This window comes from Lagenorhynchus albirostris, chromosome 16, assembly GCF_949774975.1.
Source record: "Lagenorhynchus albirostris chromosome 16, mLagAlb1.1, whole genome shotgun sequence".
Lineage (NCBI taxonomy): Eukaryota > Metazoa > Chordata > Mammalia > Artiodactyla > Delphinidae > Lagenorhynchus > Lagenorhynchus albirostris.
In genome coordinates this window covers 13,777,834-13,849,922 of record NC_083110.1, presented here as the reverse complement: position 1 = coordinate 13,849,922, position 72,089 = coordinate 13,777,834, and positions in this window count along the sequence as shown.

Here is a 72,089-nt window from a genome sequence, read left to right as displayed (position 1 = left end):
ACAGATTTTGTCTTTCAAATACTAACGAGTCAGCTTTTAAACAAATGCTTGGGTAAATGCTTATAACTGATGTTTATCTTTTTAATTATATATTGATGTTGATTCAGTGCGGCTGAGGAGTGTGCCTCAGAATAGTAGTCTTACAGGTAGAGAAGAGGAGGTAGGGAGACTGAAGTGATACAGATCTCCTGCCACTGTTCCAAGGGAGGAAATGGTGGATTGTAGAAACTGCATATCAATGAGCATGATATTGATATCTGGCCAAATAGCAGCTTGGGTTATTGAACTAATAGCTGTGATGACTACGAAGAACTGGCAATAATTAGAAGCCAAAATGATTTCACTGGGAAAAACTCGTGTGAAATTAAACCTGTTTCCTTTCTGATGATTTTACTATGCGGGTGATTCATGTAAATCTATAGCCACGGGATACGGATTTTAGTAACATGTTTGATGAAATTTCTTATGATAATCAACATTTCATTACTGCAATCCCTTGCTTTTATGCTTGAAAATAGCACTTAGCAATTTTTTTTCTGCAGATGGCTATGTAAATTATTTGAAGAAATGAAACAGAACATTAAAACTGATATAAATGTTTTTGAAATTCAGAGATATAACATTTGCATATAAACATTATCATTTGCATTTTCCCCTTGTAATTTGGCTTACTATGGGGAAAAATTGTTTTTTATTTTTTACAGTCAGTATGGAGTGTTTTATTGCATGAGGCCACGCTCATGTTTTAGGACAGAGCAATTCAAAGCATTTAGGATGAGCTTTACCACTCATGCCCTCCCAAAGCAAGTGGGGTTCTAGCTCAGGCCTTTGTCACTGCTGCGGTTTTGTGTATGAAGTGTCAGTGTACCAGTGACTATTGGAAAAAGGACTGATACCTTGTCTTAGTTCTTTGTAGAAGTGAACTATTTTTATAAATCAAACCATACAACAGTAGTTAGGAATGCGAATTTCTTTCATTTCTTCAACCCACAAGCGTTTGCTGAGTGGTGCCCTTCGCTGGTTTGAAGATAGATGCTTTCTTGTTACATCTGAACTCTCAAACTGACCTTTTTTTAGGCTTTTCTGGCCAACTGATGAAGCCTATGAACCTCTTCTCGGAAAAAAGATTTTAAATACGTAAAATAAAATATATGAGAAGTTAGTTATATTAGCATAGTTACCAAAAATTAAAAATTGTGATTAAGTAATAGATGTACTTACTAATGCATTAAGTAATAAAATCTAGCAGAGTTTAATATCAGCTATATTTTTGAAATCATGATGAGTTTAAGCAATATCATGAGCTATCTGCCTAACTATAGTATGTGATAGGAAAGTAATTGTTATTTCTATTGGTGATAGTTGCAGGTACTGTTAATACCCTGTGGTTTGTATCATGCCTATATTTATAATGCAAGGAGATGCCAGATTTCAGTTAGATGTTCCTGAAGATAAAAATGTACTTCTCCCCATTCCTGAATCCATAGACCCATGATGGGGGGGGGGGCAGGGTGTCCATATACCCCAATTAAAAAAACCCTGTTTACATGTTTACCATTAATTGTATCACAAAAGTAGTTGTCTTAAAAACAAAGTAAAATATAATAGTAATATAAGATTATGATATATTCTTTCTAGATGGTACACTCACTGAGATTAAAATCCTTGGGGATATTCCAGTTGATGTGTATAGCTCAAACTATATTAAGCATGTGTAACAGCAGCGGCAAATGAGTTTCAAACATGTATATTGCCCATGTGGCCTAATTATCAATAGGCAGATTTTTACAGAAGATGCCACATGCTTGGGCCCTCTGCCGGTCTTCCATTATATTGTTGAAGGAGCATAAGAAATAAAGTCGTAATTTAAACGGAGAAGTTTCATCTCCATAGCCTGTAAGAGGCCAAGGGAAAACGCCCACCTCATTAGTGAATAATGCCAGTAGTCATATTGGAAATCTTTTGTATTCAGTACAGATATTAGCACTGATTTCCTAGGTATTTGTAAGTTAATACATACGTAACACTTAGAGTCATGCCTGACACGTAGTAAGCCCTGTATTAGTGCTATTACTATTCCAGCATAAGTTATTACTGCTGAGTTCTACAAAGTTGTTGTGGAGGCTTTATTTCTTATTTCAAAGAACTGTATTTAGAGAAAGAGAAATATCGTATGATATCCCTTATATGTGGAATCTAAAAAGAAAGGATACAAATGAACATATTTACAAAACAGAAACAGACTCACAGACTTAGGGAACGAAGTTATGGTTACCAGGGGGGAAGGATGGGAGGAAGGGAGAGTCAGGGAGTTTGGGATCGACATGTACACACTGTTATATTTAAAACGGATAACCAACAAGGACCTACTGTATAGCACAGAGAACTCTGCTCAATATTATGTGGCAGCCTGGATGGGAGAGGAGTTTGGGGGAGAATGGATACATGCATATGTATGTCTGAGTCCCTTTGCTGTGTGTCTGAAACTATCACAACATTGTTAATCGGCTGTACTCCAATATAAAATAAAAAGTTAAAAAAAAAGAACTGTATTTACGTATACGACAGTGATCACTTAGGGTCTTATCAGCCCTTGACTGTGGCTTCCTTAACTTATTTTTTTGAATAGATAATACATGAATGTAAAACTTAAAGATACAAAAGTGAATATGGAGTGAAAAGTAAATCCTTTTTGCTTTCTTTTACCCCAGTCACCCCATTCCCCTTCTCATAGCAATGGGATATATATGTAATAGATTCATCTTTGAAGGGAGATTTTATGTATATACAGGTTCATGTACACATACTTATAGTCTTTTAAATACAGAAATGGTTGCATGCGACACACCTGTACTTCCCCCTGAGCATATCAATAAATACTATATCTTTGAGATTGCTCCGTATAGAGTTGCCTTGTCTTTGTAAATAAACTTTTAATTTTAGAATAATGTTACACTGACTGAAAAGTTGCAAAGATAGTACCGCGTTCCCATATTCTCCACACCCCATTTCTCCTACTCAAAACATCTTATACGACTGGGATACATATGTCATATCTAAGGAACTGGCACTGTTACTTTATTGTTAACTAAATTCCACACTCTATTCAGATTTCACTCATTTCCCCTAATGTCCCCTCTTCTGTTTCAGGATCCATGTTATATTTAGTCATCATGTCTCTTAAAGCTTCCCCTAGCCTGTGATGGTTTCTCATATTTTCCTTGTTTTTGACAACCTTGACAGCTCTGAGGAAGGCTGGTTAGGTAGTTTTGGGAACGTCCTTCTGTTGAGTTTGTCTTGTGTTTTTCTCACGGTGAGACAGGAGTTAACAGGCTTGGGGGAGCATGGCCGCAAAGGTGAGGAGCCTTTCTCATCACCAATATCAAGAGTACATGCTATAGGGGCTTCCCTGGTGGCGCAGTGGTTGAGAGTCCGCCTGCCGATGCAGGGGACACGGGTTCGTGCCCCGGTCCGGGAAGATCCCACATGCCGCAGAGCGGCTGCGCCCGTGAGCCATGGCCGCTGAGCCTGCGCGTCCGGAGCCTGTGCTCCGCAACGGGAGAGGCCACAGCAGTGAGAGGCCCGCGTACCGCAAAAAAAAAAAAAAAAGAGTACATGCTATAGACGTGGCTTATCAGTGGTGATGCTAACCTTGGTCCTCTGAACAAGATAGTGTCTGCCAGGTTTTGCCCTATAAAGTTACCCTTTCCTCCTTATCCATACTCCACTTTTTGGAAACAAGTTCCTAAGTGCAGCCCACCCTCAAGTGGGCCGAAGTTCCACTTTCTTGGGAGGAGGATGGCGTGTGTGCGTATGTTTAATGACTTTACAATAGCCCCTTGGACTTTGGCATGTAAAAGTCTATTTTGGGCTTCTATTCATTCTCTCCAGAATAAAAATTAGATCTAGAGTTCTAAAAGCTACCTCCCAAAATCTATCCTTTCCCTCCTTATGTATTTTTTATTTGGGAACACCTCTCTTTTATTGCCCCGAGACTGCTTTTTGTCTGACTGTTTATAATTTCCTAGTTTTTTTTGGTTACGCTTGTACAGAGAGCTGAAATTAAAAGAGACCATGTACTACATTATTGGTTCTGTTGATATTCATAGATGATAATTGCTAAGCTACTTACCTGACAACAAATTATTTGCTGCAAGTGACCAAATAAGCAGTTCTTCATAGAGGCACATTTTTTAAAAAAATAAATTTATTTAGTTAGTTAGTTTTGGCTGCGCTGGGTCTTCGTAGCTGCGTGGTCTTTCTCTAGCTGCAGCGAGCAGGGGCTACTTTTCATTGCAGTGTGCGGTCTTCTCCCTGCGGTGGCCTCTCCCGTTGCAGAGCATGTGCTTCAGTAGTTGTGGCGCACGGGCTTCAGTAGTTTTGGCACGCAGGCTCAGCAGCTGCGGCTCATGGGCTCCGGAGCGCAGGCTCAGCAGTTGTGGCGCACGGGCTCAGCTGCTCCGCGGATGTGGGATCCTCCCGGACCAGGGCTCGAGCCCGTGTCCCCTGCATTGGCAGGCGGACTTCCAATCACTGCTCCGCCAGGGAAGCCTTAGAGCCACATGTTTGAAATCACTAATATCTAGGGATGCTGCTGTCTTATGAAAGTTTATGTGTAACTTTGAAACATAAAACTTCAGTAGGGACTCATATTTGGGGGGCTCTTTATTCAGTTAGCAGTTGTTTACTGAGCTGCCATTGCTGAGTGCTGAGTACACAAATCAGGTGCCTGACGTAAGGCAGATCATGTTTCTAGTGGGAGATACAGAGAGACAATAAACACATTAAAAATTAATGGAAAAGATCATTTTAGAGAGTGATAAGTGCTTTAAAGACAATAACCAGGGTGAAGTGCTAGCACATTACTTGGTCCTGGTGGTTGCATAGGGGCCACTTTGATTTTGTGGCCAGTGAAGTCCTCAGGAGAAGGCGGTTGAACTGAAACCTCACTGTGCAGGAGGACCAGACCTTTAAAACCCGGAGTTGGGAGGGGCTTGATGAGTTCTAGAAATAAAAAGAAGGCCAGAGTGGGATAAGTGAGGACAAGAGATAAGAGAAGTGGGATAAGATAAGACACGTGGGATAAGAGAAGGGGCTGTAGAGGTAGACAGTGCTTCACAGGCAGAGTTACCTTTCTGGGGAGGTCTCTGGATGGTTTTAAGCAGAAGAGTGACAAGATCTGATATCTGTGTTTTAAAAGAACCTTCCAGTTGTTATGTGGAAAATGGATGTTACGGGAGAGAAGTGGAAGCAAGAATAGTATGAGTTAGGAGACCATTGTAAGAGTCCACGTGAGAGATGGATGGTGGCTTGGAGTAGCAGTCAGATGGACAAAAGTAGATAGATTGGGAAATATTGGGGGGACAGGACTGCCAGAATTTGTAGCTGAATTGGATTAAATTACCACAGCAGATGTGAATCAACAAGAAAGATAAGATGATGATGCCATATAAACTGCCTCAAATACAGATCTTTTCATGCAAGACTAATGCTTTAAAAGAAGAGTGGTATCAAAGATGCCATTAGTGCACTAGGCATACGTTAGGGAGCCATGTCCACTATAACTTAATTCACACATCAGTAACAGAAGAGCAAACTTGCTTAGCAAGTTAACGAGCTCTTCATTTTTATTATCTAATAACTCTGTCGTAACCACCAAGCCTACAACAACAATAAGAGTTTGTCTTTAGGGGTTAATAACAAACTGGGGGAGTTAATCATCTCATTGACTTGATCATTACCCCTCAGGAAATTCTCATCTTAGTAATAATATTTTTTGATGTAATGTTTACTGTGAATCGCTTTTATGTCATAATGATTGTAATGTTCAGCAGAGCAGAGCACATTTCAATCATATATTGATGTTTCACTTTGGAATCATGGAGAAAATATATCATTTTTGTAGCTATTACGTGTAAAATGCCTTTTGATAAAGGGTTTTGCAAAGCTTTCTTTGGAATGAGTAACTAAATGTAGTCACAGTTTTGACATTTTGACTTTTGTATCAAAGGTAGAAATTCATTTTGTGAGGACTTGGGATTTAATATTATAATATTTGGTTTGTTTTAAATTTTCAAGGTATTTTTATTTTTGCTGTGTAAAGAAAACATTACTGTTAATGTAATAAAAACCTCATTAGTCTCAGTTTAGTATTTTGGGGTAAAGTAGGCAAAATAAGGATGAGTTATTTTTGAATTCTAGAAATAAGGGTTTGCTAAGGAACTGATGCGGTAAAGAGAAGGGAAATATTTGTGTTTTTAATAAACTTTTTAAAAACTGAAGTATAGTTGATTTGCAACATTGTGTTAGTTTCAGGTGTACAGCAAAGTGATTCAGAGATATATATATATACACACACACACATATATATATATTATTTTCCATTATAGGTTATTACAAGATACTGAACATAGTTCCCTATGCTATACAGTAACTCCTTGTTGCTTATCTATTTCTTATATAGTAGTTTGTATCTATTAATCCCATACTCCTAATTTAAACCTCGCCTCTCCCTTTTCCTTTTGGTAACCATAAGTTTGTTTTATATGTCTCTGAGTCTGTTTCTGTTTTGTAAATAAGTTCGTTTGTACTGTTATTTACATTCCACATATAAGTGATATCATATGGTATTTGTCTTTCTCTGTCTGACCTATTTCACTTAGCATAATGCCCTTCAAGTCCATCCATGTTGCTGCAATTGGAAAAATTTCATTCTTTTTTTATGGCTGAATAGTATTCCATTGTATACATATACAACATCTTCTTTATCCATTCATCTGTCGATGGACACTTAGGTTGCTTCCATGTCCTGGCTATTGTAAATAGTGTTGCCATGAACATTGGGGTGTTAATAAACTTTCAAAAAGTACTGCATAAGTAGATGGATGTCACTGAAATTAAACAGGTGGGTGGTGGTGTTGTGCAAACTGTCTGTTGGTTCTTGTCTGTTTATTAGGGCAGGTGTAGCTGTACTTTAATTTGATAATACATAGTGAATTTATGTTACAGTGTACCAGATAGCCCTGTATCACTGGGTGTATATTTTTTGTTTTTGTTTTAAGAATAAGATGCTATAAGTTGAAATGGGTTTCCCTATGAAAATGTAAGTTAGTATCAAACAAGGAATTCTGTCCAAGTTTATTACTTGGAATGTAATTAACTCTGTGTGTTAAATATTCTTTAGTATAATCTCACTGAAAGTTTTAGCAGTATTTTAGTGAGCAAAGTCCAGAAATAGGAAGTAAGCTTTGTGAGCTACTTTAAAAATATATACTTTAAGAATTATGAAAATATAGAAGAAATATTAAAATTGCTTCAGTTGGTATACCAAAAGAATGTTTTGCTATTTCATCTGGTTATTCTTGTTTTAAAATTAATTTTTATTGGCGTAGAGTTGATTTACAATGTTGTGTTAGTTTCAGGTGTACAGCAAAGTGATTCAGTTATACGTATACATATATCCACTCTTTTTTAGATTCTGCTTCCATATAGGTCATTACAGAGTATTGAGTAGAGTTCCCTGTGCTATACAGCAGGTCCTTATTAGTTATCTATTTTATACATAGTATTGTGTATATGTCAATCCCAACCTCCCAGGTTATCCCCCTTGCCCCGTTCATCTGGTTATTCTTCAGAAAGAATCGTGGTTCTGATAGCCCAAGGCGATTCTATTCTCAAAGTGACACACAGTAAAAAATAAAACCAAACTATAAGCCATTATGAATTATGTTGCTCCTTTTAAATCTACTTGAACAAAGAGGAAAGCTCTGGAGAAGGTGGCGTGGTAGGTATGAAGATGATCATGGAGCAATCTTTTCCGAAAGAATTTAAATCTAGTTGTGGAGGGAGAGTCCTGATTACGTTCCCTTGAGCTCTTCGTGTCTGTGCCTGGAAGGGTGACTGCACCGTGCCAGGAGAGCATGCAGTAGGCAGACTAAGTCCAGCCGTGAGAAATTCCATAAAATCTGGCATTTGAGCTGACTTTTGAGGGAGCTGTAGAATTTCAGCAAGTGGAAATGACAGGGTGCAAGAGCTTTGAGGAAAGCGACGGAGGTGGGAAGTGACAGCACCTCTTCTGGCTCTGCTGTTATAGGCAGGGATCGTGTCTGTCACTTTCCTGGTCACTGGTCAACAGCTTACAAAGTGCCCTGAGCAGAGAGGCTGCTGAACAAATACAGTCGCGTGGATGCGCAGTGTAGCTTTACACTGACGGTATACAGATTACTAATGTGTATTGGAATCAGTTAAGGTAATATAATCACATAAACTATATTCACATTATGATGTCTTAGCAGTCTGTTCTGTTCACTTCACATCTCATTTGCAATTCCTGATTTCATTGCTGCAAGGCAGAAGGGGAAAGAACATCTTTGGGAGGAAAAAGAAGTGATGGTTGTTTTAATGTTTCTATTTTCCAATATTTGGGGGCTCGCTTTAGTGGAGAGGAATGCTAAGAATTTTAAATGAAGACACTTAAATGGCTGTATTTTTTTAATCCGAAAAATTCCACATTCAGAGTAAATCCTTTTGTATGACATGGAGTCAATTTTTTAAAAATGTATATAGTGTTTTTGAAAAATAATTTACGGGTGTAAAAAACTTGGTTTCTTATATATTTGATTTTTGTTTTGTGTTTCTAGTCTCCTGGTCTACTAGGAGTCTATACATGAACAGTTGATTTAATGCCGCTATTTTCTTATATTTGGGGCTCACTTCAGTGGTAGGAATACTAATCAGATTTCTTTTTTTAATTTTTTAATTTTATTTTATTTATTTTTTTATACAGCAGGTTCTTATTAGTCATCAATTTTACACAGATTTTTATTTCTATTATTTTTGTATTTATTTATTTTTAACATTTTTATGGGAGTATAATTGCTTTATAATGGTTAGTTTCTGCTCTGTAACAAAGTGAATCACTATACATATACATATATCTCCATACCTCCTCCATCTTGCATCTCCCTCCCACCCTCCCTATCCCACCCCTCTAGGTGGTTCACACAGCACCGAGCTGATCTCCCTGTGCTATGCGGCTGCTTTCCACTAGCAATCTATTTCACATTTGGTAGTGTATATATGTCCATGCCACTCTCTCACTTCGTCCCAGCTTATTCTTCCGCCTCCCTGTGTCCTCAAGTCCATTCTCTACTTCTGTATCTTTATTCCTGTCCTGCCCCTAGGTTCTTCAGAGCCATTTTTCTTTTTTTTTTTTAGATTTTTTTTTTTAGATTCCATATATGTTTTTCTCTTTCTGACTTACTTCACTCTGTATGACAGACTCTAGGTCCATCCACCTCACTACAAATAACTCAATTTTGTTTCATTTTATGGCTGAGTAATATTCCATTGTATATATGTACCACATCTTCTTATCCATTCATCTGTTGATGGACACTTAGGTTGCTTCCATGTCCTGGCTATTGTAAATAGAGCTGCAATGAACATTGTGGTACATGACTCTTTTTGAATTATGGTTTTCTCAGGGTATATGCCCAGTAGTGGGATTGCTGGGTCGTATGGTAGTTCTAGTTTTTTAAGGAACCTCCATACTGTTCTCCATAGTGGCTGTATCAATTTACATTCCCACCAACAGTGCAGGAGGGTTCCCTTTTCTCCACACCCTCTCCAGCATTTATTGTTTGTAGACTTCTTGATGATGGCCATTCTGACAGGTGTGAGGTGATACCTCATTGTAGTTTTGATTTGTATTTCTCTAATGATTAGTGATGTTGAGCATCCTTTCATGTGTTTGTTGTCAATCTATATATCTTCTTTGGAGACACGTCTGTTTAGGTCTTCTGCCCATTTTTGGATTGGTTTGTTTGTTTTTTTGATATTGAGCTGCATGAGCTGCTTGTAGATTTTGGAGATTAATCCTTTGTCAGTTGCTTCATTTGCAAATATTTTCTCCCATTCTGAGGGTTGTCTTTTGTCTTGTTTATGGTTTCCTTTGCTGTGTGAAAGCTTTGAAGTTTCATTAGGTCCCATTTGTTTATTTTTGTTTTTATTTCCATTACTCTAGGAGGTGGGTCAAAAAGGATCTTGCTGTGATTTATGTCATAGTGTTCTGCCTATGTTTTCCTCTAAGAGTTTTATAGTCTTTGGTCTTACATTTAGGTCATTTTGAATTTATTTTTGTGTCTGGTGTTAGGGAGTGTTCTAATTTCATTCTTTTACATGTAGCTGTCCAGTTTTCCCAGCACCACTTATGGAAGAGGCTGTCTTTTCTCCATTGTATATTCTTGCCTCCTTTATGAAAAATAAGGTGACCATATGTGCGTGGGTTTATCTCTGGGCTTTCTATCCTGTTCCATTGATCTATATTTCTCTTTTTGTGCCAGTACCATACTTTCTTGATTACTGTGGCTTTGTAGTATAGTCTGAAGTCAGGGAGCCTGATTCCTCCAGCTCCATTTTTCTGTCTCAAGATTGCTTTGGCTATTTGGGGTCTTTTGTGTTTCCATACAAATTGTGAAATTTTTTGTTCTAGTTATGTGAAAAATGCCATTGGTAGTTTGATAGGCGTTACATTGAATCTGTAGATTGCTTTGGGTAATAGAGTCATTTTCACAATGTTGATTCTTCCAATCCAAGAACATGGTATATCTCTCCATCTGTTTGTATCATCTTTAATTTCTGTCATCAATGTCTTATAGTTTTCTGCATACAGATCTTTTGTCTCCTTAGGTAGGTTTATTCCTAGGTATTTTATTCTTTTTGTTGCAGTGATAAATGGGAGTGTTTTCTTAATTTCTCTCTCAGATTTTTCATCATTAGTGTATAGGAATGCAAGAGATTTCTGTGCATTAATTTTGTATCTTACTGCTTTACCAAATTCATTGATTAGCTCTAGTAGTTATCTGGTAGCATCCTTAGGACTCTCTATGTATAGTATCATGTCATTTGCAAACAGTGACAGGTTTGCTTCCTCTTTTCTGATTTCGATTCCTTTTATTTCTTTTTCTTCTCTGACTGCTGTGGCTAAAATTTCCAAAACTATGTTGAATAATAGTGGTGAGAGTGGACAACCTTGTCTTGTTCCTGATCTTAGTGGAAATGTTTTCAGTTTTTCACCCTTGAGGATGATGTTGGCTGTGGGTTTGTCATATATGGCCTTTATTACATTGAGGAAAGTTCCCTCTATGCCTACTTTCTGGAGGGTTTTTATCATAAATGGGTGTTGAATTTTGTCAAAAGCTTTTTCTGCATCTATTGAGATGATCATATGGTTTTTATTCTTCAATTTCTTATTATGGTGTATCACATTGATTGATTTGCGTATATTGAAGAATCCTTGCATTCCTGGGATAAACCCCACTTGATCATGGTGTATGATCCTTTTAATGTGTTGTTGGATTCTGTTTGCTAGTATTTTGTTGAGGAATTTTGCATCTATGTTCATCAGTGATATTGGCCTGTAGTTTTCTTTCTTTGTGACATCTTTGTCTGGTTTTGGTATCAGGGTGATTGTGGCCTCGTACAGTGAGTTTAGGAGTGTTCCTCCCTCTGCTGTATTTTGGAAGAGTTTGAGAAGGGTAGGTGTTAGCTCTTCTCTAAATGTTTGATAGAATTCGCCTGTGAAGCCATCTGGTCCTGGAATTTTGTCTGTTGGAAGACTTTTAATCACAGTTTCTATTTCAGTGCTTGTGATTGGTCTGTTTATGTTTTCTATTTCTTCCTGGTTCTGTCTCAGAAGGTTGTGCTTTTCTAAGAATTTGTCCATTTCTTCCAGGTTTTCCATTTTATTGGCATATAGTTGCTTGTAGTACTCTCTCATGATTCTTTGTATTTCTGCAGTGTCAGCTGTTACTTCTCCTTTTTCATTTGCAATTTTGTTGATTTGAGTCTTCATTCTAGTTTTCTTGATGAGTCTGGCTAATGGTTTATCAATTTTGTTTATCTTCTCAAAGAACCAGCTTTTACTTTGATTGATCTTTGCTATTGTTTCCTTCATTTCTTTTTCATTTATTTCTGACCTGATCTTCATGATTTCTTTTTTCCTGCTAATTTTGGGGATTTTTTGTTCTTCTTTCTCCAATTGCTTTAGGTGTAAGGTTAGGTTGTTTATTTGAGATGCTTCTTGTTCCTGAGGTAGGATTGTATTGCTATCAACTTCCCTCTTAGAACTGCTTTTGCTGCATCCCATAGGTTTTGGGTCGCTGTGTTTTCATTGTCATTTGTTTCTAGGTATTTATTTGTTCATTTATTTTTTTGCGGTATGTGGGCCTCTCACGGTTGTGGCCTCTCCCATTGCAGAGCACAGGCTCTGGATGCACAGGCTCAGTGGCCATGGCTCACGGGCCCAGCTGCTCCGCAGCATGTGGGATCTTCCCGGACCGGGGCACGAACCCGTGTCCCCTGCATTGGCAGGCAGACTCTCAACCACTGCACCACCAGGGAAGCCCCGTTTCTAGGTAGTTTTTGATTGCGTCTTTGATTTCTTCAGTGGTCTCTTGGTTATTAGGTAGTGTATTGTTTAGCCTCCATGTGTTTGTATGTTTTGCAGATTTTTTCCTGTAATTGATATCTAGTCTCATAGCATTGTGGTCAGAAAAGATACTTGATACGATTTCAATTTTATTGAATTTACCAAGGCTTGATATGTGACCTGACATATGATCTATCCTGGAGAATGTTCCATGAGCACTTGAGAAGAAAGTGTATTCTGTTGTTTTTGGATGGAATGTCCTATAAATATCAATTAAGTCCTTCCTGTTTAATGTATCATTTAAAGCTTGTGTTTCCTTATTTATTTTCATTTTGGATGATCTGTCCATTGGTGAACATAGGGTGTTAACGTCCCCTGCTATGATTGTGTCACTGTCGATTTCCCGTTTTATGGCTGTTAGCATTTGCCGTATGTATTGAGGTGCTCCTATGTTGGGTGCATAAATATTTGCAATTGTTATATCTTCTTCTTGGATTGATCCCTTGATCATTATGTAGTGTCCTTCTTTGTCTCTTGTAATAGTCTTTATTTTAAAATCTATTTTGTCTGCTATGAGAATTGCTACTCCAGCTTTCTTTTGATTTCCATTTGCATGGAATATCTTTTTCCATCCCCTCACTTTCAGTCTGTATGTGTACCTAGGCCTGAAGTGGGTCTCTTGTAGACATCATATATACAGGTCATGTTTTTGTATCCATTCAGCCAGTCTGTGTCTTTTGGTAGGAGCATTTAACCCATTTACATTTAAGGTAGTTATCGATATGTATGTTCCTATGACCATTTTCTTAATTGCTTTGGGTTTGTTAATGTAGGTCTTTTCCTTTTCCTGTGTTTACTGCCTAGAGAAGTTCCTTCAGCATTTGTTGTAAAGCTGTTTTGGTGGTGCTGAATTCCCTTAGCTTTTGCTTGGCTGTAAAGGTTTTAATTTCTCTGTCGAATCTGAATGAGATCCTTGCTGGGTAGAGTAATCTTGGTTGTAGGTTTTTCCCTTTCATCACTTTCAATATGTCCTGCCACTCCCTTCTGGCTTGCAGAGTTTCTGCTGAGAGATCAGCTGTTAACCTTATGGGGATTCCCTTGTATGTTATTTGTTATTTTTCTCTTGCTGCTTTTAATATTTTTCTTTGTATTGAATTTGTGATAGTTTGATTAATATGTGTCTTTGGTGTGTTTCTCCTTGGATTTATCCTGTATGGGACTCTCTGCACTTCCTGACTTGATTAACTATTTTCTTTCCCATATTAGGGAAGTTTTCAACTATAATCTCTTCAAACATTTTCTCAGACCGTTTCTTTTTCTGTTCATCTTCTGGGACCCCTGTAATTCTAATGTTGGTGTGTTTAATGTTGTCCCAGAGGTCTCTGAGACTGTCCTCAATACTTTTCTTTTTTTTTTCTTTATTCTGCTCTGCGTTAGTTATTTCCAGTATTTTATCTTACAGGTCGCTTATCAATTCTTCTGCCTCAGTTATTCTGCTATTGATTCCTTCTAGAGAATTTTTAATTTCATTTATTGTGTTGTTCATCATTGTTTGCTCTTTAGTTCTTCTAGGTCCTTGTTAAATGTTTCTTGTATTTTCTCCATTCTGTTTCCAAGGTTGTGGATCATCTTTACTATCATTATTCTGAATTCTTTTTCAGGTAGTCTGCCTATTTCCTCTTCATTTGTTTGGTCTGGTGGGTTTTTACCTTGCTCCTTCATCTGTTGTGTGTTTCTCTGTCTTCTCAACTTGCTTAATTTACTGTGTTTGGGGTCTCCCTTTTGCCGGCTGCAGGTTTGTAGTTCCCGTTGTTTTTGGTGTCTGCCCCCAGTGGCTAAGGTTGGTTCAGTGGGTTGTGTAGGCTTCCTGGTAGAGGGGACTGGCGCCTGTTTTCTGGTGGATGAGGCTGGATCTTGTCTTTCTGGTGGGCAGGACCACGTCTGGTGGTATGTTTTGGGTTGTCTGTGACCTTATTATGATTTTAGGCAGCCTCTCTGCTAATGGGTGATGTTGTGTTCCTGTGTTGCTAGTTGTTTGGCATAGGGTGTCCAGCACTGTAGCTTGCTGGTCGTTGAGTGGAGCTGGGTCTTAGCGTTGAGATGGAGATCTCTGGGAGAGCTTTCGCTGTTTGATATTACGTGGAGCTGGGAGGTCTCTGGTGGACTAATGTCCTGAATTCGGCTCTCCCACATCAGAGGCACAGGCCTGACACTCAGCCAGAGCGCGAAGACTCTGTCAGCTACACGGCTCAGAAGAAAAGGAAGAAAAAAAGAAAGAAAGATAAAAAATAAAATAAAATAAAGTTATTAAAATAAAAAATAATTATTATTAAAACTTAAAAATAAATAATAAAAGTAATAGAAAGAAGAGAGCAACCAAACCAAAAAATAAATCCACCAATGATAACAAGAGCTAAAAACTATACTAAAAAAAATAAATAAATAACTGGACAGATAGAACCCTAGGACAAATGGTAAAAGCAAAGCTATACAGACAAAATCATACAAAGAAACATACACACTCACAAAGAGAGAAAAGGGAAAAAAATATATCTATATATATATATTAAAAAAAGGAGGAAGAGAGAAAACAAATAATAAAGCTACCAATGATAATAAATTTTAAATACTAAACTGAGATAAACATAAACCAAAAACAAATTAGATGCAGAAAGCAAACCCCAAGTCTGCAGTTGCTCCCAAAGTCCACCGCCTCAATTATGGGATGATTTGTTGTCTATTCAGGTATTCTACAGATGCAGGGTACATCAAGTTGATTGTGGAGCTTTAATCCGCTGCTCCTGAGGCTGCTGGCAGAGATTTCCCTTTCTCTTCTTTATTCGCATGTCTCCCGGGGCTCAGCTTTGGATGTGGCCCCGCCTCTGCGCGTAGGTCGCGGAGGGTGCCTGTTCTTCGCTCAGACAGGACGGGGTTAAAGAAGCCGCTGATTCGGGGGCTCTGGCTCACTCAGACTGGGGGGAGGGAGGGGCACGGAGTGCGGGGCGAGCCTGCAGCGGCAGAGGCCGGCGTTACGTTGCACCGGCGTGAGGTTGCACCAGCCTGAGATGTGCCGTGCGTTCTCCTGGAGAAGTTGTTCCTGGATCCTGGGACTCTGGCAGTGGCGGGCTGCACAGGCTCCCCGGAAGAGGGGTGTGGATAATGACCTGTGCTCGCACACAGGCTTCTTGGTGGCGGCAGCAGCGGCCTTAGCATCTCATGCCCGTCTCTGAGGTCCGCGCTGTTAGCCGCGGCTCGCCCCCGTCTCTGGAGCTCCTTTAAGCAGCGCTCTTAATCCCCTTTCCTCGCGCACCAGGAAACAAAGAGGGAAGAAAAAGTCTCTTGTCTCTTCGGCAGCTCCAGACTTTTCCCCGGACTCCCTCCCAGCTAGCTGTGGCGCAGTAACCCCTTCAGGCTGTGTTCACGCCGCCAGCCCCAGTCCTCTCCCGGCGCTCCGACCGAAGCTGGAGCCTCAGCTCCCAGCCCCGCCCGCCCTGGCGGGTGAGCAGACAAGCCTCTCGGGCTGGTGAGTGCTGGTCAGCACCGATCCTCTGTGCGGGAATCTCTTCGCTTTGCCCTCCGCACCCCTGTGGCTGCGCTCTCCTCCGCGGCTCCGAAGCTTCCCCCCTCTGCCACCTGCAGTCTCCGCCCGCGAAGGGGCTTCCTAGTGTGTGGAAACCTTTCCTCCTTCACAGCTCCCTCCCACTGGTGCAGGTCCTGTCCCTATTCTTTTGTCTCTGTTTTTTCTTTTTTGTTTTGTCCTGCCCAGGTACGTGGGGGAGTTTCTTGCCTTTTGGGAAGTCTCAGGTTTTCTGCCAGCATTCAGTAGGTGTTCTGTAGGAGCTGTTCCACGTGTAGATGTATTTCTGATGTATTTGTGGGGAGGAAGGTGATCTCTGCGTCTTACTCCTCCACCATCTTGAAGGTCTCTAAAGAGATTTTTGAAGAATACATTTAAGAAGCTTTATTTTTTTAGTCAGAAGTATTCCATGTTCAGTGTGAATCCTTTCTCGTATGAAATGGATCCTTTTTATTTTTTAGCATAAATAGTTTTCTTAGAACGAACTGGTTTCAAAAAGGTTGTACTTTTGTGTATTGGATTCACTTCATGTAGAAACTGTTCAGTATTCTGCTGCCTTTATATTAATCCCATTAGAGCATCCAGTGGAAAAGTCTATGGGTATCTCTCAGCATTTTGTTCTAGAACCCTATCAATCAGGCTTGGAGAATAGATAATCTGGAAAATTGTTTTTTGACACAATATAAAAATATGAGTTTGTTCAAACGGAGTCCATGGTAAGCTAATGACTATGAGTGTAGATCTACTTCCATGTTTGATGAGAACAAGCATATTTGACATAGAAAATATGGCTCTTGTAAATAATCATGACAATGGATTTTTGGGGGCAGATTTTAATTTCAATGTTGGTATTTCATTACGTTGAGTGTTCAGCCATTGCACAGCTTGTTAAAGATCTATTTCAAGCGTTTGTTTTTGCTTCTGAACAGTTTCCCAGCACCTAATTATTAAGATAGCACACAGTATGTAGAACAAATTCACATGTGCAGAACTGACAATCCCACAAGTGTTATATTCTTATTTGCATTACAGTCTTATTCATGTTGGGTAAAATCCATGCATTTCTCTAAATTTCTCTTCCTTTCCTCATGGAGCCTCTTAGCAGGGATGCAGTACATGATATTGCAGGCATGCTGTCAGGAATATTAAAAAGGCTAATAAGAACCTCACACTGCAGAATTACATGGAAAGAAAAGATTCAGCATGAACTGTCAATCTTTTTTTTCTGGTCTTTTAGGTTCTTTGAGTTTCTTGTTGGCAAAATGTGGATCTCTTTCACCTGCCATTTAAAAAAACTCAGTCTTCCAAGGATTTGTTTGACAGGCCCTATGCTTAATATCAAGGTCTGAACATTTAGTTTCTTTCTCTAGAATGTTCCATTCTCTCAGATGTAAGAGTTTTCAGTGGGTCCTTACCTTGTTGGAAGTAGTAACAATCTAAGGGATGCCATTAAGCCAGAATCAGCCTGCGTTTGCTAATGATTACGAAAGGAGCAATTACCACTCCCTGTAAGGTGATTGCAAAGAAACCAGAGAGCATGTATTTCTCAGGCAAAATCAAGGGCTAACCCTGTAAGCTTCAAAGACCTCATCACAGTGAGGCTATTGCTGTGTCATCCTAGTCCAAACAAAAGTATATCTGGAATAAAAAGAGGCTTGCTATGAATATAAATTTTCTGCAGATAAAATACAGGCCACAAAATGGCAAAGATGTGTTAAAAGTTTTCTGTATGTGCATTGTACTTTTATAGATGTGTGTCTATCAGAAGAGGCATGTCCTTTTCCTTATAGGTAAAATGTGGAAAGTATGCTAGTGACTAGGTTAATAACATTGTTTTGCAAAATGGGTGATAATGAATGACTTTGAAACCTAATTTTGAAAGAATGAGACTAAAAACATCAGGTACATGTGGTGATCCATTCTCTTGGAAGAAGTTAATAAAGTCTACCACTGAAACATGGACTTATTTTTCAAGAAGGCACCTTCTGGACCGAGCAGCGTACACTGGATTAGTGAGTGCTGCCGAGTCTGGTAGAAGTGAAAGCAGTGGCCCAGGGATTAGCCTTAGGTTGTGTGAGTCTTTCCTTGGCTACAGCCCCAGCTTTAACGCTCTTCAGATGGGAAGATTGAGGGGACTTTTTGGGAAAGAGACAGAAAGGTAGATAGAATTATATAGGTAAATGGACCGGTAAGAGAGAGAGAAAGAGAGAGAGAGGACAGATTATTTTAGATTATTTTCATGTTTCATATAAAAATTAAAATAGATAATTCCTTGATAAACTTGATTTATATAAATCCCCTCTGTGGATTTTGGTCACTTACCCAATGCCAGGATATAGGGAAGAAAGCCTCAGAGGGAGTATATCAACATGTGATTTATCCAAATTTGTATTTTAGAGTACGGGGGAAATTGATATTAGTTCCATGTCATTTACCTTTAATGTATAATATAAAGCACTAAGTAAGTGCTTTCGCTGTAATAGCTTTTGAGTCAAAACTTACAGGCATTTCACTCACAGAAACCCATGAAAACAACTGCATTTTTTTTCAGTGTCTATTTCAGTGTTTTATGTCAGCAGAAAAATAAAGGGATTAAAACTCTAATGAGGAAAATCAGCAGTTCACCATACTTCCCTTGAACAAGGGTATTTTTCTTAGAATCCTTCCATCAAAATTGCCTCCAGGACATACTTAATTTTCTTGTAGTAAACCCACATTTGGCCAGCCAGCCTTAAAGACCCTAAAGGAAATTTATAAACATTGTTTATACTTGTGGAAGTATTGAGAATGGCCAGAAAGCAGTAGGAACCTAAAAAATTATAATTTTCGTATCATTTTCCTTTTCCTGATTATGGATTAAAGAATTTCCTTTGTGACATGAAAAAGATTTGGAGCTGTTGTTTGCCCTGTGTATCTGCATTCTACACTTCTCTGGCACCCTCACCTACTTGGTTCTCTTTACAGTGAGTTCTTAGAGATCAAGGCAAGATATCCTGGGGAAAAAAATCTAGGAATAATCTTTTACATAAGGCAATAATTCATACATTTTGATTAAAACATGTTTTTTTTCACTCCCTAACCGCAAGATAAGCACAAAATGTTTTAAAAGGGTAGGGAAAAAATTGTCATCAATTCCTTAGATGGGGTGCTACCTATAATGATGAGAGTTAATAAGGACATAAAACTCCTTAAGACGAATTGTTATGTTTACTTAAATATCAGTTATCTTTCTAGGCACTCCTGTAGCCATTGGCAACTGTAAAGATTTCTGTGTGGTGTTGATCTCAACAAGGACCTAGGCGTCATCCATACAGGTTGATGAACAGAAATGCTAAGTAGCTTCCAAAGAGAGAGAAGCAAAGGGAAAAGAGCCCCTCGTTTCCTTTCTGCCCCTTCTCTCCACCAGGATCTGTGCCTTTGGAAAGAAAGTCAGAGGGCATTTTCCCTGGGTTAGTTGTAGAATGCTATCTTCAGCCATAGCTTCGTAGAGCATTTAGCCAGCCAGCAGGCCAGAGAGCCTACCAGAACTGTTGGAAGGAATATGTGAGGGGAACACTCTCAAACTCTGGTCTGTCTTGAAGTAACTCAGTCCAAATTTTGAGTAGCTCAGCTACTCTGGTATTCCCTGGACTCCCCTGCAGTCCCTCTGTGCCTTACTCTGCAAGTTGACTGAATATGGTGTGCCCTCAGGCGCCATCATGCACACTCATCTTTGTGTTTACCTTCTAGTTCATAGCCCTATCAATTCTATACTCTAAAATCATTTAGCATCTTGTTCTCGGTTGCAAACAACGAACTGATTCTGGCTAACTGGGGCAGAAAAGTAATCTGCTGAAGGATATCTGACAGCTTGTGGAATTGAATGGAAGCCTGGACAGCAAAGCTTAGAGTTATGGCAGAAGCCTGGGAATGTGGACAAGCTGAGTGAGACAGCCACTCATGCCACAGAAAATGTTCTGGTTAGGACTTTACTAATGGAATTTGCATGATCATTGCCGGACACTAAGCCCTCTCATCGCTTCTGTGAATAACCCCGTTAGGCCCCTATGCTTTGCATCTGTGGCACCCATGTGTCCTATGAGGCGTCTAGGATAACTGCTGGGTCTTCAGGAACTCTCAGTATGGTGTCATCAATGTCGTTAACCACTGTGATTTCCTGTAGGTTGGCAAGATGGTCAGAGTTCTTGCAGACTAAATGTTGGAACACGGCCAGAGTGTAGAGGTGATCCTGAGGCAAGACGCTAAAGGTGTTACAGCATCCTTGCTAGGTAAAGCAGACTGTGTCTGCTGTTTCTGCTTTTTAGGATTCAGCGTTTGCACAGCCAGTGGTTGCCTAGTGGGTTTCAGGGGCTGAAACAGCTTGTTCTGGTGAGCAGACCATGACCGGCATGGCAGGCAGAAGTCCCTTCCCCACCTGAATAAACATATGACAATAGACTGCCCTTCAAGATCCATTTTCTCTCTGCACAAAGGAGGACTCACCATCCCTGCATGTCTCAGGTCTTTCATGCTGTCATTAATCCCTGCCCTTCCTTCAGGGATGTTATATTACTTTGATTACGATTTTGACCCCAAGGAAACAAAGCTCAAAGGGCTTCCACTTGGCTGTTCCTACCGAGGTAACCCCTATCTCATGCTTCAGTGGGTTTTTTTCTTAGGAATATCTCTAGCAACTCTGTACTCGAGAACTGGGGAAATAACCACAGCGTGGGTTTGAGGTGCCACTGGGCTTCATGGGAAGTAGATTGGGTCTAAACTTCACTTATAACTTGACCCCCAGAAACCTCCATCCTGACTGTTAGACTGCAGTGTTATATGCCCAATAATTCCTAAGAGGCCTGGGTATTTTCCTTCCCCCAGTGTCCATGTCTGCTAAGCAGCCACAGAGTCCTTTGAAGAAGGCTGGATAGAAGATTCATGAACTGTGTTTATGATGTTACTGAAGATTTATAAAAGACATATATCTTTTGTTAATGTCTTTCATCACTTTAAAGTTGACCTTAAAAATATAGTAAGATAGAAGCATTAAATCTGAAATACTCAATTCCCAATTATTTGTGTAAATGGACTGGCATTTCCATTTATCTTGGCCAGTCTTCTTTTCAAGTGGTTCTTGACATGAGATCTACTTTCACTGTAGCCTAGAAGAGGTTGGATAGTATAGACGTCATTCTTACTTCCAAACAGGTTGGTGGCCGTAATCATCTGGGGAGGTGGTGCTTTCCATTCTTAGCAAGTGAATAAGAAACCAGGAGTAAAGAAGATGGAAAACTACTACACTGTCCTATGATTAATTCTTTTGAGTTGCATCTGCACAGTGTTGATTTATTATTTCTTTTGACTCACTTATGAGCAGCACACTCAAGCCTTAGATTTGAGATGCAATATTTCATGTGGCTAAGAACAGGGCCAGACAACCTGGCTATGAACACCAGTAGCCGAGTGACCTTAGACAAGTCATTCAATGTCTCTAACCCTGTTTTTTCATCTACATAATGGAGGAAATACTACATGTCTTAGAGGCTTGTTATATGGATGTAATTGAATAATTGTAACATATAGCGACCGTTCAATAATATTAGCCAATATATATTTAAAAGCTTGTACAATTTTTAATTATAGAAACAGAGAGTAAGTAATGCCAAATGTAAATGCTTTTAACTTCCATATTGGATTTTCTGTGCTGCTGATTTCCTTAAGAATTCATTTATCTGGCATGTATTTCTTTAATACCTACTACGAGCAAGGTTCCATGCTGATTTCTTTTTGTTTTTTTTTTTTGCGGTACGCGGGCCTCTCACTGTCGTGGCCTCTCCCATTGCGGAACACAGGCTCCGGACGCGCAGGCTCAGCGGCCATGGCTCACGGGCCCAGCCGCTCCACGGCATGTGGGATCTTCCCGGACCGGGGCACGAACCCGTGTCCCCTGCATCGTCAGGCGGACTCTCAACCACTGCTCCACCAGGGAAGCCCACCATGCTGATTTTTACATGATGTGCTAACCTTGGCCTCAGGTTTATAGTTGGCCATTGTTATAGGACACAGAGTAGTGGGAAGCTTTGTTGGTAAAACGCTGGGCACATAAAAGTTGTTCCTTTTCTTCCCCCATCTGGGTTCCCTCCTATCCTGACTTCCTCAATGCACTAAGATTTAGCCTATGTAAAATCATCAAACACTACATTAGTATTATTTAATAGAAATATAATGTAAGCCACAAATATATATATAATTTTAAATTTTCTAGTAACTACATAAAGAAGTGAATGAGATGAAATTAGCTTTAATAATATATTTTATCTAGTCTGCCATATCCAGAATAACATGATCTCAACATGTAATAAGTATGTAGAACTGTTGATGGGATATTTTATTTCCTCTTTTCATGCTAAGTCTTTGGAGTTCAGTGTGTATCTTACATTTCACATCTATTCACACCACCTTTCAAGTGCCTAATCTCTACACGTGTTGGCGAGTGGCAACTTATAGTGGACAGAGCAAGGCTAAACTGTGTTACTAGATTCTAAAACTTAGCCATGAATTCTTCAGTAAAGAGCTTTGGACTATTCTCAGATCCTCACCTTGAAGGAGAAGTACAGAAAGAGAAAGAATGAATTGAAGTTATGTAAAGTGCATTTTCAATATGTGCTTTTTATAAAGCTTATTCATGGTAAACGTAGAAAAAAGAGTTTGTGGATCAAAGATCGTGTCGGCAATTTGCAGAAATCCAAGTAGCAGTTAAGAATTGTTAGGCAAGATCTAAATTGTGGAAACTTAAAGGAAGGTTATATCTTTAGTTATTATTGGTTGGGAAGAAAATCAACAGCTATTTAGTGATGTTGAAAGGAAGCTGGTTGAAATAGCAGTTTTTAAAAAATGAGTATGATAAATTACCCATAATAGTCAATGAGAAATTACAGTGTTTTTTCCTTTCTGATTGGGGGTACCACTGTCTTTTTTTCTTTATACTAGTTAATGGTCTACAGTGGAATGAAGTCAGTTGTGTAGAGATTAAGGCACTCTCTTCTTTCGTGCCATCTGTTGCTAGAATTTTTTCATGCTTCATGCCACAGTCATCTGTAACTTGTCTTTCATATGGTTGGTGACCCAAGTCAACGTGCCACCTGAAACTTTAAAAAAGCCTTTATTAATAGCTTAATTTATTATAAATCATGTACACCATGCTTATGTGATGACATTACATAGAGAAGAAGCATAAACATTTTATTTATTAGGCATTTGCATTTTTGGATCACAATCGTCAAGGATTTACATGAGATTAATATTATTTTGCCTGAACTTTTTATTACAGAAAATTTCATATATATGCAAAATTAGAAGAGGATGATGAAGCTTGATATAACCTTTAGTCAAACTTCAACAATTATTAACTTATGGCTAATTTCCTTTTCATCTATAGCTGTGTCCCCAGTTACCTCAAGGTATAATTCCAGAATCATTGGCAATTCATCAGTAATTTTCGTATCTTCAGTAAAATACATTGCACCTAAAATTTAATAATTTTAATATCATCAAGCAGTCAATGTCCATATTTCCGCAGTTTCCTTTTTGAATATAGTAAGCTCGTTTGAATCAGGATATAGTCTGTACCTACTGCATTAGATTGATAGGCTTCCTTCTCTTCTTCTTTTTTTCCCATCTTGTAATATTGTTGAGAGAACTAGGTAATTTGTTCTGTAAGTTTCTTACAGTCTAGATTTTGCTGATTGCATCCCTGTGATGTTGCTTAGCATATGGCTCTATCCCCTGCGTTTTCTGTAAAATGATAGTTAGATCGAAAGTTTTTTTTTTTTTTTACCAGATTCAGGTTTGTTTGTTTGTTTTGGTGAAAATATTTCCTAGATGCTGTTGTGTTCTTTTATGTGGAAGCACATAATCTGTGGCTATCTCTCTTTTCATAGTGTTAACATTTAAAAAATAATTTATTTATTTATTTGTTTTTGGCTGCATTGGTTCTTCATTGCTGTGCGCAGGCTTTCTCCAGTTGCAGTGAGCGGGGGCTACTCTTCGTGGTGGTGCGCGGGCTTCTTATTGCGGTGGCTTCTGTTGTTGCAGAGCGCGGGCTCTAGGTGAACGGGCTTCAGTAGTCATGGCGTGTGGGCTCAGTAGTTGTGGCTTGAGGGCTCTAGAGCTCAGGCTCAGTAGTTGTGCTGCACGGGCTTGTGGGATCTTCCCGGACCAGGGATCGAACTCGTGTCCCCTGCATTGGCAGGCGGATTCTTAACCACTGTGCCACCAGGGAAGTCCCCATAGTGTTAACATTGATGGGCGTGTTCATGTGTCAGCAGCCTGAACCATCCAGCCATTAGAAAGTTCTCCACTTTTCAACAAATAGTTTTAGCAACCACTCATGATCATTGCTTTGATCCATCATTTCACGAGGGATTGCATAATAGTGATATTCTAATTCTGTAGTTTTTTCTTAATTTACTAGCTGGAATATTTCCACAGAGAGAAACATTGCTTTATCAACAGTTCGGCTCATCTGAGGTGCAGTTTGTATCGCAAAGACAGGATTCATATTTGATTCTTTTCCTTTATTTAGTAGTTTTCAGAATGAGTTGACCCCTACAGTATCCTCCAAAGGTAAATGATGTTCTCTTTTAGTATCGGAATTCATGGATTTAAACATATTTGATGTATTTCAAACCACTCTATATATTACTCTTTTTGATGTCCCGCTTCTGACTAGTGGAAGCCTCTTGAAGTTGGCTCTGAGTCCTTTTAACCGGCCTCCAGTGGACTTTGATAGCTTCTTTGCTTTCTGGAATGCCAAGATATTCTAGGCTCTTCTTACATTTCTCTGTCCCAGATCTTGAATCAGCCATTTCTCCAAGGAGTCCCGGTTTCTTTAAGTGAATAAATGGTATTTAGAGAACATACCTGGGCACCTCAGGTTTTAAGCTTAAGAAATTTTCAATCTGGAGCCTGTATTAGTTAGGAAAACTCCAGTGAAAGTCGCCCCAGTCTCAGTGGCTTAGTGAAATCCAAGTTTATCTTTGCCTCGTGCATTGGCAGGCAGTCCTCTAGGCAGTGATTTAAGGACCCCAAATCCTTTTATCCTGTAACTCCAACAACCTGTAGTGCCTCAGAATTGTCTTCTTTTAGCTGAGAAATGCAAAAAGGAAACGTGGAGACACCTGCTTTTTAACTACATTGGCCTGGAAGTGATACACATCATTTCTATTCTCATTCTATTAGTGAGAACTAGTCATATGGACCTGTCCCAAAGCAACATGGCAGTAAAGGTAGTCCCTGGCTGGGGAACCCTACACTGTGGCAGAGCGCACATCTTCGTTGAACGTCAGGCCGTCTCTGCCAGAAACCAACACTTTGCCATCGAAAATCATGGGCTCTACCCAACTTCCTCCAAAGAGGCAATCCGAAGTCTCAGTCAGTTACTGCATCCAGCTGAAGTAGAGGCACACTCCGTTTTATTGTGCTTTGCTTTATTGCACTTCCCAGATAATGCATTTTTTTTTACACATTGAAGGCTCGTGGCAATGGTGCATCAAGCATGTCTGCTGGTACCATTTTTCCAGTAGCATTTGCTCACTTCCTGTCTCTGTGTCACATTTTGGTAATTCTTGCAATATTTCAAACTTTTTCATTATTATTATATTTCTTATGGTGATCTGTGATCAGTGATCTTTGATGTTACTATTGTAATTGTTTTCGGGTGCCATGAACCATGCCCATATAAGACAGTGAACTTAATCGATAAATGTTGTATGTGTTCCGACTGTTCCACCAACCAGCTGTTCGCTCTCCTCAGTTAACCAAGAAAGGGCTCGTGTGCCCACAGTACAGAAGGCCAAACTCTGGCAGCAGGTGTTTGCAGCAAAGTAAGGGTTTATTTGCAGAGGGCCAAGCAAGGAGAATGGGCAGCTCATGCTCTAAAGACCCGAACTCCCCCGATGGCTTTAAGCAAGGGTTTTTAAAGACAGTGTTGGGGAGAGAATTGTACGATGTGTGATTAGCTCATGGATTTTCTTCTGATGGGTTGGTGGTGATCAAGAATGTCAGTTATCAACCTTCTGATTCCACCCAGTCTGAGGTCTGTGTGTTTGTGGTCAGCAGGTAGTCACCATCCTCCACCTGGGTTGTGGTTGGGGCCGTCTTAGTTTCTACAGAACAACTCAAAGATATGCATCACATTGTTATCTCTTTCCCTTCAGGAGGGACTGGCAGGCCTGTGACTCTATTTTCCTAATCATTCATGGCTTGAGCCTGCTCTTCGGAACTCCGGGAAGGCCTAGGAGATTAAAGCCTTTTTTTTTTTCCTATAAACAAGAAATAGGGGACCCAGAGCGGCTTTTGTACCCTGGAAGGCCCAGCAGGCTTTTGCTTTGTTTTAATCCCCCCTTTTCTTTGATACTCCTCAATCCTGAGGGGAACAGGGGCAGGACAAGAAAGGGAATAAAGTTTTGGATCCAAGATTAATCACACACTCAGTAAGGGAACTCTGTTTTAGGGGGACTCGGTTTCAGTAGGGCCCCTCCCTATTCCCGGAGACACAACAATATTGAAATTAGACTAATTAATAGGCCTGTAGTGGCCTGTACCTGTTCAGTGAAAGGAAGGGTCAATTGATGCTGCAAACTTCACTGCTGTCTTATTTTAAGAAATGACCGCAGCCCCGCCCACCCTTCAGCAACCACCACCCTGACCAGTCAGCAGCCACCAACATCGGGGCAAGACCCTCCCCCCACCAGCCAAAAGATTATGACTCACTGGAGGCTCAGACGATGGCTAGTACTTTTGAGCAGTGAAGTATTTTTTCATTAAGGTATGTACACTGTTTTATTAGCCATAATGCTATTACACACTTAATAGACCACAGTATAGTGTAAATATAACTTTTAGATGCACCGGGAAACCAAAAAATGTGTGTGATTCACTCTATGGTGATACTCACTTTCTTCCAATGCTCTGGAACCAACTGCAGTATCTCTGAGGGATGTCTGTGGAACATCTTCCCGCACCCCAAATCAATACATGGTGGAACACAGACAGGACAACCAGGATAAACACTCCCATTTGGAAAAGACAGAAGGATGTGGAACACAGGTTGACGGCCCGTAGAGATCTTGGAGACCCTTGTGTACACGTTATGAGGTCTTCCTGCACTGGCATTGAATGAAATTCCTTGATTAGCCTTGAATGCTACTCTCAGTGTCCTTACCCATTTTCATACCTATCCACATTTGAAGGTTATTGAAGACTATGCCATCCCTAGGAGCTATATGTTTTCTGCAGTCGGCTTCCTATTCTTGCGAGTTGGAAGGTAACTTTGGAGATTGAAAGGGTTATTTTTTTTAAGGCTCAAACTCTGTTTTTTAAAAAAAATTTTTATTGAAGTATAGTTGATTGACAATGTTGTAGTAGTTTCAGGTGTACAGCAAAGTGATTCAGATATCTATACCTATCTGTCTATCTCCCTATCTAACATCTCTCTGTTCTTTTGCAGATCCTTTTCCCTTACCTAAGTCTTTTTTAAAAGAGGCTCTGATTTCTCTAGCATATAATTCTTTCAAAACCTTGGTACGGTCATGATCTGTAGTTCGTTCCATGTGCCAGTAACCTCACCCAAAGATCTGTCAAGACGTGACTGTCACATATTCCTTTCTTTGCTTCCTCGATTCTTTGGCTCTATCCCTCGTTTGAAAGTGGCGCTGGAGAGGCCACCTGTAATCGTCAGAGAGGACCGCATTCTTAATCTGATCATTACCCCGAGGCTGAATCCCAATGGGCCCTTGGCCTTAAAGCTTTTCTCAGCCTTCTGTCCTACTGTTTAGTGTCCTCAGCGTTTCCATCCTTGCAAGTCCCCACATTTCTGGAGTTTCTCTATCCCATTTTTTTTTCTCATAAGTTTTACCTAAGCTCATCCCTTTCTTCCAAAACCTTGCTAGATGCTGCCAATAACAACCAACATATGCAAAACATACAGTCACAGCAAGCTCGGCGTCTGCCTTTCAAGTTACCACAGGTGGGACTTACCAAGTGTTCCGCCACCGGGTACCCCAGGAATTGCCAGGTTTCCAGCCTCCAGCATCACTTTCCTTGCTGCCTGCTGCCTGACTGCAAGACCAGTTTTAGATTTTTGTTATGGCAGCACCTTGCTTGAAGGTACTAATTTCTGTATGTGCTGGGGTGATGCTAGCTGCTGTAATAGAGACTGTCACCAAATTAGAGAATCTGGGAACTAAAAAAGGACTTCGGAGACCTTGTAGTACAACCACCTCCTCATTTCAGCAATCAGGAACCAAGACAAGAAGCAGTGAGGCTTGCCCAGAGGCACACAGTGATCTGGGGCCATACAGTTACCAGCTGGACAGGACCTTGGTGGTCCATCTTTGCCCCTTCAGCCCTTAGCTCAGCCTGGCGCCTGCTATAGGCTTAATGGATATCTCCAGCTGAACTGGGAATGTGTGCTCTGACTCTATTACAGCATCACTGAGGCTCAGACAAAAAGAGAGGAAGGAAGGAAAATTCAGGAAACAGAACTTCAATAAAAATACCTCCAGAAAGATATAGGTTAGAAGACCTGTGTGCTTTTGTACATTTTCATGCTTTTGATCTTAATCACAATGCTAAAGACATTTTTAAAAAAATTTATTTATTTTATTATTTATTTTATTTTTGGCTGCATTGGGTCTTCATTGTTGTGCACGGGCTATTTTTCTCTAGTTGCGGCGAGCAGAGGCTACTCTTCGTTGCGGTGCGCGGACTTCTCACTGCAGCGGCTTCCCTTGTTGTGGAGCACGGGCTCTAGGTGCGCGGGCTTCAGTAGTTGTGGCACATGGACTCAGTAGTTGTGGCGCACGGGCTTAGTTGCTCCGCAGCATGTGGGATCTTCCCGGGCCAGGGCTCGAACCCATGTCCCCTGCATTGGCAGGCGAACTCTCAACCACTGCGCCACTAGGGAAGCCCGCTAAGGACATTTTGGTGACATCATTCTGAGATAGCTATTTTGATATAGTCTTAATAAGAAGCCATTTAATATTTAGTTTAAAAACATTACCAAATAATTGACCCAATGTATGTCCCCTTAGCTCTAGTTCCCACTCTTCCTTTCACCATCTCTGACCTTCATTTTGGGTGGAGGGTTGGTCATACTTGGGGTGAGATGGGCCAAGGTTAAGGAAAGGGCTGGTTTAGGGAAACAGAAACTACTATCGTTCTGTTTTGATGCGGAATGGGAAGTGGCCTGCTGAGATTGCTGTATCGAAGCCCTCTCCCACACCGTATCAGAATGTAAAGAGATAGGACTGCAGACTGTAGATGGCATGACATTTCCTGTGTAGGACAATGCCTGACGTGCCCCAGGGCTCCACAGTTCTGTCGTTTGTTAATCCAGGTGGTATCTACGAGGCACCTGTTCTGTACCAGGCCCTGTGCTGGCACTTAAGATATATACACAATGTGATACACGTGCTGTTCCAGGAGCTTACAGACAACGTAATTTATTAAATTTCAGAATCTTGTACTAGACCATAATATTGGGCATGACATTTTCAAAGGTGATAAAGTTTGCATGGACATGGATGTCTCCCTCTGGAATACTCTCTCTTCTCCCACATAGGTAGAGAAGACAAACTTGGAGTCAGCTTTTTTAAGGAAATTTTTTGCCCTTCAAACCTGAAAAAGGCCTGCTCAGATAGGATGGGCCAGACTCCCTGTGGAGGGGTTGTGTCTACTTATTTGAGAACATTTGCAGTTTTGGGATAAGCGTATCTTTGGTTTTTAGGTCAGATTCGGTGTAGAAGTTGAATTTGCTTTTGTGGACATTTTTTTGCAGAATGTGCTGCAAGGATTGATTAATAAAGAATGTATACTGAGGTTAATTGTTTGGAGTGCTTTCTTTATAACTTTGTAGGATGTTGTAGTGAATCATGCCAGAGAATAAATAAATTCTCATGCAGAATCATTCTATAAAGATTAATTATGTCAAGCTAACCTTGATTTATGTGGAAACTTCCTTGTTCTTTTAAAAACTCTTTTATAGAGGGGCTTAGGAAGGAGCAGAATGTGGACATGTTTATTATTGCAATGTTGGGTTTGAGTTAACTAAAAATGGCGCGCCAAAAAGTGGTTTGTATATGCTGGCTGTCATCTGAATAGGACTATTTAGAAACTGATTTAGATACCAGTTGAGACTTTCTCATCACTTATTCATTTCTCATTTTGATTTAAGAGTAGAGGCTATATGTTTTCCAGTCCTCTGATTCTTAGGCCTAGAAATAAATTTGTCTTCAGTGGTTATCTCGATAAACTTGAGTACAGTCACAAAATTAAAATCCACAAAATAAGAAATACAAGTGGTTAGTAAACATGAAGAGATTCAACTTTTCCATCAATTAAAGAAATGCAAATTAAAACCTAGCTTAATAATATTTTTCTCTTGTCAATTTGACAAATATTAAAAAAGATTGATGCTAACCTATGTTGGTGAAGGTGTAAGTAAACACACATCTTTATACATGGTTGAGGAATGTTTTGATGGATAACAAATGATAAACTCTAGAGGAATGTCATTCTTCCTTATCCTCATGTGATTTTCTTTACTCTTTTTTTTTTTTTTTTTTTTTGCGGTACGCGGGCCTCTCACTGTTGTTGCCTCTCCCGTTGCGGAGCACAGGCTCCAGACACGCAGGCTCAGCGGCCATGGCTCACGGGCCCAGCCGCTCCGCGGCATGTGGGATCTTCCCGGACCGGGGCACGAACCCGTGTCCCCTGCATCGGCAGGCGGACTCTCAACCACTGTGCCACCAGGGAAGCCTACTTTTTAATTTATTTTATTGAAGTATAGTTGATTTACAGTGTTGTGTTAATTACTGCTGTACAGCAAAGTGATTCAGTTATACATATATATGTATATGTGTGTGTGTGTGTATTTTTTTAAATATTCTTTTCCATTATGGTTTATCATAGGATATTGAATATAGTTCTCTGTGCTATACAGTGGGACCTTGTTGTTTATTCATTCTATATATAAAAGCTTACATCTGCTAACCCAACCTCCCACTCCAGCCCTCCCCCAACCCCTTCCCCATGGTGACCACCAGTCTCTCCTCTATGTCCGTGATTCTGTTTCTGTTTCACAAATAGGTTCATTTGTGTCATCTTTTAGATTCCACATATAAGTGATATCATATGGCATTTGTCTTTCTCTTTCTGGCTTACTTCTTTTAGTATGATAGTCTCTAGTTACATCCATGTTGCTGCAAATGGCATTATTTCTTTTTTTTTTATGGCTGAGTAGAATTCCATTGTATATGTGTACCACTGATGTGATTTTCTGAATAAAAATCTTACCATGTCTTAAACGTATAAACCATTTTAAATTAGAGGCACATTTATTGTGTCAAAAGCATCAATATTAAAAATAATCTGAGGACGATTGTAAAAGGATGGCCATTGCCCTGGAATCCCTCACTTGAAGGGGAATTTGTGTTCTCACTTATATGGTTGGAGGAATATAGGTCAAGGACCATGAGAGATCCAGAGTACTGTGTGGCAATTGATATCAACTTATTTTAAAATTAAGGATATTACCTTAATTTTGTAATTCTTAATTCCACTTAATCTGAGGATTAATCATGACATGATGAGAACATCATTGGCTGGAGCCACTGATGGCTTTAATCCACCGTCGTCTTTGACCATGGGGCTAAATGAGGCAACATCCTGGTTTCACAGGTATGTGGGTAGAGGTGAGGCAGGAGGCTCTTCCAGCAGCTGTCATGACTTTCATTCCACAGACTCTCCACTTCCTTTGCCAATTCCTCTTTCACTGTAGTTTCTCCTTTATTTTTTAGTTTTTGCTGCTAGAAAGATCTCTCAAGCTCATTCCTTCTCCTGTTCCTAAGCAAATGATTTCAGGCAGCTGTGCCAGCAATGATTAAGCAGAACAAAATAACAGGTAGGAGGTCTGCAGACAGACTCATCACCAAATCGTGATGGCTTGAGTCAAGGTAGTATTAACCTTAGTATAAAATTTTAAGATACTATGGGATATGGCTTAAGATAAGGTTTTTTTTTTTTTTAATTTATTTATTTGGCTGCGTTGGGTCTTTGTTTCTGTGCGAGGGCTTTCTCTGGTTGTGGCGAGCCGGGGCCACTCTTCATCGTGGTGCGCGGGCCTCTCACTGTCGCGGCCTCTCCTGTCGCGGAGCACAGGCTCCGGACGCGCAGGCTCAGTCGTTGTGGCTCATGGGCCCAGTTGCTCCGCGGCATGTGGGATCCTCCCAGACCAGGGCTCGAACCCATGTCCCCTGCATTGGCAGGCAGATTCTCAACCACTGCACCACCAGGGAAGCCCCCGAGATAAGGTTTTTTAAAACTGATTTTTTTCTAATTCCTTTTATTTTTGTAGGTGAAAGAATAAAGGTCTGAATATCACTAAGCTGGTTGGGATGTGGAGAGGTGAGAAGCTGCTATTTTGGGTGAACATTTGATGAAACAGGATGCTGGCAGAGCTGTGTCTGGCCTTCTTCTGCATGGCTTTTCTACAACAATAAAAGAAAACCCAGCAGAACCACTAACTCCATGCATTTGGGTGTGACATAAGCATCCACACTTCTTCATCCTTTTAATATTAATGCTGCTGGAGATTATCTTTTACAAAGCAAGGGAATGTCTTTAGAATCTGTCACCATGGTTCTTTTAAAATCATTTAGCGTCTCTATTGTTATTAAGTAAAACACATGGATTTAGGGAAGATCAAAGCAATGACTCATCAGTCCATCACCTCACAAAAGGATGGATATCTGGCATCTAAATATCACTGAGCTTCAAAAGAGATGGTTAGCCTAGTGAAAGAAAATTACCCTGCTCAGAAAATCATAGTGATGAAAATGCAAAGGTTCAGGACAGACAATAAACAAAAAACAAAACCACCTCTTTACAGGCTATGACTCTTTGAACATTCTGTCTCTCCCTGTTTTACTAATCCACTTTGATTATATCATTATACATTTAATGGGCACATAGCTGAATAATGGGGAAAGAAAGAACATCTAGGACAAAACGGGAAAACCCTGCTCTGGATCTGCCCGAAGCCTTCCAATGCTTTGTCAAAAGTGGAACTACCATATCAAAACTGTTGTTTCACAGGTAATGTTGCTGAGAGCAAAGCTAGGTTTAAAAAAAATTTTTAACCATGTATGAATGAGTAGTACAAATGGCCACTGACTATGGCAGAAATCACAGTATTTGAAATGGGTATTTGAAAATAGGCTGAAAATTGAGATTCAGTTCATCATCTCATTCTGCTTCCCCTCATGCCCGCACCTACCTGAATTTGCAGTTGCTCTAAGCAGATGTACAGGTGTCACCATGTATCATTGTTCACTATGAAGACTCAAGAAGACTGGAAGTTTGAGTACCTAGCCCATGTTTCTTCAGATGTTTTCACTCATATTACATATATCAAGACATTGTATAAAACATAATGGCTTTGATACATACAATTACACTATGATACTTTTCATGTTCATAAGTGTAGGGATGGCCCAACATTCACACAGAATAGGGCGAGGTAAATACCAGAACCCCATAGTGAGGTTTCTGTGAGATGCACCCAATGAACCCTACTTACGTTTTTTTTTAAATTTTATTTATTTATCTTATCTATTTTCAGTTTCAAGTACATGCATAGGGACTTCCCTTGTGGTCCACTGGGTAAGACTCTGTGCTTCCACTGCAGGGGACCCAGGTTCGATCCCTGGTTGGGGAATTAAGATCCTGCATGCTGCACGGAGTGGCCAAAAAATAAAAATAAAATAAAATATCTTAGGGCTTCCCTGGTGGCGCTGTGGTTGAGAGTCCGCCTGCCGATGCAGGGGACACGGGTTCGTGCCCCGGTCCGGGAGGATCCCACATGCCGCGGAGCGGCTGGGCCCGTGAGCCATGGCCTCTGGGCCTGCGCGTCCGGAGCCTGTGCTCCGCAACGGGAGAGGCCACAACAGTGAGAGGCCCGCATATCGCAAAAAACAAAGCAAACAAAAAATATATCTTAAAAAAAAAAAGGACATGCATAACTATTGAGGACAAGTTTGCTTACCGCTGAATATTTTCTCAAAACCTTGCTGTGGGTTCATTTTACCCTCTCTGAGAAATACTTGTATAGCGAAAAGAAAGCCCTTAGGAGGAAGAGTCAGTACAACTGCCTCTGCTCCCAGTCTGCTATTAACTGGCCAGGTGACCCCAGGGAAGACCTGTCAGGGCTGCAGGTGGCTCTAAAGATTCCCCTGTTTCCAGAAAAGAGCTAATCTGCCTGTAGTTTTGTCCTTATCATTACAAGTATTTCACACATTAAGGACTAATGAATAGTATTAAGGTAATGCTATTAGTAAGATTTAGCAACTATTTAGCTTGCCAAGTAGCAGTGTAACTTATAGTAAGTACATGATGTCCAGCCTTAAAAATAAAACTAGTCTATTCATATAGGCATTTCTGCTGAACTTAAATGGAAAGGTTTTTTTTAACTTTTAATTTGACCTACTTTAATTTTAGCCAAGAAATTAAATTCAGTGTATTTTCAAGCAAATTTTATTCAGAACATAGCTTAACATTTTTTACTTCCTGATAATCCCATTCCTGTTATTTCTCCTATGGTAAGCCACTTTCATTTTAAAAATAGATCTGTTCTACGAGACTTAACTTGGCCCTGGTGGTTGTCCTCTTATGCGAGTTATTTAATTTAAAAATAGAACTGTCTCAGTAGATCTGTATCAACTAGTTGATGATCGTTTCTATCTGGAATAAACTCTAATTAGGCAGGCAGTTCTGTGGAGTCATGTTTGGAAGCATTATAATCCAGTTATATTTTCCTCCTTGGTGACCTGACAAAAGGCTTTTGTGTCCAAGTTGATGATTTCAGTGTATTTAACTTATAAGTTTTTTCTTAGGCTAAATTTAAGTTCCTCAAGGGCTGGGGGAATTTTATAATTTGGATGAAAAAGAGATTATCGTTGGAAAGTCGTTAACATTTAACATTTTTATAACAAGTAATCACCACTAAACTCTTTTTATATCAATCAAATGACTCTTTAACCCAGAGCAATTTTAATTAAAATGCATTTGTACATTTTGGGTGTATTAAATACAATCAGTGTTTCTGTGAATACGTATTTCTAGAGTATAAGGATATGAAACACCATTGAACAATAATAAGGTACAATTTTTCTATTTATTGAGTTTAAGTTGTTTTAATTTTTCAACCTTTAAACAAAATTTGTCTGATTTTACAAAAAAAACTCTTATATTATTAGAAATTAACTTACTATTGATTTTGTGATGTTTTAAGGCCTTAATTCTGACAAGAAACTTTTTGCCTTACAGACTTTTAGAGATGTAGTTATTTGTTCCTTCCAAAAAGTCTGGAACTTAAGTTACAGAAAATGAACATAAAACATGTTATATATCACATACTTTTATTATTAAATATTAAATATAGCTTAATACATTTTGTTACTTAAGTATATAATTTGATATATTTTATAATTAATTTTCAAAACTGGGCTCTCTATCAGACCTGATTATACAATATCACATCCTGAAGTATTGTTCAATCAGATTTATGAGTTCATCATCAGTAAGGATAATTCCTTCCTTAAATGATCTTTTGTAGGATTGGGCCATATGATCCTATCATTAAAAGTCCTGTTTTTTTCCCAACTAACCAGCAGAGAGCACTTTAGCTTGTAACATGAGCATTGTATATATAAGTGAATACAGTCAAGATGATGCTTTATCAAAGAAATGGGCGGACAGTCATCTTTACTCATAGCCTCATTCTTTCCTGTCAATTCCAGTTTGTTTCATCAATTTCCTAAATTTTTCATTAATTTAAGCATACTTTCTTAGTTTAAAAAAGTTATTATAATGACATTTTCCCCAAACACATTCTTGCATTATTTACTTGGCCAGAAAATTTCACGTTAGCTTTGTTTTGTATATTTTACAATCTTAATTAGTTTGTAAATTTTTACATGAATGGACTAAATTTAGTCTCAGTTTCTGTCCACTTTTTGATTTTTTAAATAGACTCCTACTCTGTGGATACTCAGTAAATAGTTGTTGACTAAGACTTCCCTGGGGAGGTGATTCAACTCAGTAATTGTTTAGACGCTAGGAATCAAAATGTCAGAATTCTACTATAAATGGATACACTATCTTTGTTGCTTGACTAGTGAAGAATGCAGAGACTTAGATAGTCTTCCTTCAGTTCTCTCGCTTACATCCTTTAGCTCAGCGGTCCCCAACCTTTTTGGCACCAGGTACCAGTTTCGTGGAAGACAGTTTTTCCACGGACCGGGGTGGTGGGGGTGGTGGTGCGGGGGTGGGGATGGCTGAGGCAGTAATGGAGCGATGGGGGGCAGCAGATGAAGCTTCCCTTACTCACCTGCGGCTCACCTCCTGCTGTGCGGCCTGGTTCCTAAGGGGTCCCCGGGGGTTGGGGACCCCTGCTTTAGCTTACACAGAATTTGTATAAAGCACCTACCTCACCTTTGTCCCTCCAAAGGGCCACAGCTAACAAACCCAGGCTTATCCGATTGTAGTAAATGAAGGATGAAGACAGTAGATGTATACAGCCAGTTCCCCGGATTTCCCAGTGTTTTGAACATGAGCAAGGGAAGAATCATAGAAGAAGCTGAAAGGTTTATTCTGCCACATCATGATATTCTACTTTTCACTGCTTAATGAGGAATGTTGAGAAGTAGAGCAGAAAGTGGGAACTGTGGGTAGGTAGCAGTTCCGAGTCAGCAGAAATAGGTTCGATCCCTGAGGCCATTCAAAATTCTGGCCACACCAGACCCGCTGAGATGTAAGGAATTAAATAACGTGGAACCTCACAGTGGAAAAGTGGTTCCAGTAGCTACCCCACAGTTGGTAAAATCCATGTCGCTCTTTGCAGGGTCATTCGCATCCCCGCTCCCGGCGTGCTGGGACGTGGGGACCCGTCTCAAGCGCCCCTCATCCTCAGCTCTTTCTGGGGGACTTGCGGTCTGAGGTGTGAGGGATGGAATATTAATTGCATATAGACACAAACCCCTTTTGTATGACAGGTAAAGAATGGGGGATATTTTAGCATAAACATCTGTCCTTTGGGTTCAATATTTTAGCATCATTTCCTCAAACCAGAGCTAACTCCTCCCACACACACCACTGAAAATAAGCCCCTGGGACATATTTTTCCCTGTGCTTTATATTAATGTCAAGCCACTTACTCCCAAATACTAAAAATGTTAATATTAATTTGAATCCAAGTTCGAGTGAGGAAGTGATATGATTTATTACCAGCGTCTGGGCGCCCAAGGATGGGCTGGCCCTGCTTTCCATTTTCTTCTCCCCTATCCACTCGTCCCTGTCTTCCTGCCCTGCACCCGTGTCTGTTATATGCTCCACGAGGTCCATAGCAATCTTAGTAGCTGGTAGAACCCGGTTCCTTCCTGAATCAGAATGTATCCGACACTCTCCACGAGAGCTTACATGACACCTTCTGGTAGGAATTCAGCTATGTTTAAATGGACGGAAGGCCTGCGGAGGGAGTGTCCACCTAGGTGTGAAGCCCCCCAGATAGCGAGAAAACATCCCAAAGCCTCGGGCTTGGGATGCGTGAAGCATGGCACGTGTAACGTGTTACCACGGTCAAGAAGCACAGAACGTTGCTGCAGCACAGACAGCAGCTTTGCTCTTAGTATTTCCTGAATATTCTGGAAGACTTCTAGTTGGTTGGTTGGTATATTCATGGGAGGAGACCAATGATTAGATATGAACAGTGGCCCATTGGGGATGGGACTTAATGTAATTAGCCAACCTCGTTAGGAATCTTCAGTTGAAGATTGGCAATTTGCCCATCTTTGGGCTTATCGCATGAAACAAGTCATCATGGAGAAGTGTAACCTGTGGTTTTTCTAGTAGTAGTAGGTCTCTTTTATTGTTTGAATCACTGAGTGTTTTTTAAGAACCAGTAACCTGATCTTTTATCACTCCGGGGACCCGCCTTCTCCGCTCTGCCCGACGCATTCAACACATGTGTTCTCCTGGGAGGCCCGGCAGCACCAGAGCAATTTACATTCGGCTTCCCAGCCTGCGAGGGGCAGCAAATCAGCCTCTGGGAAGGCTTCGGAGACTTGTCAGCAGTCTGTAGCTTATTTCTGTGTGTGTGAGGGGGTGTGTGTGTGTGTCTCTCTCTCTCTGTTTCTCTCTCTCAACATTTACAGGCTGGAATCACTGTGGAGGAACAAGCAACAGAGTCTTGTCAGGATTTTATCTCAGGGTAATGATTAGTTTAAAAATGAAAGGCAGGGATACTGATTTTCGTTAGAGGAAGAATTGACTGTTTGATGTAGAGAACCCCCAGTTTCTTCCTGAGGAAAGCTGAACAGGGCGACTGCAGCCCGTGGCTCTCTGACAGCAGCAGGGGCTGGGTTTCAGCAGCGGCTGCTGGCCTGGGGAGCACCCGTAAATGGACTTGGGGCTCAATGCTGTGACTCTTTGTCGTGGCTTTGGATGTGGGAATACCGGTGGTGATCTCCCGTCTTTTATAAACTCACCTGATTTAAAGGAAAGATGAGTGAAGAACCAAAGGAGAAAAATGCAAAACCTGCTCACAGGAAAAGGAAAGGGAAAAAGGTAAGAAATGAATAAGCAACATGTTCTCTTGTATTGTTCTCTGGCTCCGGGGAAGGGAGTGATCTTTAGGCTGAATTTTAAGAGATGGGATTTTTAAGAAGCTGCTGGAATCAGAATGCTTTTGTTTTCCTGGTCTATTAATGGGTGTGTTCTGTGTTGGGGAAAAGCATCACACCTCGGATACATTGCTAAAATATTTCAACGGTTAAATACAGTCATCTAGATTTCACTGAAGTGGTGTGTTTTTCATAGTGATATTCGGGATTATTAAGTAAACACACGTCCTAATTATGTGGGTGGGTGGGGTTTTTTTTCCCTTTAAATTTTTCAGAATGCTTGTTAATCAACAGGGTACAATTACTAATGAATATTACTAGGGTATAGATGTTTAGCTTTAACACCTATTTTAAGCAAACTGAGGGAAACCTGTAGTTACACTTTCAAATTGCAGCAGGGAGGTGAGCTCCATTTTAATTATTTATCAGCTCATGGCTGACAGATCTCAGATTTGTAGTCGACTCTGCAGTGGTACAGCCGTGTGCCTAATCTGTCCGTTATAATTTACAAAATCAATGTCGTTTGACACATAAATTGAAGAATCTTCGAAATAGCAATAGGTGATTATTGTGAACCTGTAGATTCATTTTGGTTTTCTTGCATGTGTATATCTTGAAATGTTCTCCTAACTTTTGCATACCTTTTGAAATGGGTGAAAGAGGTAATTCCCTAGGTCTGACATTTGCTTTTGATCCATTGTGGTTTATAAACTGGCTTCCATAGGGCGTGCCACCCATGGAAAAGGCAGTTGTATATCTGTAACAAAGAAAAACAAATCCTTAAAATAGGATGCTAGTTCATAGCTGTTTAAGGAAAATTTGGATGGTATTTTTTTAATCCGTACTCAAAATCTTCAGATGTTATATTTTAATCGTTAGGACTCTTGTATGTAATTGGGATTCTTTAAATGCTTCCCTGACCCAGTGTAATGTGTGCTCAGCCAGTGGACACAGAGCATGGTTGGTTAGAGTAGAGAAGATAAAGATTTCAACTACTCATTGAATTGTCAGGCTTTAAAATTTTTTTTCATATTCTCTTTTATTATTTATGAAAAGGTTCATTCGAATACAGTGTTCTTAAAAGAGCTACTCTGTCAGCAGACTACTCTGAGGACACGTTCATGAACATGCCAACATTCTAGGGCAGTGGTTCGACATCCTGCAGATGGTGAAGCTGTTCAGGCTGACTTGAAGTCAGCCCTGACTCCCTGTGCATTGTCTCCGCGGGGACTGATGATGTTGCAAAGGTGCTGTTCTGATTTCCCAAGGGAGCAGGTCACAGCTGCCCAGCACATACAATTTGTTTAACGCGTGGCAGAGTGGTGCTGGTCTCCAGGAAAGGTGTCAGCTCTGCTCATGTTTATGAGCTACGTATGGCCTTAAGTGTCTGACAGGCCCCACCATGACTCTGAACACAGAGTGTCAAGGGAAGCCAGACAGACATCGTGAGGCCTGACAGTGCAGCCCGGATTAAAGTGAGCAGTGGCTGGGTCAGTTGTAAATCATTGAGCTTTTATGTGGAATCCTTTAACATGGGCTTTTTTTTTTTTTTCTCCCTTGAAATTTTTCCAGCCATGTTCCATTTCTCTTTCTATCAGGTTAGCCTACTCAGAGCACAACATCAAGTCAGTTGCTTTGAGCCCTTCCACACTCTGCCAGCTGCTGCCAGGGTCCTCTTTACGAAAACCTTCAGCCTCACGCTCTGCCCCACGACCTTCCAGTCCCCCTCCCACCTGCTCAGTGAGGCCCAAATTCCTTGACTGTGGAGCGTGAGGCCCTTCACAATCTAACCTGAACCCACATCCTGGGCTTTTTTCCCCTTCACCATTGACTTCATTCATATCTGATTCCATCCAAACTGGAGTTCCTACCGGTCCTTGAATGAATGAATCCATTTCTTCTGATCCTTGTCAGAAGCATCAGAAGAAATGCATGGAGAAAACATTATGCGTGGAGAAAACATTTCTATGCCGGCCCCTTGATGAAATCCTACCCATCCTGGCAGGTGCAACCCAGATCTCACCCTCTTCTTGAAATCCGTCAATTCACCCTAGTTAGAAGTCAGTCAGTCTTACGGACTGACACAGCACCGGGTTCTTTCAGGACAACTGACACATTCTACTTCTTTTTCAAGTTATCGTGTACCTGCTCTGTTCCCTTCATCACATTGAACCCACTGATATTTGCCTCCCAAGGCACTCAGCATGCTCCTTGTATGCAGTTGACACTTAATAAATGTCTCACTGAGCTGTCTCTACCATTTGCTGACCAGAGTTCACCAAGAATTTTCAGTGTGAGAGCAGATGCCTAGCAGATAGGAGATATCTTTTAAATGAATAAGCCTTTTCTTCTCATATTTTCTGGATAAAGGATGCAACATTTTTTGTCCTTAAATAAACACACGTGTGTGTGTGTGTGTGTGTGTGTGTGTGTGTCTGTGTGTGTGTGAGAGAATTCCATTTCCTCCTAAACCAAATATTTCTCAAGGTCTCTGGGTGTTTCAGATGACCTACACTGTAGCACTGGTGGGTGTGGTCAAATGAAAGCCTTTCAGGTGGGAAATATATGGAACCTGCCAGATTTTTGGGCAGCGAGCTCCCCAAGTATTTTAAAATTTTCCTAGTTATTTATGGAGTTATTTTCATCTAAAGTTTAGTGTGGAATCCTTTTTGTATAGGAATATATCTCAAAATGGCCTTCAAAATCATGTGTTTGTGTTGAGTGTTTTCAAAGCAGATTACATGCTTAAGGGCATGTGGGTATAACGTCTCTCCTGAGACATGTTTAATATTGGAGTCAGCAAGATAAATGTGATGGAATCATCGTATTATTCCTTTGTTAGCACATAGTGAGCATTTGGGATTTTGCTCAGAGATATAAGGATTGAAATTGATGTTAGGAAATGTTTCTTCTGTATTTAGTTCTGGAATGTGAAGAGGATGTGTGCGTGTGTGTGTGTGTGTGTGTGTGTCTGTATGTTTCCCCATCCCATAGCTGTTTCTCTCTCTTTATGCTGGTTACAGGAGAAGCATTTACTGCAAGTCGGGGGACCTGAGTTCTAAACTAGTCCTGCTTCTAACTTAGTATCTTGTCTGGATAAAATAATCAAACTCTTTATTTATAAAATAAGGTTCATATACCTGGCATAGCTGTCAGGGATATTATGAAAGTAAAATAAAAATAGTAAGGCTGTGTTTTCCAAAGAGGTTTTAAAAGGATAACATCTAAATTCAAAGTGGTTATCGTCGTGGAATTTCAAACGTGCTGTAGAGTGGCTGATTCTATAGTCGAAATGACAAATGAGGACATATCGTCCCATCTCATATTATACTGCCAGAGGCGCTTAGTTTGCCTAGCCGCCAAAGAGGAAGTGTAAAAGTGGCACGTAATGATTTTATTTATTTACCATCTGCGTTAGCCAGCTCAGGCTGCCATAACAAAATGCCTCAGACTGGGTGGCTTAAGCAACAGAAATTTATTCTCTAACAGTCCTGGAGAGTGGAAGTCCGAGATCCAGCGCCAGCATGGTTGGGCTCTGGTGAGGGCTCTTCCCGGCTTTGTAGATGGCCGCCTCCTTGCTCACATAGCCTTTCCTTGGTGTGTGCGAGTGAAGGTCTCTCCCTGCTTCTTCTTATGAGGCCGCCACTCCTGTTGGATTAGGCCTCAGCCTTATGGCCTCATTTAAACGTAATTACCCCCTAAAAGCCCTGTCTCCAGATATAGACACATTGGAGATTAGGGCTTCAGCATGTGAATTAGGGGCATGGGGGAGATGCAATTCCAGTCCATAGGAGCATCCAAAGAAGGTTCCAAAGAAGTCTAGGTTCCCAACTTAAATATGCTTCATAAAAAACGTGACAGTGATTGAAGCTCTTTCAAGTAATTTAGTTATTCAGCAGATGCCATATGGTAGAAAGCCTGAGACTCATGACTGGACTGGAGCCAACTATAGTATACCAATTCCTGCAGAAAGTAGAGGGTACCAAATAAAGGTGAGTTCAGGTTCCCCTGGTGGCATAAAGGAGGGAGTGGTGAATCCATTTGAGGATGAAATCAGGAAAAGAGAGAGAGAAGGCGGCATGCTTGAATTGATGTTTAAAAGATATCTGTTTTTCCAGTGTTCCCCACAGGGTCAGAAGCTTCCAGATAGAGAGTGTGGGATAAAAGAGAAAGATTTGAAGTAGCCGGGTATACTTAGGGATGTAAACATTAGTACAGTGATGTGTTTTAGCAAGATATGAGAATGGAGAAAAAAGGCAAGGACCATCTCAAGGAATTTAAGCTAAAGACCTCTTTTTTTTTTGTCCTGGTATTTAACAAAAGACTTTAAGCAGATGAATTATCAAAGTAAGATTTGCTTCTTAGAAAAGCATCCCTAGTATTTGGTAGAAATGCTAGGTCTGTATTTTACACCGTCATTCCATCTAGTAGGAATATATGTCATCATGTCATATTGTTTCATTGCCAATGATGACTGTGGAATTGGTCCTTTGAGTGTTACATTCAGTGATTGTTTTTCAGTGTTAGATTGAAGAAAAATACTTATTTAGACCCTACTAGGTAATGAGTGCAATGAGTCTGCCTGTTTTCTAGGGTACTTCAGGAAAGGGATTTTCATCATTTTAGTTCAGTTCCCTTTTTCATCTTCAGAACCCCAAATAACTTGCTCTATGTAAATTTGTTTTTATAGTTTTTTTTTGCTTCTGAGGGTGGACATCACAATGTTCTCTCTTTCTCTTTTCTGTCACTTCCTTGCCTTATGTGTGAGAGCTGTACTTGTTTCTTCTGTGATGTAGCTTAAATTATCTAAATGTGTACTCATTTTTTGAGGGACAGTCAAGGGAATGTTCATTTCTGATTTTCATTCAGTATTCCTAATGCTTCTGGATTTTCACTGTTAAATTTTTCTTTGATTCCAGGGTCTCCAAAGAGGGTGCCTTCAGTACCTGGTTCCCTCTTTAGAGTGATGGTGTGCTGTCCTACCAAGAGCATATGGCAGTTGTGTTGACCTGTAATTTTTACTTGTGTATTTGGACATTGTTCAATTGCTCACAACTGCTCTGCAAGTAGATATCTCCTCCAAGTCTTTTATCGGTGATTGGGATGAATTATTTAAGTTATGGTTCACTGAGCATGATCACGTGTCCAATGCACTGTAACTTCTGAGGGGCTAATGACACGCTCCCCCTCAAGTGGCTCTTATATCTTTTACCATTTCACTATATGCATCCACGTCAAATGTTTTTTTCTCTCAATCTTTTTTTTTTTTTTTTTTCCTTTGCGGTACGCGGGCCCCTCACTGCTGTGGCCTCTCCCGTTGCGGAGCACAGGCTCCGGACGCGCAGGCCCAGCGACCACGGCTCACGGGCCCGGCTGCTCCGCGGCATGTGGGATCCTCCCGGACCGGGGCACGAACCCGCATCCCCTGCATCGGCAGGCGGACTCCCAACCACTGCGCCACCAGGGAAGCCCTCAATCTTTTATAGTTAGAAATTAAAAAAAAAAAAAAATTTTTTTTTGAAGATTTTCTTTTTTAATGTGGACCATTTTTTTGAAGTCTTTATTGAATTTCCTACAATATTGCTTCTGCTTTATGTTTCGGTGTTTTGGCCCCGAGGCATTTGGGATCTTAGCTCCCTGACTAGAGATTGAACCTGCAGCCCCTGCATTGGAAGGCAAAGTCTTAACCACTGGACTGCCAGGGAAATCCCAGAAATTTTTAAGTGTTTTTTATTCTCTTAATAGTCTTCCTCTCAGTTGTTAATCCTTCTATCACAAATGCTATCAAGTTTGTAGTTCACAGGCACTTCCAATGGTTAAAGGCAGAAATTGTGACTCTTCCGATAATTCATTTGTAATGGTATTTTCTTGAACTTGGCATTGGAGTTTTCTGCTTTTAGTGCACAGATCTCCATGTTGTCTTTGTCCAAGGTTTTTGTGCATTTGGGAACTTTCTTTTTGTAGGGAGAGATTGAATGGATTCAGAGAACCTGGAAAATAACTTCTTGATTTCAGAATTTCATGAAGTAATAGACTTTCTTTATAATACCACCTTTAAAAAATCAACTATAGTGAGATAGGTTTACCTGGAGATTTTTTTTCAAATTTGTTGTTAAAGCTTGGTATAAATTTCTTTTATGTATAGCAGCAGCCTTGGGGCCTGGGCTTGGAGCATGGCTTTTAAAACAAGGGACTGATATTCCACAGGTTTATAATCTCTTGCCCATAATTTCAAAATCCAAACCAAAAACCTAAAAATTTCTTCCTAACTTCTTTGGCGGCAAAATCTGACCTAACCTGAACTCATTTGGCAACAAAACCTGTACTGACCTTATGTGAAGCTATTTATAGTCTTTATTTATCCTCCTTAGCGTGAATATTCGTATGTTTTGCTGCAGAAGTAGAAATTCTGTGTTGATGGGGTGCTGTCCCAAGATGCTGCTGGGGGTGTCCATAGTATTGATATATACCTTTCTGAAATCTGAAAAGTTCTGAATTCCAAAGTGTTTCTGGCTGCAAGGAGTCCAGATATGTAAATCTGTATAGACTTCTGAGCTGGGACTAGGGTGAGCCAGTAGGACTAAAGGTTAGTTTGGAGTGAAGGAGAGGGGGCTTTTTTTTGTCCTTAATAAATTCCAGATAGAATGGAGCTCTGTAATGCCGGGCATTGTATCAAAGGTCCCTAATGCAGTTTTCAGTCTTGTAGGAAAAATTATTTCCAGGAGCATTGTAACAGATACTGGCTTGCTTGGTAATAAATCTGAACATTTGGACAGGGGGGTTTGAAGCTGTTTATAAAGCCTGGTTTTCTTTTTCTTGCTTGTTTGCTTGTAGTGAATTGTGGCTTGTCAATTAGAAGGAAAAAGAAAAGGTCCTAATGTATTGTTTATGTTATTTAGGAAATTCTTAATTTTTTGTTGTTCATGACCATTAGATGAGGTCATAAGAAATAACTCCAGTATCTATTTTCTGAAAGAAAAGGATCTAGACTTTGGGGAAAATATTGTTTGAATCGTTGCGCCTGCTCGCCAAGAAAATACTGTTAATCATGTGAAGGATAATTAATTTCCCACAATGAGCACATAAAATCACTTTCACTGGCATCCATCTTAAATAAAATTTCCCATTTATGGACATATTTTGGGGGGGGCATATATTTTACACAACTTAATTTTGAAAGTTTTCATACTATTTTTTCCTCTCTGTCTCACATAATTGTAAATATAAAGCAACTTATTACATGGCTATGTTAATAGCTGAAAAGCTAGAAGTTTCTCTCAACTCCCTATTCCTCTATTAATTTTGTAACTCTCGTCTTTGGATTCCGTTGGTCCTTCCACCACCTGGGAGGTAGTAGGAACAAAGAAGATTTAAAACATACTGTCATACGACATCTCTTCAGTATTTTAGAGATACCAGTGGGTATACTGGCTTTCACAGTATCGTTAAGAAAAATAAAACTCTAACTCATTTATGCAGTTTTAATGCTTGAGTAGAGTTTAGATTGGGAAACTCAATTTGTCTACAGAGACAGAACTTTCATCCTTCACTCCCAGCTCACTCATCTTTTAATTACATGTTCCACAGCACATGAGAGATGTTCGTCAGGCATTTCTGCCGTGTGTGTGTTTTAAAATACAGTATAAACAAGCAAAGCTATTGAATAGATTTAGTTCTTCGTTTTGGTTCTGTCTCCATATCGTACCATTTATTCTTTCAACAAGTATTTTTTGAGCACTTACTATTCTAGTGCAAGGGATTCATCAGGGAACAAGACAGACAATAAACAGACAAAATGGATAACTAGCAATAACTCAATAGAAAAATTCCACCTGAGGCTGCTATGCTGGAGGAAGATTCAGAGAAGGGACAACTCTTAGAGCCAGGGTGGCAGAGAAGGTGACCCTGAGCCGTGAGCTCACTCACCACAGGGATTTGGTCAGCTGTGCAAAGATGACATTTTAGGCAGAAGGAACTGTTTGGGAAAAGGGCCCCTGTGGTGTTTGGGTTCCGAGGAAAGAACATCACTTTAATGGACTTTCCCGCTGGCCCTGAACTTTAAAGATCTCTACACACAGCTCTCAAATGTTTATTTTTGTTTGTTTTCCCTCCTGGAATTCAGTTAATGTTTTATGAGTTTTAAGGCTAAGGGATAATATTTTAGGGAGTCAGCTGGGGATTTGTGGTATCTGAGCAGTGTAGCACCCGGTGAACTTGCGAAAAGGATGAACTTTTATTCCGCTTTTCACTTTCCCTTCAGTGCTACCCATTGTTAACGATCGTGACGTAACTACAATGAGGAACTTAAAAACGTCTTGCAGAAACCCACATCTCTTAAGCCTCCAATTAACAATTACTTTCCTCCTTGGTACACAGTCTACTTGATAAATTAGAAATACAAATACAGGCACACATCAGAAACTGAATTTAGTAACCCTTGATATGATGTTTGTGTACAATAATTTTGCAAGTTGCATGTATGTAGCCTGTGAAATATACATTGCCTTAGAATATAGGGTCTATGATATTATGTCATATTTACTGTCAGTATTTTGTGGGTACTTAGTGAAAAATTAAGCAGTAATTGTAGCAAACCAAGCAAATTCCTGACACAAAGCTTCATCTCTAGATAATTTATCCAGAACGTTGTATAATTTCTCTTTGTTATTTTCATGCTACTGGCTTATTTAGTCTTTACATGCAGTGATTTCATCACTAGGTAATTTACCTTGGCATTTTACAGAAATGAAAAGTCTCTCTGGAACATTATCACGTTATCTTCAATGATGGTTTCACTGTTTTTCAATCTAGTTCACTTTAACATAGAAGGAACATTAAAGATACATACAGAATTTGAACCACTATGGTCCGGTTATTAATGAAAAAGATCTTGTGTGTAATTATAGGTAATTAAGTGAATCATGCATTCAAGTAAATATTTATGAATAACTTCAAAGTTTCTTTTTAAAAGCAAAAGCAGGGGCTTCCCTGGTGGTGCAGTGGTTGAGAGTCCGCCTGCCGACGCAGGGGATACGGGTTCGTGCCCCGGTCCGGGAGGATCCCACATGCCACGGAGCGGCTGGGCCCGTGAGCCATGGCCGCTGAGCCTGTGCGTCCAGAGCCTGTGCTCCGCAACAGGAGAGGCCACAGCAGTGAGAGGCCCGCGTACTGGGGAAAAAAAAAAAAAAAAAAAAGCAAAAGCAACTGCAGTTATGATTTTATGGATTCCCACCCCACTGCTGCTGCAGAGATGTTTATCAGAAATTTAATGGATTGCCTCCTACTATACATCTGGGGTTATTTCACTCAATCTGTTGTTTTGGACAAACAGAGAAGCACAGGAAACAGCTTGGTTTCAGATATTCGAAGTTCCCTGTTCTCTCCCATTAAGCAGGGCTCATCCTCCTTGTCGGTTCTTTATGTCTTAAAATTAGAAAAAAATGTAGAGGGCATTTATGAAATTAGAATAGTAATGATAGGTTCCAGGATTCCTGCCTTTTTAAAAAACATTTACTAATAAGTCTTTTGATAAATTCAGTCATGTGAGTGTGCTTGGACTAGGTGCCAGCAACTTGCTACAGCACATTCGTGCTTCAGAAGTTGTCACTGTCTTTCGCAGGATTTTGTTATTTTGGGGGATCTCTAGAACAAAGCTCTAAAAATGAAGGTCCTCCATACTATTGAAGTATAAAAATTACAAAATGTTTTAATTGCTTAAATTAGTAAGTTTTCTCTCAGTAGTTTACCTGATGAAAATGCTTTTAGCACTAATCCCTTATCTCTATAAAAGGTCTTTTGGGATAAACTTTAGGCATTATGTTACAATACTTAACGTAATTTATAAACATGCCAATTGTAGTTTTCTCTTTAGAAAGTAGATGTACTAATGTAGATGAATTAAACTAATGTGTCAACATGTGCCTTTTATCTTCTACCTTTAAAGCTTTTCTGTAATCTTTAAAGTGGAGGGCTTCCTTCCTTGGTGGCGCAGTGGTTGAGAGTCCGCCTGCCGATGCAGGGGACGCGGGTTCGTGCCCCGGTCCGGGAAGACCCCACATGCCGTGGAGTGTCTGGACCCGTGAGCCATGGCCACTGAGCCTGCGCGACTGAAGCCTGTGCTCCGCAACGGGAGGGGCCACAGCAGTGGGAGGCCCGCGTACTGCAAAAAAAAAGAAAAAAAAAAGTGGAGCTTCTCCTCAAACTATTATGATCATGGGCTTATTATGGTCCTAGTAAGATACTCTTCATGGTGAACTGGTGAGAGCAGAGAACAAAATCACATACACTTGAGTATGAATCTGTGTCCCACCATTTAATAGCTATTTAAAGTTAGTCAAATTACTTAAATTTTCCTTGTTTCCTAGTGTATAAAATGGGGATACTTCGCTTACCTAGAGGTTTAATGTGAGGATAGAAATAGTATATGTCAAGTGTTTGGTACAACTCTTGGCCGAAAATAGGCATACAGCATGGAGTAGCTGTTGTAGTCGCTAGTGTTAAAAGCATTGCTAGTATGAGATTAGTTTTTTTTTTTTTTTTTTTGGCGGTACGCGGGCCTCTCACTGTTGTGGCTTCTCCTGTTGCGGAGCACAGGCTCCAGACGCGCAGGCTCAGCGACCGTGGCTCACGGGCCCAGCCGCTCCGCGGCATGTGGGATCTTCCCGGACCGGGGCACGAACCCGTGTCCCCTGCATCGGCAGGCGGACTCTCAACCACTGCGCCACCAGGGAAGCCCTGAGATTAGTTTTGGTACTGCTTATTACCTATGAAGAAAATCAAAAATTGAGGGATATAATTATAGTTCATCATCTCCTTGAATCAGAATGTTTATGTCTAATTTTAATATGATGTGCTCTCCTTTCTCTTTACAAATCGGAATAGCTTGTTTTGTGATGGTAAAATTAATGTGTCATGTTGATTTCCTGCCTCTTTATTAAGGAAATTAGAAATTTGTCTTCCAAACATAATGATCTTTTTAAAAAAGTATCTTTTGACTTGTTTTAGAAAATTACATATTTAGTCTATCTCTAGTAAAATTTTGATTTAGGAACAGATTTGTGGAACATACTGCCTTACAATCATAAAAATGGGCAGAGATAGCTCGTGATATCCTTGTGTAATGTTAACTTCTGATGGTGCCTGTCAGATAGGGTTTGGATTATTAACATTCGTATTATATTAACATAGTAGTGTATATTTCACGCCTGTGTTTGTGCTTGAAAAGTCCTCCCACCCTGTATTTTACTTAACCATTTAGGATGAGGGAACAGGGTGGTATGGAAGAAAGAACAACACTTTGTGGATTTTATTCTTGGCTCTGGTGTGACGGCAGCAAGAGGTAGTGGGGTGGAAGGAACATGAGATTCAAAGATATGTACATTGAAGACATTTAAGACAATTTATATGAAAATATAAACATGTTCAATGAGTTTATCTATGTGACATTGAACTGAAACCTCCCCTTTTCTGATGTCTGAAATGTAACTGAACCAGACGATACCTATGATGCTTATGGGTTTTAAGACATTACTTTCTACTAAAGATACTGAATTCATATTTTCAAAGCAGTAGTGTGATAGGCGAGATGCAGGGCGGTGCTTGCTGTGTGTTTGCTGAAGGGAGGGAAAGGCCTGAGAGCCCCCCTCGCTGTAGTTCTTCTCTTCTAGTCAACATCTATCCTGTCATTTTGCCTCTAACAATATAACCCCCTTATATCCTAATTTGTGTTCTAGTTTTTACGTTTTTAGGATTGAGGTGTGAAGAAAACAAGGAGCTGTCGCATAACCTTTCACCGTTTTTTTTTGTTTGTTTGTTTGTTTGTTTGCGGTACGCGGGCCTCTCACTGTTGTGGCCTCTCCCGTCGCAGAGCACAGGCTCTGGATGCGCAGGCTCAGCGGCCATGGCTCACGGGCCCAGCCGCTCCGCGGCACGTGGGATCTTCCCGGACCGGGGCACGAACCCGCGTCCCCTGCATCGGCAGGCGGACCCTCAACCACTGCGCCACCAGCGAAGCCCCTAACCTTTCACCTTTCAAGTAGAATTCCAGTTGCCATTCCATTACTGTATTGAGCAACACCGCCACATGAAACATTCTGAATTTAAAGTCTGGCATCTAAAGCAGCTTTAGAAAGACCACCCTGTTTGATGTCAAAGCGCGTAGTCAGGCCCTTTAATTCTGAGCCTTTCATCGAAATCCACTCGGGGACAATTTGTGCATTGTTTACATCTGGATCGTGGACAGTTGGTTACTCTGACTTGTTTTGTTTGTTTGCTTTTTTTTTTTTGCTGCAGTAAAATACTCATAGCATAAAACTTACCACTGCAGCCATTTAACAGGGGGATTCAGTGGCATTCACTCCACTCACAATGTTGTGCAACCATCACCAGTATCTAGCTCCAGAACGTTTTCTTCACCCCAAATGGAAACCCCACACGCGTTAAGCTGTCGCTCTGTACTCCCTCTGTCCCCAGCTCCCGGCAGCCACTCATCTGCTTTTTTTGTCTATGGCTTTATGCCTATTCTGTGTATTTTATATGAGTGGTTCATATAATATGTGTCCTTTTGTGTCTGGCCTCTTTCACGGGGCATATTTTAAATGTTTATCCATGTTGTCACATGTATCAGTACTTTATTCCGTTTTGTAGTTGGATAATATTCCATTGTATGGAATTCCACATTTTGTCTATCCAGTCATCTGTGGATGGACGTTTGGGTTGTTTATATTTTTTGGCTATTGTGAATAGAGCTGCAATGAACATTTGTGTACAGGTTTTTGTTTGAACATCTGTTTCCAGTTCTTTTTTTTTTCGGCTGCGCCGTGTGGCTTGCGAGATCTCAGTTCCCCAACCAGGGATTGAACCCAGGTCCAATTTCCCGGCACTGAAAGCTCTGTGTCCTAACCACTGGACTGCCAGGGAATTCCTGTTTCCAGTTCTTTAGGTTATGTTCCTAGGGGTGGAATTGCTTGGTCATACAGTAATTCCATAAACATTATAAAGCTTATTGAAGAACTGTCAGAATGTTTTTATAGTTTGGTTTCTATTGTATTCATATTTCTATATTTTATTATATATCCAGTCACATGATATATTATTCTTTTGGAGTTTTGGGGCTAAATTATAGTGAAAATTTGTATATATTTATTATACAGAGAGAGATAATAGGAAGTTTGTGGAGAAAGACAGTGACACTCACTGATCTACTGCAAACAGAGAGAAGAGCCCCTTCTGGGCTTTCAGTGAACGGCAGCAGGTGTACCCTGGAGCATCAGAGAAAAGTAAAATCATCATCCTGGCAACACGCCTGATGGGAACTTTTACTTGAAATATGGATTTTGAACAGTGGCAGAACTGAGAAATGTTGCCATTTGTGTTATATCCCTTAGCACAAGTCCCTGGCTGTCCCAGAACAGAGTGTGTGAAATGGAATCTGTTCTTTACACGAGGCCAGAAAAATAGATGGTGCGTTGAGCCACATCTGGCTTCAGGTTTCTCCCAGAGAGAAGTAATTTAGAGGCTTAAAATATCAGATGACTCTGTATTGCCTATGTTTATGGTTAACTGTAGAGCAAATAGTATATAATTCTCATTTCATAGTGTAGCTTCATTCATTCTCAGTTGTTTCTCTTTCAACGTCTGGAAAGAGAGGATGCCCCTGGGAATGTCCCAAAGAGGTTTCTGAACCAGGTGGGCTGTGACTGACAACTATAGCCACAATTTTGGTCAACTTTTTGGGGGCAAGACCAGGTGAGCTGCACTGCTGAGAGTTTCCTCTAAGAGCTACCGAATAGTGATTGTAATAGGAAGAAGGTTGACATCAAAATAAGCAAGAATTACCTGCTTTGCTCTGTGGTAGACACTGCAAGAGAGAAAAGTATTGGAAAGGTATTTGCTTATGGGTCACATGATCTTTACAGAAGCAGCAGGAAAATTCCCAAGGTATTAGATTCCTAAATCTTTTCTAGGTAGGGTAGGTCTTTTGTTGTTTTTCTTTTCTTTTACTTTTCTTTTCCCTTTCCTCCCTCCCTCCCTCCCTCTCTTCCTTCCTTCCTTCCTTCCATCCTTCCTTCCTTTTTTTCTTTCTTTCGTGGCACTTAACCTCATGAAAATATGCAATTAGTCAAGTTATTCCACTGCCCACTGGGCAAAACTGGTGTTACCCTATAGGTCATGTTACAGTACTGAAGATTTAGAATTAACTATTCTGGAAAGCCATTCAAAGCCTTATGGTCTTCCAGTGCAAAATACAATTTAACTTTCATACCTGAATGGTTTTTAAATGTTTCTTGCCTTAAATTTATTTATAACTAGAGAATTTTTATAATTTCAGTTCTAATAGGATATATTACAATGAAATATGGCCTCCTTATCTAAGTTTTCTTAAAGCTTCTTGCTTTAAATGGATTTATAACTGGAAATTTTTATACTTTCTATTCTTAACCATTTTTTTCTCTTTATTTCCTACCCTCTTCTCTAAGAATTTTGAACTCAGGTCCCACTTAATGATGGAACAAAGACAAAACTGAAAAGTTAGAAATATTCCTCCTGAGAGAATCAACTTAGAAGCTCTTTTGTATTTTAATTTCAAATAAAAATTTCCCCAGGTCTCTTCTAAGGTCTTATATGATACACGTATACTGACTCATGATTTTGATATGATGTTATAGCATATAACTCAGAAAAGTGTGTAGTAATTATGAAAACTGTATGTAATTATAAAGATAGCACTATAAAGATAAATGGTAAACTGTGGTTGATTTTTATCAGGAAAATAAGTTTATTAGTAAACAGATGTAGGAGGAGATCCACATTGGAATGCACCTTGATACGTATCATTGAAGACGTCAGGGTCTATTGGGTGGGTTTTAGATTTTTTTAATGAGATTCACAGTGGTTCTTGGCTCGTCTATGGACTTTAAAATGTCATTTAATCCCTTGGACTTTGAACTACGAAACCTTATGCCACTCTGGTTTCTGGCTTCATGGTCTTGAAACTGGTGGGCAATAAGTAGATACTGTTTGTAGAAAGGTCCTCCAGGAAAGGAAGGCTTAGGATTCAGCATGAGGGCGCTTGGATCCCAGGAACAATCACCTGTGGTTACCTGCACTGCTGGTGAAACACGGTACGGAGCTCCGTGGGAGCTCCTGTCTCTGCTGTCAGGGACATTATAATCTCATGGTTGACTTTAGAATTTTACTTAGAGGAAGAGCTCTAGCTGTTGTAGTTTGAAAAGGGTAATACATGTAAAAAATAAAAGAATAACATAAGACCAATAAAGACACAGACCTAAGTATATTTTGTGCTATGGTGTGTGACTTGAAATTGGTTTTCCTCTGAAAAGGCTTTTCTGGAGAGAGCTTGTCTCGGTGTCAACCTCACATGATTACAGAGTCAAAGAAGTAATATAAATGAATAAGTTGTAATCAGTGTGGCCAGATTTAGTGATTATTCAAGAAAAGCTAGAATTTCTCTGAGAAATCTCTTGCTATTAAGATATTGAAGCTAATTAATAATTTTTAAAAGCCAAAACAATCATGCAAACTGATAATCAGCCGATCTCCTGGACTCAAAGTTTGTACCTCTGATTTTAGCTGTGTTGTGAAGGGTTGGATACTGTCTTCAGTTCTCTCTGAGTAGAACCTTAGAACTGAGGTCCTGTGTAGAGAATCTCTGTGGTAAATATTTATCTAATATAAATCTATCTTCCTTTATTTTATTGGTTAAAAAAATTTTTTTTTACTCTTTTGATTGTTCAGATGCTGATATCAGATTTTACCACACCCCGCCCCAGACGATAATTAGAAAATTATCCTTGAGGCAATTAATAGGTTATTTCAAGTGGTGGAAACAATAGAGAAGTTGCTGGAAGAACCTGGATGACCCTTGAGAAGCTCAGGAGCTTTAAATGGAGGCTGAAATTCTGGATTTCCAAATTAGTTTGTGTCAGGCAGAAATTTATTTTATTAAAAATGTATTGTAAATCAACTATTTCAGAAAAATAAAAGGTGACACTTCTGAATCCCTGCCATGTATCAGGTATAGTCTATGAGATTTACACACTTGATCTCCTCTTCTTAAGTCCTACAGCAAACCAGTGAAGTGTTCTCTTCTGTTTCACGAGTGATTATCCCCAACCTAAGAAAGTTGTCTGAGCTCACCCAGTGGGTGTGCGGCAGACCCAGGATTCCACCTATCCAGCACCTGATTCCTTCCCTCCTGCCTTTTGGGCTTTCCTGTTTCAAGGAAGTTTACCATTTAAGCAGTGTAGTTAAATTTCAGACATTGTAATTTATCAGTTAATTGTTATTAACATGAAGTAAAGGAAGCAGAAATACCTTTCTTACATTTAGCAAAATAATTAAGTTCTTTATACTTTATTACTATATACCGCAAATTTCTAGGATTCTACAGCAAACTAGACTCGTAAAACAGCACACGTATTTGGAGTTCATTACTGTACGTGAACAGTAGTAGCAAGTACATCTATTTTTGCTAAAGTGCCGAACCAAATTCACAAGGTGTCCAAGATTCTTAACAAAAACATGTTTGTACTATGTCATTACACATAAAACTTAAAGGCAGTGATGTTTATATGTATTGTTGTAATAAAAGCATTTTGTTGAAACCTAAGGTATGTATATTTTAGTTGGTTGTGAAAGCTCAGACTTGGATATTTAAAAAGTGTTATGTATTCAATCTTATTAAATACTTAGTGGAGAGCACAAAAATTAGCTTAGATTTTATAATTATAGGATAGAAAATGTATGAAGACTCCAATTTCTAACTGCAGATTAACAGGGAACAAAATGAGTATCGTATTTCCTCCGTTCTAAGCGACAGAGTGTCTTACACATTTGAAAGTCTCTGAAATTAGGGTGCATCTTACCATGGATGAAGTCTTTGCTGTTGGCCAGGCATCAGCCATGATGTAATTGTCATCGCCTGCATTTACACACGTGGCTGTTATTTCAGATGACATGACTGCTGTGCCTCAAAGTTTTAGTCAACAAACTATTTAAAGATCCTTTGAGTGAAGAATTTGCAGAAGGGGTGACCGTGGGTTGGGAGAAAATCCTGGAGACAGTGTGGAGCGCCTTAAGAAATGCTGCATCAACTACCATCTTGATGGTACAGAGATTGATCTTGGGTGTGAAAACGCATTGATAACTCCACCTCAGGCATTGATGATACTGAAGAGGAAGTCTCTGAATGTGCAGAAGTTTTAAGAATACCTTAGCCAGTTTCTTTCACTTGTATCTTCCTGTTTTAGTATGTCCAAGGGTTACATATGATGAAAAGTCTATGTATAAAGGAGTCAAAATAAATATTTTTAAAAAGAATACATTTGAAAATTCACGTGATAATGTATTGTCATCATTTGACAGTTTTTTCTTGCTTTATGTTACATTAAAATGGTGCGTCTCATAATCAGTGGCATCATAGATTGATGAAATACAATAGTGAATAATTAACTTTTCAAGTTAAAATTCGAAGCTCAGATAGTTGTTTTTTTTTTTTTGCGGTACGCGGGCCTCTCACTGTTGTGGCCTCTCCCATTGCGGAGCACAGGCTCCGGACGCGCAGGCTCAGCGGCCATGGCTCACGGGCCCAGCCGCTCCGCGGCATGTGGGATCTTCCCAGACGGGAGCACGAACCCGTGTCCCCTGCATCGGCAGGCGGACTCTCAACCACTGTGCCACGAGGGACGCCCGCTCAGAAATAGTTTGTATTTTTATGGCTAAAATTAGAAACTTAATGGTGTTAAGTTTCTGCTATATGCTATAATAATACTGTGTCACTAAACTATAATTTTTAAAATGTTTCGTTCTGGAAGCTAATATTTTTCTTCAAGTTTAAACCAGAGTCAAAATAAATATATGAGCTGTACATAACCTTCTTTTCAAGTTCTTTCACTTTACTTTGTAAATGGCAGCCCGGGGGGGGGGGGTCTACACTGTGCATCAGCTGAAACTTATAAGACCAAATCATATGTAAAAACATAATTAAATGACCTGGAAGTTAATTGAATCTCACTTTAAATCCTTCTGTAAATAGCTTTTCATCAATAGTGGCCCTTTCTTTTTCTTTCAATCTAATTCTTACTTTTTAAAACATAATTGTATTTTAATTTGTTATTGAATGTTTGGGCCATAAATTTTCATTTTCTAAGCGTACTTTTGAAGTATTACAGTGCTAGATGTCCTTGAATATTCAGTTTCTAAATCCACATATTAAATATTGTTAAGCTGAAAATACAAGCAAACAGAAAATCCAAACCAGACATTTTATTGTGTGATATATCGAAAAGAGAACCAATATCATGATATTAGTAGAATATGTGATTGAAGAAATAGGAAATTTTAAACTTTGTAGAAATTCTTGATAAAGTTGCTATAAACCTTCTCTTAAACCCACAGCTGTACAGAAGTGATGTGACTTCACCTTTGAAGAGACACTGAACAATATTTGCAGTGATGTGGTTGACATGTTAGGCAGAAATATTAAAAGGCATCGTATGCAGTACATAAGTAAAAAATAAAAACAGAAACAAAAACCTTGCCATTTTGTGAAGATGCCATAGTGTTATAAAGTGAAATTCACTTCTCTACAGCAATGACTTCTCCAAAGACAAATTAGCCGCCACGACATGCTATGTTTATGCTTTTCCGCTGGATATACAAGGTGGACACATGATGGTGGAGTTAAAATTCATTTATTTTAAACCTTTACATTCTTGTTTTCCAGTTTGCCATTTTGTTTTATGTTTATCTTTTAGAGAATGTACTTTATTATGTTTTAAGACTACAAGTAATATAATTTGTCCTAGAAATACCAGAAAATACACCCCCCCCAAAAAATAGAAAGCTATATAAATATTTTAAAAATTCGACTTCATGTTTAGACTTTTTAGAAATTCTCATTCTTTCTAGACTGTTTAGAAAACTCTAAATGCATGTATTTTGTCTTTCTTTTTATAAAAATGACATATTAGCCTAAAGTTCTTCAGAATATATTTAATGCCTCTTATTCTGTTGATTTATAGGAAAGGAATCTGTTACAATTTAAAACCACTTAAGAAAAAAAAAGCTGCTCTTGTATCTTACTATAATCAAACCTGTTTATCCATAGCACACAAGAATGCTTTTATAATATAAAATATAAGTATGCAATATATAAATATATTCTACATTTGCATAATAGATAAGTAAATAAATATGTGTATATGTAATGTTTTATAACCCTGCAATTATTAAGTAAAAGGTTATGGTATGATTCACACATGATTTTGCTGTCATGATTTTTAGTTTCAATAACTTCCTTTTCATAAGATATGGCAGATTACTGAATAGCTCTTTATTGTAGTTTGACTAGTCCTAGCTCATGTCAACACAAAGTTTCTTTGTGAAAGTGTAGTAAGTACTCTTGCTTATTTCTTTGAAGGCATTCCCTGTCTTCTGCTACTGTCCTTGTTAACAAACTTCTTAAAGGTACCTGTGCAGACAGCCCAGAGTAATATGCCACCTAGTGACCCCATAAAGAAGTCACAATTTTCAGTCAACAATCCAGCAAGCATTAGAGCCATCTCACAGTATAGGTCTTTATCAAAACGCTTTTGAACGACACCTGTGTATGTCTTGTTTTGGATCTTCTTTTTTATTTATATTCCCAAATGTTGTTTGTGATAAGGATGTTCGGATTCGATGTAGAAAAAACCTCAACGTGTAATTTCATTCCTCCTGACCTAATTAGAAATGTGATAGCCCTCTATAGAATCCAAGTTAAATGGCCAAATTGCCTAGAATTCTGGGCAGATTAATCTTTGTGCCTGGAAGAAGGTTTAAATGAGTTTAAAATATATTGCAAGCATTAATTCAGTTAATTATGTACCTTAGGGAGAACTATTAGGTGTTTTCCCTGATGGAGAAATAAGAGTTTTTGTCTTTGAATAGCACTTACATTAGTTGTAAGAGAAATGTTGTGTTATTATAACATTTACACTCTTAAAGAGCAAGAATAAAATGTTAAACCATAGTAAATTAAATAGTAAGAACAACAGTTTAATGATATTCCAGAACGTGATAACATTATTGAATCATAAGCCATAAGCCAATTATTAATTATTAATGTTTTAAACTATAGTTTTTGAAACCTATTTCAAAGTTGTTAAATATTTTAGATTCATGGTGTGTAACGTCTCTTGAAAAACCATGGTATTTCTGTTTACACGTCATCACGATGGTAGGGTGTGTGTGTGTGTGTGTGTGTGTGTGTGTGTGTGTGTGTGTGTGTGTGTGTGTGTGTTTGGAATGAGCCCTTCTCTCTCGATATGTGTGGCAGTGCTTGTTTAGCTTGGTTTCCTAAAGAACTGTATTATCCTTATAGGTCAAGTATACTTATAGAAAAAGAGATCAGATTCCCCCCAGGGTGGGGGGCGGCGGAGATTGGGGGAGGGAGAGTTGGTTGAAGGTGGTCAAAAAGCACAGTTATAAGATAAATAAGTACTAGGAATGTAATGTACAACATGATGAATATAATTAACACTGCTGTGTGTAATATATGGAAGTTAAGAGAGTAAATCCTGAGTTCTCATCACAAGAAAAAAACTTTTCTATTTCTTTAATTTTGTGTCTGTATGAGAAAATGGAGGTTCTCTAAACTTACTGTGATAATCATGTCATGATGGATGTAAGCTAAATCATTATGCTGTACATCTTAAACTTATGTAGTGCTGAATGTCAATTATATCTCAATAAGGCTGGAAGGAAAAAAAAAGAAAATTAAATTCCTCATGAAGGGTATTTTGAGGCAATAAAGATCACTGACTGCTTAAAAAAAAACTATTATTCAGAAGGACTGATAATAAAGACTGGGTTTCCTATTTAATTTCTTTTGAAATTAGAATACCCATGAAAGTGCAGTTAGTGAATTTGACAGTTATACTTCCTGTTATGCGTATTATTTGTCTTTAGATATGAAGTTGTGGATTAAGCGAAGAGAAGCTATAAATTCTGATGACACAATGTCCTGAACTCTCTTAGCTTCAGTTTCCTCATCCTTAAAAATAGGGATGATGTCTTGTCTGCCTCATGAGATTGTTTTAAGAATTAAATGAGACTGTGAGTGTGAATGTATTCCGTGGGTCATCATTGTAGAACAGTAGTATAAATGTAAACCGTAATAATCCTATCCTGTCGTATTTTAAGAATTAGCTACATATGAGAAATGGAGTGATAAAATATTACAATCAGTAGGAACTAGTACAATATGTTTACTTGAGTATATAAATGAAGGATGTTAATAAATCAGGACCTAGCCCTCATTTTGAACCATCAGACTTAAAGTTTTGGGGGAAATATGTGAAAATGGGTTTGAGACTTGGGTTTGAGACTCATTGGTTATGTAACACAGGTGGTTTGAGATTTTCTGAAATTATGTATGTATGATTATTGGATATTGTGAATGTCCTCTGTGAATATTTTCAAATATTTACTTGGGGGTGTTTTCCTCTTTGGGAGAAAATCATCAGGAACCTGTCCATAGGACAAATTGTGCTCATTAGGCTGTTTCAGACTTGGCGTGTGTTCCCTGTGTGGTGCCTTGTAATTTTACCTAATTATTTCCTTTTCATATACTGTTTATTTTTCCTTAGAAATTAAATCAAACCTAGGGCTGTGATGTCCATCTGACCCCACCCTTCCCTATTGCCTGTGGTTCCTAAAACAGAGTTTTATAATAAATTTTAAAGTTTGAATAGATAAGATCCTACCTTCTGCAGTTTCTTGTTCTTAAGCACATTATTCATCTACTTAATAGAGCAATTTCCTTCTCCCTTTTCCTCTAAATGCATATATTTTCTGGTTAGCTGCAAAAGTTCAAAGAAATTTCACTGAAGAAACAGGTAAGGGAGACAATAAAGAGAAGTGAGCATATGGATGAAGGGGGTCGAAAGGCACAAACTTCTAGTTAGAGATTAATAAGTCCTGGGGATGTAACGCACAGCATGGTGGCTATAGTTAACATACCGTATTGTATATTTGAAAGTTGCTGAGAGAGTAGATCTTAAAAGTTCTCATCACAGGAAAAAAAAATTGTGTCTATATATGGTGATGGATGTTAATTAGACTTGTGTTAATCATTTCCCAATACATACATATATCAAATCATTATGTTGTACACCTAAAAGTCAAACAATGTTATATGTCAATTATATCTCAATTTTAAAAAGCTATTAAAAAAAAACAAAAGGCAGTATTTGCATATACAGTGGTTAAAAGTATGTCTGGTTTCAAATCTAGGCTCTGGCATTTACCAGTTGTGTGACCTTGGAAGAATTACTTCCGCTCTTTGTCACTCAGTTTTATCTTCTGTAAAATGGGGTTAATATCATCTACTTTATATAGGAGTTAAAACATTACCTGGCACTGGAAGGCACTCTGTGAGGGTCTGCCAAATAAAGTGGCCTGATGTATCCTTTCTTGATCTTTTTTTTTGATGTGATTATGTATTCTGCATGCTTTCCATTTTGTAATTATTGCTTTTCCTGTTTGTGTGTGTTCTCCTTGCCTTGCAGAAATTAAGCTCAGTTGCTTGTTACAGGAGGGTCGTGTGTTTGAAAGAAATGAAGGTTGTGCGGGAATAAAGGGGCAGTTGAATGGACCAGAATGTTAGTAATTGCTAAGTTATAGTGAGGACAGAACGTACTGTAATATGGCAGTTTATCCTGAAGGTACGCAAAGCTTCTTGTTCGCCTTACGTTACTAAACGGGCAGTCATTTCTGTGGATCCTCTTCCATTCAGGGAGAAGCTCTAAACTAGAGAAACACAATTGCTTTCAGAAAGATAGAAACAGAATTAAGGATTGCAGTAGTATTGCAATGTCACAAAAATTATGAACGTGGAGATACTTTGTAAATTATAAAGAGGCCATCAAGGTGTTAGTTATTCTATCTGTTGCGTCTTTTGCCTTCTACCTGGGAGCCCTGCTTTCTGGAAGATTTAGCAGCTGATTTGTAGAGGCTGTTACTCCTCAATCCCTCTGGGCTGAGGCCCCCTTATGGAAACGCATCACAGCATCATCTTACCTTCTAAGTGGATAATGGCACAGATCTAGGATTGTGCCACTTGTATAATTTTAATGATAAAAACTGAGGCGATGCTGCTACTGTGCGATGTCGGTAATTTGATGAAATCTAAATCTCATATACTCAGTTTTTAATTTATAGTGCTCTCCCCCTGTGTCTGTCCTGACCTTTGACCTTGTGAGTTTGCTCTTAACACACAATATCCTTTGCTTTGACTTGATGACTGCAGTAGGCTAAGTCTAGTGTTTCTTTCAGTCCCTTGGAAATCTCATCACATGAATGTTTCCTGTCATCATATTTGCAGTCTTAAGGGCTTCTTGAATATTTGTTCTTCAGGTTTGATGAGCAAGGTCTGTAATACTTGCTGGCCCAAAATTGACCAGAAGCCCTAGTAACTATTTTTTCTTCATTTGACTTAGAACCATAGAACTTCAGTTTTGCAAGTACCTCAAAAAACATTTAGTTCAATAAAAGATTCTGGTATTCCCTCCAGAGACCCAGAGCTGGAGCCCAAGATAACATTGCTGTCCCTGGACAGATCATTTCTGAGGCTGCTAGTTCTGTAATCTTACTTTTCTGTTCTTCCCTAGGACATTGGCCCCTTCCTTGTATCACTTTGTTTCTATCTCTTCTTTGCATCTGAGTTCCATCTGATCTTGCTGATCATCTTTTTAGCATCGGTACCTTTCCTTTACACTCTTTTTTTTTTTTTTTTTTTTTTTTTCCCCCGTTACGCGGGCCTCTCACTGTTGTGGCCTCTCCTGTTGCGGAGCACAGGCTCCCGATGCGCAGGCTCAGCGGCCATATCACGGGCCCAGCCGCTCCGCGGCATGTGGAATCCTCCTGGACCAGGGCACGAACCCGTGTCCCCTGCGTCGGCAGACGGACTCCCAACCACTGCGCCACCAAGGAAGCCCTACTTTAGACTCTTGAGTGTTCCTATTCCCACCCTAATACCATTAGTATCCCTCATGATACAAATTCTCCTATTCCCTGTATCTTTTATACTTAATGATTATGGTTGTTTAATTTTTTAAATTTATTTATTTATTTTTGGCTGTGTTGGGTGTTCGTTGCTGCGCACGGGGTTTCTCTAGTTGTGGAGAGCGGGGGCTACTCTTCGTTGCAGTGTGCTGGCTTCTCATTGCAGTGGCTTCTCTCTTTGTGGAGCACGGGCTGTCGGCGTGTGGGCTTCTGTAGTTGCGGCACATGGGCTCAGTAGTTGTGGCGTACGGGCTTAGTTGCTCTGTGGCATGTGGGATCTTCCCAGACCAGGGCTCGAACCCATGTCCCCTGCATTGGCAGGCGGATTCTCAACCACTGTGCCACCAGGGAAGCCCGGTTGTTTAATTTTTTAATGCAGAGGTCTTTGTAGGTAAATTAAGAGAATCTTCCTGGGAAGAATCAAGAAGGGACAATCTTAGCCAGAATAACATGGTGCTTTCTTCTAATTTCAAAAACATTTCTCCCTATGATGCTGAGTTCACTAGAAAATCAGATAACTCCGCATCTACCACTGATTTCCTTGAGGATTTTAAATGAATTTGTGTTAAAATATTATTTGTTGAGACCAAGCGATATGGAAATTTGTACCCATCTGTCTTGAATATTTAGACTTCTTCAAATTTCCGAGGTTAAGCAGTACTATAGATTAACACAAACAAAATGATCAAGACAGCCTTATAAATCAGAAAAAAATGGCTAGAACACATTCATGTTATATTATTTCAGTTTTCCATGTGTTATTTTAGATTAAAATCTAAGTCTGTCATTTTAAAGTGAGTTGTCTAATAATACTTTCATATTTGTAACTGCCATTTAGAGAGAACTTCAAGTTCATTGCAAAGTCATTATTTTTTTAAAGGAAGAATTTGTTAACCTGTCAGCATTGAAGATATTAATGGTGATTAAACGTGAGAGAAAAATGGGAAGCAGTATTTCAACTGAAGTCCTGAGGAAACCAGGACTGTGGCAAAGGTGGCAAATGACAGTGTTGTATTCTTCGTTTATATGTATAGGGTTTAGGAATCATCTTTTCAGTACTCTTCTTTATCTCCCAGAAGTTGGAATGATAGCCTAATTTTAAATTCTCATTAAAATCAGATGGTTTATTGACTTAAAGGGTAATAGCTCTAGATGGGTTGAAATATTACAAGATGAATATTCTTTCATGCCAGCACACGTTGAGTCAGCTCTTAGAATGAATATGGGTATTCACTGATGCCTGCCCCATTCTCCGGGTTACCTTTGGGATATTGCCATTTATCCAGTACAGTTTGCTTGCTCTAAATCTCTGGGCATCCCGAACGTAGATACACAGATCTATACTTTGCACTGTAGCAGGTCACAGGGAGAGATGTAGCCAAAGCTCCTCCCCCACCCCATCTTCCTTCTACTCAGGAGCTTATTGAGAGGATGGGTAGTTAAGCAACAAAAACAACAAAGCAGGTAACGTATAAAGCAAAATGGAGGCATACAGTCTGTCCTGCAGAAGTTTAGAGGAGACAAGAGTTTAGTCTGAGTGGCTGGGAGAGTTCCATGCTGCAGCTGAGATTTGCACTGAAGCTTGAAGAATTTGACAGTTTTAATTAAGTAGTTGGGAGAAAATAGAGGTTGTGAGAAAATGGAGTTTGTATTAAGAATTTAAAAATTGCTGAATTATTTGGAAATTTTAGATAAAATTTTATGAGATTTAAAAAAATTTAAGAATAAGTAGCACATGTATATGATGAAAATCTAAATGTATAAATAAAGAGTGGTACAAACACAGTGACAAGGAAATCCCTCTCCAAGAGACAATCACTATTACCATTTTCCTTCCAGAAGAGATAGTTTATGTACATTGAAATGTGTGTATGTGTGTGTCTGTCTATCAATTTGTCTCTCTTTTTTCCTGAACCTTTTTCCACACAAAGATACCTTGTTCTTTGCTACAGCTCATCTCTTTATGTGAAAGAGTACACTTTATTTAAGTACTTTATTCACTCACCTACTGATGGATGTTTTACTTAGCTTTCATCTTAATTTTTACAAGTACTGCTGCTGTAAATATCTTGTACATTTATCTTTGCACATATCTGTCAATGTGTCTGTGGAATACATTCCCAGAAGTGTAATTCTGGGAGCAAAAGATGGGTACATCGTCAATGTATAGATACTGCCATGTTTTCCTCCACAGACCATCTTCCATTTGGTCCCATCTTTTCCTATCAGCAATTCTGTTTCCCCACCGCCCCATCCTCACAGACTGTGGTCAGACTTTTTGATATTTGTCAACATGAAAAGTGAAAAACATATGTCACTGTAGTTAAATTTGCATTTCCTAGTTTCACAAGAATTTAAGTAATATAAATAGCGTGGTTCCTCATAGACTGTTTAAAACAGGACATTTTAAAAAGATTTGTGGTGAATTTTTTACGAGGAGGATTACTCATTGGATCAAGTCTCAGTGATATGAAAAAGCCATACTAAGGGTAAGCTGAATCATGTGGGGTATATAGGTTACAAATTAGGTCTGCAGTTTTCTGGTTTCCACAGTTGAAACACCATGAAAATCAGCAAGAGGGAATGCAGTGCTTCACACCTCAGCCTGGTGCTGGCTGGGGTCTCACTGCTGGGATGAGTGACCCACTGCGTGAATGGGAATCTTAACCATTAGAAAGGCGAGGTTTCCAAGGTTGAAAAGACAAACTTCCTGCTCAAGTTTTATTCTCTAGTCGTCTCATTATTTTCATTCTCCCAAAGACTAGTGAAGGAACATGCATTATATCACCCTTGGTCTCCTGCAACCACAAATAATGTAATTTATAGATAAAATGGCTCTGGGTTTCTCTGTATGATTTTACCTCCTTCTTTAGGTCCACACCTGCCATGAGGCATTTTGTAACTTAATAAAGCAGTAGGGTTTATCTTTTTAGTAAGAAAACAAAACTGCTTACAAGGGAAAAATCCAGCCAATGTAAACATTCTTAGCATTTTTGATGTGGGCTGGTGTATTGAAGGCAATACTGTCCCCAAAGAAAATGACGATGAAGGTGAGATTTTAGGGTAAATTTCTGCTGTGGTTACTGTGAAGTGGACCTCAGACACAGCAAAAGAACCAGACAGTTGCCGGGGATGGGGACTCTTGTATTTTTTTTCTAAGTACCATCAGATGAGTCCAAAATTCACAGGAAAGGGAGAAAAGAAATTAAAAAAAAATTACAGCCAAACAGTTGGTAATTGGTGTGTGGTATTCACAAGTATGAGGGGAAGTGAGAGGATGTTTCTTGGCACGACTGTCATTTTCCTAAAGAAACTACAAATGTGTTTACAAATGAAGTACACACTCGCCTATGGCAGCCCAGTCCCAAGGAAGTGCATCTCCATTGCTTGCTCACAGATGGAAAGGCCCCGCCAGGAGCTTTGCCTGCTGTGCCAGGCGAAAGAATCCTCACCAACAGGCAAAACTGCAGTCGCCTGTTTCTTTTCTTTCTTTTTTAAAAATAAATTTATTTATTTATTTTTGGTCGCGTTGGGTCTTCGTTGCTGTGCGCGGGTTTTCTCTAGTTGTGGCTACTCTTCGATGCAGTGCGCGAGCTTCTCATTGCAGTGGCTCCTATTGTTGCAGAGCATGGGCTCTAGGCGCGCAGGCTTCAGTAGTTGTGGAGCAGAGGCTCAGTAGTTGTGGCGCTCGGGCTTAGTTGCTCCACGGCATGTGGGATCTTCCCGGCCCAGGGCTCGAACCTGTGTCTCCTGCATTGGCAAGTGGATTCTTCACCACTGTGCCACCAGGGAAGCCCCAGTCACCTGTTTCTGCAGAAAAGTCTCGGCTTTATTTTTACCCTCAGTACAGTGATCTCCCAATTTAGCCTTTTGGGGAAGGCTTGTCAGGATGCTATGACAGCCCTATTTTTCATTCCCCAGAGGAGCTTCTCCTTTGCCAAAGCCATATTCTAGCCTAGAGAGTAGTGCGACTTCCTCTCCAGCCTCACTTTTCGGAGTACTCTAGAGAGTATGGGTGTTATTCTTCAAGCTATTTATAGCATAGGGAGTTAAATGAAAGCTGGGTACTGTGTGGTACGGAGATTATTTTTTGTACCTTCAGCACTTTCTAAAACTGCCGGCTTCTATGAGCAGGCTGTGAAATCACTAGGCTTCTTTCTTTACAGGACTGTAGTGCAGTTAAAAAGAGAGAGAGAAAGAAAGAAAAATTTATATTCCCTCACATTTCCAGATCTGTGAGTCTGCTGACCGTTTCCACAGAGTTGGACATTTTCTGAACAAGCATGGATTGAGTTTAGTACCTTTATTGGCGCACCGATTAGAAACATGCTGCACACTTGTGAAAAAATGTTAACAATGTAGAAAACAACAAATCAGAACATGAAAACCCCCCTTTAATCCCGGTCTAACACAGTTCTCTTCAGTGAAGAGTCTGGAGGAGACCCTGACATTTTTTTTGCATATTCTGATTACATGGATAAGTGCACACCCATATAGGCTTATGTTTTAACCTAAGATAATATTATATATTCTTTTCTGAAGCTTTGCTTTTCTCCATTTGCCAGTATATTTTGATCGTCATTGCATGCCAGTACATGGAGAATTACCTAATAGCTTTTTAATTATCTGACGTTCTGTTAGGACTGTACTATACTTTAGTAAACCAATTGCCTTTTGATGTATATTGATGTTATTTCCAATTTTTCACTATTAGAAGCTGCTGCAATATGTGTAAGAATGCATACTCATGCAAATACTTCTGTAATACATTTGGAGTGAAATTTCAATATACACGGTAAAAAAACTGAAGATTTTGAGCAAATTGACACTGTCATGACAGGCTTTGCAAAGGTAGAGTTATTTTAGGAAACCAAGTAGAGACTAAAGCCAATGGCTCCATTGGTGGTAGGGCCCAGTAACTCTCCATGCAGGGTGCCATGATGCAGGAGTCTGCCTGATCTCCTGAGTCTTCAGGACATTCTAAGCTGTCCTTTGTGTACCTTAGTGAAGCTCCCACCATGGTGTCTCTTTGGGTCACTGTCATCACATCTCCATCTCACCATCCCGTGCTTTCTCTTAGCTGGCAGTGTTTAGGATTAATTTGGTGAATGGATTCCTAATATGCTTCCAGATGGAGCTAGGGTAGCAATTTAACCCAGTTGTAATAACCATGTGGTGGAAAGATAAACCCATTTGTAATACTTTAAGACAAAAAGAGGAATTTATCTGAAGGATCCACATGGATCTCATGGACCCATGGCCTTAAAACACATGGGACTTCAAAAGAGATTAGAACCATGGAGAGCCATGCAGAACTGAGGTCATTCCATCTCCCTAGGACCGGGTGGTTTCTCAGCTCTTCTCTGAGCTCATCCCCTTCATTCTTTTCATGATCTATGGTCTTGGCCCACCAACCAGAAACAAGTTACCCCAGGCCATCTTTACATCACTGACTGATTTAACCACTTCAAAAGATAACAGGAGTCCTGATTCCAAATTCCCAGGACAGACTCCCTCACTGGTTGGCTCAGTCATGTGTTCACCCCTAGGTCATCAGGGAACCGAGGTGAAGGAGCAACATGCCTGGAGGATTCTTCTTACCATTCACTTCCTCCTCCTTAGGTGTTACCATTCCTCAGAGAGCACTTTCCCAAACTGTGCCCCTTGCCTGTGACTTTCCCTCTCGTGATTATGCATTGTTATTTCATGGCAGTTGGCCTTGAGTTACTTGTTTTGCTCCCATTAAAATATTAGGTTCATGGCATAAGGAAAATATTCATTTTATTCATTGCCATAATCCTAGGGCCTAAAATAGTGCTTGGTTTTCAGTAGGCACTCAGTATATACATGTTGAATGAAGGCACAGGTGGACAGACCTAAAAGATGCTCCTGTATCTTGCAGAGGCTGTCCCATGGGTATGTTTAATGACTAGTGAAACTGTACATTTCAGCTTCTCTGGGAAGTGCTTTTCTCCTTTATGTGTATTTGACTCTTTCTCTTATTTGGAGAACCATATCTTTCACTACTTCCTGTTTTCAGTAGGGCTTGCCAGCTTTAAATTGCTTACAGTTTTGTTAATTTAATTTTCACGGCAGACTTACCTGATAAGGAAGTCAGGTATCATTTTGTTCGGTGGCAGCATTAACCGGGATGCTGGAGGATATCGTACTTTGTTCAAAGCCAGAAACTTAGTAGGTGATAGATCTCACTCTAGAACCCAGGCCTTCTGGTTCCTATGCTAGGGTTAAATCTCAGTAATCTCTAGCTCCTAGGATTCATTGTTTGGAGTTAGGAAGGAACTTTTAGTTCAGACCCCAAGGTGCTATTTCTTAATAAAGTAAAGCAGCAAAGGATCATGTAAAAAAAAAAAAAACCAATGGTATTATAGCATATACCTTAAAATTCCTGTGGAATCATTTTTATATATATGAAATTTCTAATAATCAGAGCCATATTTTCATAAATGTCTACTTTAATACTATGTCAACATAATTGCAACATTTCAGTAGTGAAGTGTTAACTTCGTGTTTGTATTGATGACCTATTTTATGTTTCCCTTGGTTATGGCTCTCTGAAGATACAATACCAGAGAACAAATACTATGACACTGGCATCCTTCTTCATTTAGCTTTTGCCACTACTCATTCACTTGTGTTAACAGAGAGATACTGCGTGTTGTGTAAAAGGAGCTTCATGGATACAACTTGGGTTGGTTAAATGTGTAAAAACCAATAGTAAACACGAAATTGAATGCCAAATGTGTCTATTAGAAATTGTTTCTATGACTGTAATACAGAGATTATCATTTTAAATGTACTACTTTTTTTGAGAAGGTGTAAAAGTAGTTAAAATGCACAATCTTGATATGGGTCTCATGAGCAGTAAATGTATATGTACTACTTTCTATATAGGAGATAGTCCTTGCCTTTGGAAGTTTTAAATGTAGAAGGAAAGTTACATTCAAAAAATAACTGCATACATAATACTGTATGTTAAATGTATATGAACATTCCTTCGTATCTGGCCCAGTGTCTAGTGGTTTCATAACATGTAGAAAAGACTTTGTAGGTGTTTGTTAAGTGACTAAGTAAGTGAATGACTGAGTAATTGAACAAACTTCCAAGCAGAGTGATTACAGCAAAATTTTAAGAGACAATGCAGTGGCCAGAAGATGAGTATTCCAGGCATAGGGAATTCACATGAGTAACGATTTCCTCTTCCGAGGAAACAAAAGATAATGTACTATGGCATAAAACCCGAGGACAAACATGAGTGTGAGGAGCTGGCTGTTAAGAATCATGTACCCTAAACTATAGGACAGGTCCTGTGTAGAAGACTTTTCTTAAGTGGTAGACAGTAGGTTGTTTTTAATTGGAATTCTGTAAAGTAAATTTCCCTCATCTGTTATTCTTGTTCACCACTGATTCCTTTTCTTTGCCCTACTCAATTTCAATCATCATCCCGAAATATCTACTCTACTTCTAAAAACAACTGTCAAAGGACATGTGACCCAACCCAAATATGAGGCCATGGTTGGTGGCCTCAGGGTCAGTGAGTAACACAAAAGTCAGTATAACCACATTTGCCCTGCCCAGAGTGAAATGGCATTTCTGTGAAAGTGGTTTGGATGCGCTCAGATTCCTTACTGTTATTTTTAAAAACAGTTTAGAATTTATTCATTTCGCTAATACATTTTAAATTTATTCCTTCGTAAGAATGACTCATCATGAATCACACATTATGGGAGCATCTTAGTCATTGTATACAAATGAAATGGTAACATGAAAGAAAATGAAATGTCACCTTGTTTGTTCCATGATGTTAAGTGTGGCTTACAATTCAGGTTTTATTTGAGGATATAGCATATGGCTAATGCAATTACAATTTTATATTTTTGAAAATCAAATATGAAAATGTTTATTTCTGTAATGTATGGAGCTCAATAATATTTATTCTATTTGATCAATAATTTATTTTCATAATATAGAAAGTTGTAAGTACGCTTTGTAAATTTCAAAAGCAAACTTTTTTGGCCAATGACTTGGAGTATTATCATGAATATAACACAACATTATATATTAAGAGTGACTGATTAATCTGGTGGTTTATGTGGTAGAAATTTTACTCAGTACCATCGCTTCCTCCATTTTCTGTGCATAAGATAGATACCCATGTGGCAGTTTGAGATTCTCAATTGAAGATGATCTTCATTGTTTTCTTTAAAAGTACTTTTATATCATAATCTTAAAATAATTAGTATGTTCAAGAGATACATGGAAAACCTGAAACTAGATTTGCATTACATTAAATTGCTGAATTGTTTAACACGTCACTTTTTACTTTTTTTCCCAAGTCTTACATCAACAGTTAGGAAGCTGACGGGCTATAACAATGCCATTTTGGAAAATAAGATAACTGTTTTCATTCTACAAAATGACAGTCCCCTCATGAAAACAAAACTCTTGTTTAGTTGAATGTGGAATTTAAAATCTTTCCCCCACATTTTCATTTCTTACAAGTCCTTCTACTGATATGTGATTTTTGTGTGTGCCATTTTTTTTTCTTGTATGATTTTTCTTGAAGCTGAACGTCAACATTAGCATCTCCTGCCTCTTCCTGAAGCAGGCATTTAGGTTAATGCTTCTGCTGGCTTTGTTTCAGCCAACTGAAGAACTTTGATTGTAATTATTGGGATTACTTTAATTTGGAAGAGTGCCGGTCCTTTTTTGTGGGCATGATTTATTCTTTCATAAATCAAATGAAAAGTTTTTATGGCCAGCAGACCTGTCTTCTTGGTTCTTTAATTCTCAGATGCACTCTTATTTCAAGGAGAAGGAACTGGAAGAAATGGGGCATGACTTATCATTAGAGATGATGCATTCTGTGTGGAGATCACCAGTTGACCTGCAGTTAACTGGTTGGAAGCTTCTTGCTTACCTTTCCTTCCAATGGCAGAAGTGGCCATTTTTTGTTGTTTATAAAATTCATCTTTTTTTAAAATTTAATTTTTATTTTATATTGGAGTATAGTTGATTTATAATGTTATGTTAGTTTCAGGTGTACAGCAAAGTGACTCATTTATACATATATCCGTTCTTTTTCAGATTCTTTGCCCATATAGGTTATTACAGAATATTGAGTAGAGTTCTCTGTGCTATACAGTAGGTCCTTGTTGATTATCTATTTTATACATAGTAGTGTGTGTCTGTTAATTGCATGAGAAGATCCCAGAAAGGGAAATTTTGTGCCTAAGCTTGTTTTGAGTATGTTTCAGCGTATTCAGAAAAGAATGTCCCT